This window comes from Nicotiana tabacum, chromosome 20 (assembly GCF_000715075.1).
Source record: "Nicotiana tabacum cultivar K326 chromosome 20, ASM71507v2, whole genome shotgun sequence".
NCBI classification, from domain to species: domain Eukaryota; kingdom Viridiplantae; phylum Streptophyta; class Magnoliopsida; order Solanales; family Solanaceae; genus Nicotiana; species Nicotiana tabacum.
Window position 1 is genome coordinate 104,736,400 of NC_134099.1, and position 72,089 is coordinate 104,808,488.

At 39.0% G+C, this 72,089-nt stretch overlaps 1 long non-coding RNA gene across 1 annotated transcript; it reads left to right on the plus strand.

Moving 5' to 3' along the window:
• The first annotated feature begins 25,307 nt into the window (after positions 1-25,307).
• LOC142174893 (uncharacterized) lies at positions 25,308-28,968 on the plus strand. Its single transcript, XR_012703975.1, has 2 exons — positions 25,308-25,605; positions 28,714-28,968. It is a non-coding gene; the product is annotated as an uncharacterized LOC142174893 (long non-coding RNA).
• The last annotated feature ends 43,121 nt before the right edge of the window (positions 28,969-72,089 follow it).

A 72,089-nucleotide genomic window follows, 5' to 3' on the forward strand; every position in this document is an offset into this window, starting at 1 on the left:
CTGCTTCGAGTCTCGCCTATGAAAGGCATTATGAGATTCAGGAAGAGAACAAAGTTGAGTCCGAGATTTATTGGCCCTTTTGAGATATTGAGGCGTGTTGGGGAGGTTGCTTATGAGCTTGCCTTACCTCCCAGCTTGGCCGGAGTTCATCCGGTATTCCATGTTTTGATGCTCCGGAGGTATCACGGTGATCCGTCGCACGTGTTGGATTTCAGTTTTGTCCAGTTGGACAAGGATCTATCTTATGTTGAGGAGCCAGTGGTAATATTGAAGAGGAAGGTTAGAAAGCTGAGGTCAAAGAACATTGCATCGGTAAAGGTTCAGTGGCGGGGCCAACCGGTCGAGGAGGCGACCTGGGAGATCGAGCAGGATATGTGCAGCCATTAGCCTCATCTTTTCACTACTTTAGGTATGTCTTTATGCTCATTCGAGGACGTTTTAAGTGTAGGAGGATGTGACGACCCGGCCGGTCGTCTTAAGAATTAATACCCGATCCCCTATTAACTGTTTTCCCCCAGTTTAATTCTGCTATTTTGATTTGCTGGGATGTTCAGTGTCGAGTTTCGAAGAGTTTTGGAAAACTTAGTCCCTAAATGAGAGCTTATGTGGTGGAAAGTTTACCATAGTTGAAACAATGTGAAGACGGCCTCGGAATGGAAATATGATGGTTTCGTTAGCTCTGTTGGGTGATTTCAGGCTTAGGGGCGTGATTGGATTGCATTTTGGAGGTCCGTAGCTAATTTAGGCTTGGAATGCCGAAAGTTGAATTTTTGAAGTTTTCAGTCCAATAGTGAGATTTTGATCCGAGGGTCGGAATAGAATTCCGGAAGTTGGAGTAGCTCTGTAGTGTTGAATATGACGTGTGTGCAAAATTTCAGGTCATTCGAACGAGGTTTGATAGACTTTTTGATCGAAAGCGTATTTGAGAATTTTGGAGTTCTTAGGCTTGAATCCATCGTTAATTCGAGGTTCCGATGTTGTTTTAGGTGTTCTAAGGAATGGTACAAGTTTGGATAGTTCTTTGTGACTTATTGGTGACTTTGGTTGAGGTCTCGTAGGTCTCGGGATGAATTCAGATGATTGACGGAAAGATTTTTTAATTTAAGTTGCAGCTTCAGCTGCTTGTTCTATCATAACCGCACCTACGGTTTGGGTTCTGCAGGTTCGGCACCGCATAAACGGCTCAGTGGCCGCAGAAGCGGAAATTGGGGACTTCTTCAGAAACCGCAGAAGCGGTGGTATTTCCGTAGAAGCGGTACCGCATCTTCGGATTGGGAGTTGCAGATGCGGAAATTGGACACTAAGTGAAAAGTCGCAGATGCGACATTAGTTCCACAGAAGCGGGACCGCAGATGGTCCCTTGACCGTAGATGCGGAAATAGCTAGGCAGAAATGTGAAATTTCGAGGGTTTAGTTTCAAAAGTTGGAAATTCGATTTGGAGCTCGGGAGAGGGCGATTTTGAGAGAAAATTGAAGAGGAGATCATTGGGTAACGATTCTTTAACCCTTTCTAGTTATATTCCATCAATCTATAGTTAGTTTCATCATTTAATTTCGGATTGGAGATGAAAATTGGGGAAAAAATGGAAGAAAGATCTTAGACCTAGAATTCGACTTTTGATTGAGAATTTGACCTTAGATTTGGATAATTTACGTATGAATGAACCCGTGCGAGTGTGAGGATTCTGGAAATATAAATTTTACCCGATTCTGTGACGTGGGCACGAGGGGCATTTTGGTCATTTTACATAATTTCGCATATTAGCTTAGACTTTAATTGTAGAATCAGTTACTTGAAGTGTTACTTACATTATGATATTGAATTGAATAGATTTGGGCCATTTGGAGTCGAGTACTCATGGCTAGAGCGTGGTTTCGGATTGATTTTAAGCCGGTTCGAGGTAAGTGACTTGTCCAACCTTGTGTGGAAGACCTTACCCTTAGGATTGGTGTATTTGGTAATTGAAATGCCTTGTACGTGATGTGACGAGTGCGTACTTGTGCTAATTGTTGGAAATTCGGTTTTCTTAAAGTAATTACTAGTATGTTTCCTTTCTTGTTTTTATTACTTGCACTATTAAGCCTGTTGTTAGCTTAGGAAAGCATGTGTAAGTGACTTAATTGCTTTATTTGCTCAACCTGCCTTACTTGAATTCTGTGCAGCATGCTAGGCTACAATCACTTGTTGCCTTAATATGAAGTCTTGCCATTTCTGTATATTTTCCTGTTGCTGCTGTGTATATATTTTGGGACTACGGATGTGGGATTCCGGTAGATCCCCCTGCATAATTATACGGAACTATAGGAATGCACCCGGTAGATTCCCCCAATACAGGGTATTTACATTTGGAACTACCGAACGGGATTCCGATAGATCCCTACGCACTATGAGTTGGACTGCGGGACGGGATCCCGGGAGATCCACTAGATATGTACATATAGGACTACAGGACGGTATCCTGGTGTTGCGCTGTATTTCCTTCCCATGTTTACCTCATTCTGTATAGTTGTTGCTGTCATGTACATCCTGTGTTATTTTACTACCGTACTTATTTATACTATCATGTGCTATAATGTTGATCTTTATATTTTATTTAACCTTAGTAGGGCCCTGACCTTCATCGTCACTACCCAACCGAGGTTAGACTTGGCACTTATTGAGTACCGCTATGGTGTACTCATGCCCCTTTCGCGCATGTTTTTCATGTGCAGATCTAGGTACCGCTACTCAGGCCTAGCATCCTTGAGGGAGCCGACTGCTCTAGAGACTTCGAGGTACATCTGCCGCATCTGTACACCGAGAAGTCCCTTTCTATTCTAGCTGTTAAACATTGTCCTTCTGTATTTTTTTCTTTCTTGTTAGATATTCTAGAGTTAGACTGTAAGATATTCGAAAGGCTTGTGTTTTCGTGAGTTTCCGGGTTTTGGGATAGTGTACATAATTTTGAAAATGTTGCGTTGTATATGCCTAGCGGCATTTTAACTATTGTTTCCATTCAATTATTTTGGTATTGATTATTTCTTCCGCAAGTTTCATTTATGTTATGCATTTGTTAGGCTTACTTAGTCGTAGAGACTAGGTGCCGTCATGACAGTTCACGGAGGGTGAACTGGGGTCGTGACAAAAGCCAATTTCTTACACTCCAATAAATTTTAAAAAGGCCTGATTTTCATATTAACACACTTTGTTAGTCTCAATCGGCTGTAGAAATTTTGTGCCTACACACATTATACGTGTGCCCATAACTATATCTCTGGTCACAATAGTTGTTCATAATTAATTCCAGCATCCTCAATTAACCTCATATTAAACAAAACATTGACAACAACACACAAGGCATGAAGACCTCATAATTATTTACCCGAATAAACGAGTCACATTTAACGCCACCTGGGCACTCGCCTCCTAGGCTAAACTCAATATTCACAGCACCAATATGGCTAAATATGCAAAGAAATCACATACAAGAATTTATCAAATATTCCTAACAGGAATGACTCCCTATATATAACTTCCACTGCGACTTGTAGCCCGGATTAAATATTTCACAACATATAAAAATTGTGAGGATTTCGTCCTCAACTCGGCATCACAAGTATTTTGCACATTGCGCCAATTGAAATTTCCATTCCCTTTCATTCTTTCTTCTTCTTTTTTAAATAAATTTCGTGAAAAAATTTCATAACACAAAATGAAATCCCATACCGGTAGGGCATATATTTCACAAATTTTAATCAAACTATCCCGAATTTATATCAAAACCCACTATAGTGAGTAACACAAAGTCACTTTTGGACTCTTAGTCATCAATAGTGTACAAAACAAAATGCTAGACACGGGCTAACACCATCAAATCCCCAACAGGGATAAACACTTAAGTGGTGTACAAAATCACTAAGTCAAAATACATGGAGCATGATAAGAGGTCTCACCTCGATAATTGGAATTGAATCTATTTACCGTGAAAATGGTAATAACAATTAAATTTGATTATGTGACTCTAAAAATAAGTGATCTATTTTTATGCTAGTTGTTAAGTAGTTGATGCTACGTATGTGAGACTTAGAAATAAAATGAGAGTTAAAGATAGGGGGATAATCAAACCGATAGGTCAGTAATCGAGGCCTCGAGCTTGTCGATTTAGGAGCCTCGAGGTCGATTCCGGAGCTCGGTTGGGGGCTATCGAGGGGGCTCGAAGTATGACTAACAGTTATAGATAAATCAACGAAGGCTATTTATGTCCAACGTTAAGTAATAAATGATGAACAAATATGAAGATAATAAATGAAAGCAATAATATCAACAAAAAATGTTAGACTACAAAGATGTTCTTTCTATTTCTTTTACTTCAGGTTCGGGCACTCAGCCGGGTTTGAAACACATGAAAAGGGGTTGAATAACAAATAAGACAAGAGCACATGGCAACTTCATCGTCAGTTTGCTTTCATTGTGGCATTTTTAGGAGTCATGGTCTTTCCAAATGCGAAGGGCACAATAGACACCCGTATGGCCAGAATCGCACAGATACTCGTCACCAAAAACGATCACACACTTGTCCCGTTAGTACTGGCAAACATTTATCGGGCGTTAACCTTGTGTAAATCTGGGGCTCAATTCTTCGAGGGTTGCAATATCCTTCTTCAGATGTGGATGATCGAACAGCTTCGCCATTATCCTATGTTCAGGATATATGCTTCGAATGGGAACAATTTTATCAAAAATTATGAGGAAAGGGTGGAAGACTACAAACCGCCAGAAGGAGTTGAAGCTTGGGTCTCCTATTTGAGAAATCAAGAGCAAATCAAATTGAATGGACCATTGGAAGGCTTCCGGTAACAGAAGTCATGTACATGACAGCTTTAAAAGGCTACTTGATAATGATGGGATTGAAGAGTATCCAACCACATGCACCACAAAGAGTTCTGAGACAACTGGGAAGATATCAGGTGATACCCTAAGATGTATATCTATGTGCCCAAGTCATTGAATTACACCCAGAAGCAACACTACCCGAGGCTTTAGTTCAACGGGATCGGAATGGTTGTCATTATTTAAAAAGTGACACCCAGGTACCAGACCCAGCTAGGGGCGAAGTTGACCCCAATTATGCTGCTTGGTTTGAAAGAAGGTTTTATATGAACAATGAGCCATAGCCCGAGCCCAAGAGGCCTACCAAAAGTCCCCATGTTCAAGCTTTTAATGACAAAATTCAGAAAAGGTTGGCCTAGGGAGAAAAGGAAAAGAAATATCAAGCCAACATCCACGCTTTGCGAGAAGAGTTGAGAAATGTCACCTTCAATAATGATTTATAGGAACGAGAGGCCGAGGGTGAAAAAAAAGGTTGGTCCAAGAAAATGAAGCTCTCAGAGCCCAGGTTCGACAACTGAGAATAGCAGCCGAGAACCCGGGCAAAAGCAGAAAAGATGAAAGGCCCATCTACAACCTTACCCAAAAGGTATGTGACTGCGAACATGATTTGCAGAAAACTGAGTTTGATCTAGCAAAAGTACGAACAAAGTTGGGCAAAAATGCAGAAGGACAGGCAACTTTCGTTCAATAGATGAAAGAAAGATATGAAAGAGAGGTCACAGGTTGGGAAAAGGAGATTAACAGCCTCTAAAGTAAAATGGCTCAACAAGCTAAGAGCTTCAAATCCGAGAGAGAACATTGCTACTCGTTGATGGCACAGCTAGAGGGAGAGCTACAACATTTGCAAGAACAGAATCATACTGCCACCCAGGTCTTAAATGCTAGATCCCAGCAGATTGGGCAGTTGATGCAAGAAAAGGGCATCATAAGGGAAAGGGTCAGAAGAATCGCCGACCACATTATGATGAAATGGAGTGACTGTGAGGACATGACCAGGTCCATGTTCTTCGCCATGGTAATGATCTTTGTCCGCCAGATAATGGAGGATCTCTATCGTCTCCAAGATGACATGGCATGTAGGCCCGCAGCAAGACCAGTTGGTGTTCCTATGACAGGGTTGGAGGCACTGATGTACTCTTGATTGTATTTTCTTTTTCGAGCCTGTATTTTCATTTTAAAGTATTTTTCGAGTCTGTTTAAAGTTTTAAATTCCTAGAAAAAGTATGTTTCAAGTCTTTTGTAATTCAGTAAAGTAGAAGTTTTATTAATGAAAATTTGGAAAACCCCAAAAAATTGTTTCTTTTTTGCATTTATTCCTTGAACTACGTGATGATCTGATTCACGCGGCGTCGTGATACGTAGGCAATCGTCATCAGATCCGGTCATGATTTTATAAATAACTCAAATGAAAGAAAAACCAAAAAAGATAAAGAGAGCAAAAGAAAAAGAAAAGCGAGAAAAGCAAGAAAAGAGAGGAAGACAAGAATAAGAGGAGAAGAAATAAAGAGCCAAAGTCGATAGGAAGGAAAAGTGGAGAGATAAATAAAAGCCGGGATGAAACATGCAACCGTTGCGAAACATGTAGAAACACATTTAACTATGTAGGTGCATCACACCCTAATGTGCGATTACCTATGTGTTATTTGCTTCAAACTAATCGGTTTGTTGTCTACTTTTGAGTTTAGGTTCCATATTAAGGTGGTTGGTTTTGTGCTAATCTGGCTTCACACCCGTACTTTACAACATCAAAAGGAAGTGTAAAAATGTCATCGGAAAGTCATCTACCAACAGTTCCTATCTTGGAGGATAGCCCAATCTCGGTCATCCCAACTTCCGAGTTAGCAACTACTGAGGAAAACAGAATTCTGCGTCTCCACATGATGGAAATGTGGGATGCCTGGTCTAATGGCATAGAGCCACCGAGTGCGATACCTAGATTCCCTAAGTTACTTCCCAGGGCAAGTGGGACTTCCAACGTCCCAATAAGTTAACCGAACACCCCACTTGGATATACTACCATCTCATCTCACTTTATTGGAACACCTTCTGAGGTTCGCCCCTAGGTGTTGATTTCAGGCGCGGCCTCTAGCATATTCACTGCACCACCTTGTTCGGCCACGGCACGGCCCACTTTACCCAGGCCTAATTTTGATCCATCATATTTCACCTTCCAAGTATCATCCTTCCCATTGAAACCTACCCAGTTGTTTACCGCGGGATAGGAGAAAACCACAAAGAATCCCGAACAAGAGGAGATTACCCGAAAAATGAGGAGCATGGAGCAGAGCCTAAAAAATATACAGGGTTTGAGCGGACAAAAGAGTGTATACTACGCTGATCTGTGTATGTTCCCACACATGAATTTACCCTTAGGTTTCAAAACCCCGAAGTTTGAAAAGTATGGCGGGCATGGGGATCCCATAGCCCACCTTAAGAGGTACTACAACCAATTGCGCGGAGCAGGTGGAAAAGAGGAGCTTCTTATGGCTTATTTTAGAGAGAGCCTGGTCGGCATTGCTTCTGAATGGTACATGGATCAGGATATATCTCGTTGGCATATTTGGGATGACCTGGCTCAGGATTTTGTCAGGCAGTTTCAGTATAACATCGACATAGCCCCTAATAGGAATTTGTTGTCAAATCTCAAGAAAAATCCTCGCAAAGCTTCTGAGCATATGCTATCAAATGGCGCGAACAAGCGGCTATAGTCAAGCCTCCAATGGATGAAACAGAGATGGTTAGTGTTTTTCTTCAAGCCCAAGAGGCTGATTATTTTCAGAATATGATGTCCGCGATAGGAAAACCGTTTACCGAGGCCATCAAAATTGGTGAAATGGTCGGAAATCAGGGCCCGTATTGAGTCAATATGCTATAAGGACTACCTCCCAAGAAATTCAAAGTAGGTTTGGAGGCGTAGCGAACTGAAAGAAGAAGGAAGAAGTGGCAATGGCAACTTCACGTGTAAGAAAACCCCGTCCACCCAAACCTTACTTCCCTTTAAGAACCCCACAACATTACTATCCCTATCAGGATGTGGCCTATGCTATGGTTCCTCAGCCATACGCAGTGATGAATGCCCAGCCCTACGTTAGGCCACAACAACAGTTCAACCAAAACCAAGCTCTATTTCCCAGAAATCAACCTCCTCACCAAGCTCAGTATAATCCCTAACCTCCACAAAATAACTTCCCCTACAATTCCCGTGCCCGGGAACCACCCAAGATGGCAAACTTCACGCCTATTGGTGAGTCATATTCTAGCCTTTTCCTAAACTTGTCTAGATGGGTCTGTTGCAGCCCGTACACCAATCCAGGTAGAACCCAAAGTCGCCCTCCTACATAGATGGTACTCGATGTGCTTACCATTCAGGAGCGGAAGGGCATGATACATACAACTATTGGACCCTGAAAAGGGCTGTTGAAAATCTCATATAACAAAAGCGGATAGTGCTAAAGGACGAAGGCATTCCTAATGTGACCAACAATCCATTACTGGCTCACAACAACAGACCGGTTATTGGAATAATTTGCGAAGATAAGGAGTTTGATCCTGCTTTGTAAGCCATAATTGCAATCGTTGATGTTGAAAAGAAGCCAAAGGCTATCGCAAAACAAGAAAAGGGAGAGAAGAAGAGTAAACACACCCCTCAAAATACATAAAAGAAAGTGGAAACCAAAATTGGGGCAGCGCTCTCAAAAGATGCCATTCTTTATGTTCCCCGGGGTCACAAGAAAGATAAAATGTCATTGAGCCCTCAAAGAAGGTTTGAGCTGAATAAAGGATCTAAGATGTACGTGCCTAAGGGGATCTATGTGGTCCGGGGACCAGTAATTTCACCAAGGCTGAATGAGCCCGTGGTTATTGGCCGCGCACCGAAAAGGCCTATAACAGATCCTACTATCGTCCCATGGAATTATAATAAGGCAGTAGTAACATACAAAGGAAAAGAAGCCCTGGAAGAAACAAATGAAACTAACTTGGCGGAGAAATACCTTAATTTGGAGGAAGTGAATAAAGCCACGAAGAAGTGTTTCCCACTCAAGAAGCCAGTTAGTGTTCAAAAAGCAGAAGAGTTCTTCAGGAAAATGAAAACTGCGGACTATGAGATAATTGACCAGCTCCAAAAGTCTCCTACTCAGGTCTCTTTGTTGTCTTTGTTAAAGAATTTAACCAAGCATCAGAAGGTGTTAATAAAAACCCTCAATGAAGCCTATGTCCCAATTAAAACAGCTGTTGAGCAACTGGAAAGGATGGTAGAAAGATTTTTCGCAATCAATCAGATCTCCTTCAGCAAGAATGATTTGCCCTCGGAAGGGGCTACCCACAACAAAGCCCTCCATCTGACAGTTAAATGTGAGGGGTACTATGTGAAGAGAGTCATGCTAGATGGCAGGTCCGGAGTTGATATTTGCCCTCTCTCAACTTTGCAAAGAATGGAGATTGGGACTGAGAGAATGTGGCCTAATAACGTATGTGTGTGTTCCTTTGATGATAGCAAAAGAGATACCATAGGTGAGATCGATCTGATCTTGACTATTGATCCTGTGGATTTCGAGGTGAACTTTCAGGTCCTAGACATGGATAGGTCCTACAATTTCCTCTTGGAAATACCTTGGATTCACGCAGCAGGGGTTGCACCTTCCACTCTCCACCAGTTGGTGAAATTTGAATATGAAGATCAAGAGATCGTAGTCTATGGAGAGGATGAGCAGTCGACTTACCGGGACCCGTCAGTCCCATGTCTCGAAGCTAGGGAAGGAAGTGAACATATAGTCTATCAATCTTTTGAGGTTGTGGTCGCAGACCAATGTGAATAAGGAAGCCCTTGTCCTCAACCCTTTCTCTCAAATGCGTCAATTATGGTTGCCAAGGAAATGATCAGGCATGGTTATAAACCCGGGAAGGGGCTCGGGACGTCATTGCAAGGAATCACGAAACTTATCACTCTGGATACTAGCGAAAAGTTCTTTGGTGTGGGTTTCCAAGCCACGCCAGCTGATGAAACGTGGGCAAATGAGCGAAAGAACGATGGTTGGGTCTTGCCTCAGCCGATCCTGCATCTGTTCAAAACCTTCGTCAAGCCCAAGTACAATGAATAAGAATAAGATGAGGCCTTAAAGGTTGAAGAAATTGAAGAAATTTGTGGGGCTATGAGGCAGATGTTGTATGAAACCCACATGGTTCAGCCGGGAGAAGGCTCGATCACCGTTGAGGTGTTGTACATCGGGCCCGATGCCAAGTTGAAAAATTGGAAGGCTACTCCATTCCAAGTCAGGCAAGAATCCCAGTAGTCCTTTCTTTCCACCTTTTCTGCATCACGAGTTATTTTAGGGTGTAACTCGGATGTTTCTTTTAGTAGCCTATCTTTAAATTCCAAAATAAACCCTGTTATCTTCAAAATTCAATGAAATAAAATCAATATTTCATCGTTCACCTCTCTTTATTCATTCTGATTTTTGTTATTTTTTCTTGTTTCTTTTTTCAGTTCTAATAATGCGACTTTAAATAACATGCCATGCTTGCACACTTCATGCCCAAATCCAAACATGCTGTCTCATTGTGAAATAATGAACCAAGAACTGGAATATGATGAAGAAGAGGCTTTTAGGGAAATAAATCCAGAATTGGAACAATCTGAGAATAAGCCTAAGCCAAATCTAAATGAAACCGAGCTGGTAAATTTGGGTAATTTAGAAGAGGTCCAAGAGACCATGATAAGCATTCACACAGATGTAAGAACTAGGGATTCCTTGATCCAACTTTTGTTTGAATTCAAAGATGTGTTTGCTTGGTCCTATGATGACATGGCAGGATTGAGTGTCGATTTGGTGGTCCACAAGTTGCCGACTTACCCCGATTATCCCCCTGTCCAGCAAAATCAAAGAAAGTTCAAAATTGATATTAGTGACAAGATCAAAGAAGAATTCACCAAATAGTTGAAAGTGGGGGTGATTCGAGTGGTCCGATAGACCACATGGGTGGCTAATGTAGTTCCCGTACCAAAGAAATATGGGAAGACTTGAGTGTGTCTCGACTACCGAGATCTGAACAAAGCAAGTCTCAAGGACAACTTCCTTTTTGCCAATCATTCACATCCTCATTGACAACTGTGCCAAACATGAGATACAGTCTCTCGTGGATTTTTATGTTGGGTATCATCATGTCTTAATGGACGAGGAAGATGCAAAAAAACAACATTTATAACACCGTGGGGCACCTATTGCTACAGGGTCATGCCTTTTGGTTTGAAGAATTATGGGGCAACTTACATGAGAGCCATGACTATAATTTTTCACCACATGATGCACCAGGAATTTGAGGTGTATGTGGACGATGTGATCATCAAATCCAGAACATAGGACGACCATGTTCGAGACCTGAGAAAGTTTTTTGAGAGGTTGTGTAAGTATGATTTGAAGCTGAATCCGGCTAAATGTGCATTTGGGGTTCCATTTGGCAAACTTTTGGGATTTATAGTCAGTTAGAGGGGCATAGAGTTAGATCCAATGAAAACAAAGTCTATTCGGGATTTGCCTCCTTTGAAAACCAAGAAAGAGGTTATGAGCCTACTAGGAAGGTTGAATTACATAAGCCGATTCATTGCTCAGTTGAATTCCACATGTGAGCACATCTTCAAGCTGTTGAAGAAAGATGCAGCAATTAAATGGACAGACGAGTGTCAAGAGGCGTTTGACAAAATCAAAGAATATCTGTCAAATCCATCGGTCTTAGTCGCACCCGAACCCGGAAGACCTTTGTTTTTGTATTTGACAGTCTTGGAGAATTCTTTCGATTGTATCCTCGGGCAATATGATGTGACCGGGAAGAAAGAGCAGGCAATCTACTATTTTGAGTAAAAATTTCACAATCTATGAAGCTAAATATACCTTGTTGTAAAGGACTTACTGCGCCTTAACTTGGGTCGCTCAAAAGCTTAGGCATTACCTGTTGGCCTACACACTTACCTCATCACCTGGATAGATCCTTTAAAGTACATATTCCAGAAGCCAATGCCCACGGAGAGGTTAGGAAAATGGTATATCTTGCTCACTTAATTTGACATAGTCTATGTCACCCGCACGGCAATGAAAGCCCAAGCTCTAGTAGATCACCTAGCTGAAAACCCTGTTGATGACAAATATCAGCCCTCGAATACTTACTTCTCGTACAAAGAGGTGAATTCAGTTGAGGTAATATCAGAAGACACTGCTTGGAAAATGTTCTTCGATGGAGCTGTGAATGCAAAAGGTGTCAGGATTGGGGCAATTTTGATCTCACCCACTAGTCAACACTATCCAGCCACAACCCGACTTCGGTTTTTCTGCACAAACAACACTGCCGAGTATGAAGCCTGCATTATGGGCATGAATATAGCAATCGACCAAGATGTTGAAGAACTATTGATCATGGGAGATTCAGACTTGATTATCCGACAAGCTCAGGGTGAATGGGAAACCCGGGATATCAAGCTTATTCCATACAAAAAACATGTGGAGGATCTTATTAAACGGTTCAAGTCAGTCGAGTTCAGGTACATTTCTCGTTTTCATTGACCCTTTGGAAATCCAAAATCCAAGAAAGGCATGGTTACTGCAATACGATTGAGGCAGAACCGGGTTCTCAGCCATGGTATCATGATATCAAGGGATTTCTGAAAACTACAGAATATCATGATCAAGCCAGTGGAGACCAAAAGAGAACTATTAGATGACTTGCAAGCAGTTTCTTCTTGAGCGGCGAGGTCTTGTACAAAAGGACTCTAGATCTCAACTTGTTAATATGTGTTGACGCCGAAGACGCCAGAAGAATCATGTATGAAGTGCACGCAGTAGTGTGTGGACCCCACATGAATGGGTATGTTTTGGCGAAAAAGATCCTTCGAGCAGGCCATTATTGGATGACTATGGAAAATGATTGCTTCAGTTTTGTCCGGAAATGTAATTAGTGTCAGGTGCACGGTGATTTGACCCATGCACCACCTACAGAACTACATCCTATGTCAGCACCTTGGCCATTTGTTGCCTGGGGTATGGACATCATTGGGCCAATCGAGCCAAAAGCTTCAAATGGACATAGGTTTATATTGGTTGCCATCGACTACTTCACAAAGTAGGTTGAAGCAATTACTCTCAAATCTGTCACTAAGAAAGCGGTGGTAGACTTCGTGCACTATAATATCATCTGTCGTTTTGGTATTCCTACAACTATCATTACAGATATGCTGTGAACTTGAATAGTCATTTGATGAGGGAGATATGCGAGTAATTCAAGATCACGCATCGGAACTCCACCCCTTATCGGCCCAAAGCCAATGGTGCCGTTGAAGCAACAAACAAGAACATCAAGAAGATTCTTAGAAAGATGATCCAAAGTTCCACGCAATGGCATGAAAAGTTTCTGTTTGCATTATTAGGATACCACACAACTGTGCTCACATAAATCAGAGCAACCCCTTATCTATTGGTTTAAGGCACTGACGCCGTAATACCCATCGAGGTTTAAATTACATTCCTTCTAATCATTGTTTAAGCTGAAATTGAGGATACTGAGTGGGTCACAACTCATCTAGAACAGTTAACCCTTATCGATGAAAAGCAAATGGCTGCAGTCTGCCACGGGCAGTTGTATCAACAAAGAATGGCCCGTGCCTACAACAAGAAAGTGTGGCCTAGGAACTTTGAAGTGGGGCAACTCGTTTTGAGGCGTATTCTCCCTCACCACTAGGAAGCAAAATGAAAGTTCATTCCTAAGTGGAAGGGCCCATACATTATCATAAAATTGTTTCCAAGAGGGGTGTTGTACCTCGGAGACGTTGAAGGAAATGACCCTAAAACAGCTGTAAATGCAGACTCAGTCAAGAGGTATCATGTCTAGTCTTTCTGCAGCAACAACATTATCTGATTGGAATGATGAAGGCTTTCATTTTCGCTACCCTAAACACTCCAAACCTTTGCAAAACCTTTGAAGCCGGTTACCTTTCTTTCATTACCCTCTTTGGAACTGGAAAACGTTTGTAAAAAAAAGGTAACAGAAAAAAAAGTCAAAAACGAAGTCCCCTGAACTACGTTCGACTTGATTCCGAAAGGATATGTGGGCAGCATCTCTCTGGGGTTCAGTCACACCAAAACAAAAATCCAATTTCCCCAAAGTGAAACTAGGGCAGACGTTATAATTGTTCGGCAATGATCCCGCCTGAACGGTTCCAAAATTGTAATGCAATCCAAGATCTTTTTACCCAAACCTTGTTCAAGTCCTTTCGATCAATCGGTGAAAGGTGTTCAAAATTGGAAAATGCAGGTGTTTGGATCCGATGCAATCAAGATGAGAGAACTAAATTGAGAGAGTCTTATTGGTGAAAACCCAAGGGCACCTTAAAGTGATGGTGAGCAGAGAAACTAAAAAATGTGAGAGTCTTGTTAGTAAAAACTCGCAAAGAGCACTATAAGGCAACAATGAGAAGAGAAATGAGAGAGGTCGATTGGCGAAAACCCGCAAAGGGCGCCGTTGATCGAAAAGAGAGAATCATTTGCAACCATTGGCACTGAAAGAGTCCTGGAAATGTTTCCTGATTTTAAAACATGGTTCATCATGGATTTATGAGAAGATGGATAATTTCATGGATCAGGTATCCAGTCCAAGAAGCATTTCATGTCTATTGAAGTCTACATGCATTCCAGATAAGTCCTTCTTCCCCTCTCCGAAAGGGACACTTCTCTTTAAATTTATTTTCCCTGTCCTTTACTTATTTTTCTTTGAATCCCTTTCGGTTTGATCTTTCTCCGAAGCTAATATAAAGAAAAGATGGCAAGATTAGTTTTGCAGGGTTATGCTCAATAGAAGCCAAATCCAAAGGAAAGCACCTATCCTCAACGGGTGCACCAGGTCGATCTCAACTGGCCATGATGGCCGATGCTCCGAAGTCAAAACTATCGAAAATGAAAGAAATCCAAAGTCAAACGCCCCTGGAGGCAGAATAAGATGAAAAGGCCAAAATCCCACACGGACGAACCGTCATGTGAAATTTTGGAAAGTTGAGTTCCTCGGTTTCAGAAGAGAGATCAATATTCAGAAATCCATCAAGTAGCAGAGGTTCTCATCAAAAGAGTTGGGCCGAGATCAAGTGATCAAAAATAACCAAGGCCACAAAATCAACCACTATTTCAAACTAACAATTGTTCTTTGTTTGAAAACTGAAAACAGGTGCAATCCAAAGCAACCTTGTAAGAAGAAGGTGCAACCAAAAATGAAATACGCAAGTGCTAAAAACAACTTTGCAGCAACAATCCATAAAAAGGGAAGTCCCCTCTAAATGTTTTCCCGTATTTACTCATTCCATGAAAATAATAAAAAAAAGAAGAGAAAACAAAACAAGATTAAAAAAAATAATAAGATAAAAAGAAAAATCAAAAAATGGAAGCTTAGGACCCCCAATCTCAACATTTACGCTTTTCTAACATAGGGTCTCCACTCCCTAGTTGAGATTATTTTAGACATAGGGTATCCACTCCCTAGTCGCCTTTTGCCAACATATGGTCTCTAGTCCCTAGTTGAGATTATTTTAGACATCGGGTCTCCACTCCCTAGTCACCTTTTGCCAACATAGGGTCTCCACTCCTAGTTGAGATTATTTTAGACATAGGGTCTCTACTCCCTAGTAGCCTTTTGCCAACATAGGGTCTCCACTCCATAGTTGAGATTATTTTAGACATAGGGTCTCCACTCCCTAGTTGAGTTTATTTTTAGACATAGGGTCTCCACTCCCTAGTCTCCTTTTGCCAACATAGGGTCTCCACTCCCTAGTTGAGATTAGTTTAGACATAGGGTCTCCATTCCCTAGTCGCCTTTTGCCAACATAGGGTCTCCACTCCCTTGTTGAGTTTATTTTTAGACATAGGGTCTCCACTCCTTAGTCGACTTTTGCCAACATACGGTCTCCACTCCCTAGTTGATTTTATTTTAGACATAGGGTCTTCACTCCCTGGTCTCTTTTCAAGGATACACAATCCTGATTTTATTTCTTTCAATAAAGAAGTAGTTTAGATTTTGTTACAATAACTCACGAAATGTTCCTAGTGAAAATTGGGGAGAAAAATTTCGTTCATTTGTTTGCTTTGGTGCCTAAACAGGTTTTCACCCTGAGGCACAAGGTTTGAGACAACCAAAAGAAGAAGTCTCAACCCAAATAAAAGAAAAGAAGAAACAAGAAAAGAAGTTGAACTCAAAGCGCAGAAGCGGAGAAAGATGCGGACTGCTCAAGATATGATTGAATCCACAAGCTTCGCATGTCTCGCCTTGATCCAAAGCTGAAGAATGAACTGGCGGCCACAGCTGATGAGCATCAAGATTCAGATCGGAGTTTGCAGCAAGAACTAGCCAAGACTCAAGATCAAGCTTTAGAAGATTTATAGATAGGAATCTTGTAACTCGTAGTTGATAGGCTTAGCTAGTTGAACTTTTATTTTCCATTTTGGTGTAATAAGGAGTTCAGCAAGCAGTAGCAGCAGCATCAACAATGAAATCACAGCTCCTTGGTAGTCCCAGTTACCGAAACCTCCAGAACTACACTAACTTGATTCCTTTGTAGCCAAGGATATGTAGGCAACCTCTAAAGCAAGGTTCGGTCAGGCTCTTTTGAAAATGCTTCTCACGGAGTTTCAAACGGGCAAAAATCCCTCATAATTGCTCATTTTATCTTTGCCCGAAAACCCTTCGTGTCTCCGAGCATAGAGGGGCAGCTATGAACACATGATTTTTGCCTTATATGAATAGCTCCTATAGAATCCCAAAGAAATAGATTTTTTCTTTTAATTATTTGTCATTTTAGAAATTATGGTACAATTTTCGTAATTATTTGCATTTTTTTGTGCATGTTTAATGTCATTTAAATCAGGAAAATATAAAAATACTCTGCATCTGCATTTAGGATTTATTTTTATATTTTTCAGGTTAATTAGTAAGTTAATTGTTTTATAAAAATTAAAAAATCACAAAAATAAATTATCTTTACATTTCAACTTTTTAATTTTAAATTTTTGTAGTTTTTCTTGTAATTTGGGAATTAATTAGTTGTTGTAAATACTATGTTGAGTAATTAATCTAATTTGATAAGTTAATTTAGTTTAAGAATTAATTTAGGTTTTTATTTTAATTTGAAAAGAAAAAGAAAATTGAAAATTAAAAGAAAAGAAAAGAACAACAAAAGGCTGCCTTGATTTTGGGCCAATTTGGCAGCCCAATAGAATAATCCCCAGGACCCATTCAAGATCCGGCCCAACTCCACCCCATACCCGGTCTAAATCCCCATTATGACCAAACAACCTTGTTTGCAACTTTTTTTCATCGAAGCCGTTGATTTCGTTTGATCAGACGACCCCGAATTGATCATTATCTCCTTATATGAGTGTCCGAAGAGAGCCTCCCCTCCCCCCACAAACCAAACCCTCTCACTCTCCATCTCTCTCTGAAGATCACCCCAAACCTTAGTCGCCTCACAACCTCACGCCGCCTCCACCATGAACCTCCAGCGAAAATCGCCTCACGACGGTTCCGGTAGTCCAATCGGTCCCAAAATGATACCCTGAACTCCCCTTCATCTCCCCATTCCAAATCCCTACTCTCTTCCCTTCGAATCATACCCAATTTGTTAGAATTGTAAATCAAAAAGCCGGCCAAAATTTTAGTCGGTCCAAAGCCTCCCAAATTACACCCTATGACCCTTACCCCTCTCTAAGCCCAAACCACCATTAGCCCCTTTCGAATCAGCCTTGAGTTCCTCGAATTTCAAATTTCGTGACTCCAGAAGAACCCTAATTTTCTTTCTTCTCTTTTTTGGGGCTGTATTTGGTCGAATGGACTTAAAACCTCCATTAATCGACTCTTCTTGTTAACAACAGTTGATTAATGTTGGTCAAAGTCCATATTACACTTCAAGAGGTTCAGACAAGCTTGTGTTTTGATCCAATGTTCTTAAATTAAAACATGGTAAATCCCTTTTTTTTGATTGTTAATTTTGATTTTCTCCTTTCTGCATATGTGATCGCTCTTGTTTGTAGCAGCATGTTTTAAGTTTTCTTTAGTCTTAGATTTCCTTCCTTTTCTTTTCTTAGTTTAAATCATTGCATAAGTTTAGATTTAATTAGGTTAATTATTAGCTCTCATTGAATTATCATATTTGTTTCCTTGTTTGTTACCACTTTTGTCCTTAATTTTCATTTGAATTCAACTTTTTCTTAGGTTTAATTACACAATGCATGTTCATTCATTAATTAATTTAGTTTTAGTCTTAGAATTGCATCAGCACTTCTCATTTGAATCATTTCAATTTAGGTTTTCCCTTCTTTTTTCTGCCTTTAATTACTTTGATATGAACATCGGTAGGATTTTAGGGACCTAAGTGAACATCGAATGAAGTAGTAATAAGCAGGGATTAGAGGGGTAATTCAAGGTTTTCTATTTAGGGAAATTTTTAGAATTCTCTAGAACAAGGGCAGCTGGCCTCATTTGGTTAGTACAAAGTACTGAAACCAATGAAGGAATACCAATTGTCCATTTCTGTTTTAAAATATGCTTTTGTGGCTGAGGAATATTCCTTCCAGCACATGGAATCTTTGGTACCTATATATGGTACTATATACATGCAGAAAAGAGGATTCCGGATAGACATTCCATCACCAATTTTCTTAAAATTTCTATTTTTCCTCTGAAAAGTTCATACTCAAAATAGCTTGAAAACTCAAAAAAATTCTCAGTCCTCATAAGTTTGAAGCGTGGTTTGAAAAGAAACATTTTCTTGGTCTATTAGTTGGGTTTCTGTGGTTCTTAGCTATTGATTATGGGGTTTGAAGTCTGATTCTTGGGGTCTTTTGGAAGCTGTCTGGTTCTTTGTTGCTGTCTCCTGTTTTTGAGATTCCTTTACCAACCTCATCTTCACTTTCGTGTTGCTTCCCTTCTGTTTTAAGGTACATATGGTCATCTCTTTGTTTGATTTTTTGTGTAAATGAAACTTTCAAATGAATATGAGTTGTTTGTCTTTGTTTTTGGTACTGTTTGTATGTACTATAAAGTTCTTTATATGTTGAAGGTTTTCTTCTTAGAATGGATAAGTTTCTTCATTTTAAATGTGTATTGTCTTGTTTTCTTCATTAGATTGTAGCACTAATGCTCTTTTGCTAGTATGCATTTCTGCTTTCTTCTTACATTGATTTGATAATATGTTCAAAGTTCCTTCCCCCCCCCCCCTTAACAGGTTTGACCTCTAAGTCTGACTCTTACATAGTCAGGTTCATGGACTAAACCTCCCCTTGTATTTACTTTAAGTTTAGCTAACACTTCACCCAAAGCTGTCATGATTTTGGGCTTGGAACTTACATTGGTTCATGAGTTTAACCTTTAACATGATTAAACCCATGAATCATAATTGTGTCTAGCCCTGTTGTTTATGTTTGAGTTTGACAAATGTGGGGAGTCAGTATGACCAATAGTGTTTTTTTTCCTGTGAATCTGACCCCTTCTTATGATGAGATTTTTGGGATCTTTAGTAGAATGAACGCTGATTTGGGTAGTAAAAACTCCACTCGTGGTGCTTAAATAGCTAGCTTGTAAGAAACAACTTTGTAGTTGATCTTTTTGCAAGCTTGTATGTTGGCCGTGAAGAGTCTGATGGCAAGAATCCCATACTAGAAAACATGTTTCTCTTTATTTCTCGTAGCTTCTTCTTTCTTTCTTATTAGATGATATTTGTAAAAGATTGATAGGATAGTGTTCAGTAGTTTAGAAATTTCTCTTGTATAAGTTGGGTTTGTCGACACTGTAAATGGACTCTTCATTTCGAATTAAGTATTAATTGCTAGTAGGCGTGTCATAATAAATTTTTCTCTTGCAAAGAATATGCGTTGAGATGTATGGAAACATTGATGTGGATTGCATTGGCAAGCAGGCCCAGATCTTGGGCCCGTTCGAAGCAAGTCTGGCCTAGGCCACCAGGCCTAGGCAGCTGGACTTCACAGCCTACCCAGCAGCATGAGTTTCGTTCATTAATTACTAAATGCATAACTAATGTGCTTGGCAACTTAATATGATAAAATTATTTGTTGAATCAGTTCTGCCGTGGTTTTTGCTTTTAAGAGTGGTATCATTTTCAGCCATTTCTTCACTAATTCATGTATTGGGTAAAAGGTAGATAGGCCCAATTTAGAAAATATAGCCATTTGGGCCCGCCTGAAATTTAACCCAATGTGGGTTGTTTGACTCGTATCCGGCAATAGTGTTCTCAAGTCCCATTCTGATTTCTGGACCATTCGTGAGCCAAATATTTAGCTCTCAAAGCTGATTCATTAGCGGGTTGTTTCTGTCCCATTTCCCTTGTCCCAAAGCAATTAAGCACCCTTTATAATTAGTTAGTCTTTTGTCTCGCTTAAAATAAATTCCAATATGAATATCCTAGGTGACCTTAATTGAATAAGTATCTTCTAAAAACCATTTGAGGTGTGCCATGTTTTAAAACCCACAACATACGACCCTAATAAACTTAATTAAAATTTGTGAATTTGAGGTGTGCCATGATAAAGAAACCCTCATAAGTTCATGACCCTCATAAATTCGTAATAACTCTTTAATATCGAGGTGCGCCATTATTAAATTTTCCATGGCCCTCACAAACCTATTATTAATTTGAACAATCGTAGTTTGCTTTCGGCCCCATTTAGATTAGTATTGCGATTATATATATATTCGCGTAATAAAATTGCAAATTTAACTCTAAAAAGACTCGAGGGATGCGTTCACGCATCTTCAACAAAACTCTCTTCATAAATCAACAAAAGCATTATTAATCATGGACACGTCTGCATGACATGATTTTGACGTGCCAAAAGAAAAAGTATACGTACGTGTAACTCAATTCTTTAATTACAAAAAATTCAAGTTATTTAAAAGCGGTAAAAAGATAATTAAACATAGGTTTTAAAAATGAATAGTCAAACAATTAAGCCAAATATAAATTGTTAAGCGACCGTGCTAGAACCATGGAACCCGGGAATACCTAACACTTTCTCCCGGGTTAACAGAATTGCTTATCTAGAATTTCTGGTTCGTAGACTTCAAAAGGAAAGTCTAAATTTCCTCGATTTGAGATTTAAAATAAACCGATAACTTGGGACACCAATTAAAATATTCCAAGTGACGACTCTAAGAATTAAATAAATAATTTCATTTCTAATAATGTCACTTAAATTGAAAGAACTGCCTTATATACCCTCGGGCTATAAAAAGGAGGAGTGACACTAACCCTATCCAAAAGCCTACATTACGGTCCAAAGAAGACCTTCCGATCAATCTTTGAGAAGACCTACATTTCATTACCCTCGGGCTATAATAGAGTCTTACTGGTAAAAACCCTCACGGGCAATGTAAGGCGATGAAAAGCTGAGAGAAAACAAAAATAAGAGAGTCTTATTGGTGAAAACCCTCGGGGGCACCTTAAGGAGATAGTGAGTCAAGAGATGAATAAATGAGAGAGGTTTGTTGGTGAAAACCCGTTAGGGTACTACAAGTTGAATGAGGCTCGTGACTTTGCAAAGAGATTGGATTATCGAAAAAAATTCCAATTTCGAAGTATAAAGACGGGACACGAAATGAAATATGATTAGGTGAATGATCTGGGCAATTAATTCGAAATGCATGTCGTGATCATTGGTTCCAGCTGCTTCGCTCACATAAGTCTCTTTCCCTTTCTTCCTCAAACAGTCATCCTGTTTCAAATTTCCTTCTTTATTACTAACTCTCAAAGTTACTTCATTTCATTTTCTTTTGGGTCTACTTCTCTATGTCTTTTCCAATTTCAGTACTGTTTAGCAAGAAAGAAAGGATTTCAAAGTTTATTACCAACTTTCAAATTGCACAAAAAAAAAGTACAGTCAAGGCATGCCAGAAATAACATGATGCAAAATGGAAAATAAGGTGTTAGTGGAAGTTCAAGTGGTCAAGTGGTTTCGTGAACTTTGGTAAAATACAGAAGTTCAAATTAGAAGGACATAAATGTAAAACAATAGCATGAGTGTGGGGCACTCGGGTCATTCAGGGTCCTGTGGTTTAGGTTCAATCATAAGGTCAAACAACTCTTTGCCAGTCCAGGGTGGCTAATTGGAACGAAGCATGGTAGTGGAAAGGCCACCTTCAGCAAGAATGCCACAAACTAATCACTACATTTTCAAACTGATAAGATTTTCTTTGATTGAAACAGGGGTAGGAAATTTTGGAGGAACCTTCCGTGAGGAAAGAATGTGCGAGACAGGTTCAGCTATAAATTTTCAGGATCCTCCTGGATAATGGGATTTAATTTAAAATTTTCAGGGCCCTCATGGATAATGGAATTTAATTTTAAAGTTCTCAGGACCCTCCTGGATAATGGGGTTTAGTTATGTTTTTAAGACCTTCATCGATAATAAGATTTAGCGTAAGTCTAACCTTTAGGAAATAGAATTTAGCTTTGAAGTTTCACTCTTAAGATGAGATTTAATTTTAAATTTCTAGGCCCCTCTTGGATGATGGGATTTAACTTTTAAATTCTTAGAGCTCTTTTGGGTATCATGATTCGATTAATACTCACAGATGTTCCCAGTACCAAACTGGGGCAGAAATGTTTCTTTTGTTTTGTCTGTTTTGTTATAATGACAGGTGCCCCCCTAGAAAACAAGGGAATATGTTTCAAGTTTTGGCATTAGACGCCCACCTGGATAAGAAGGGAATACATTTCAAATTTTGGCATCAGGCGTCCACCTAGATAATAAGGGAATATATTTCATGTTTTGGCATCAGCCGCCCACCTGGAAAATAAGGGAATACATTTAAAATTTTGGCATCAGGCGTCCACCTGGAAAACAAGGGAGTATGTTTCACGTTTTGGCATCATGCGCCCACCTGGACAACAGGGGAATACATTTCAAGTTTTGGTATGAGGCGCCCAACTGAAAAACAAGGGAGTACATTTCAAGTTTTGGTATCAGGCACCCACCTGTAAAACAAGGGAATTCATTTCGAGTTTAAGCATCAGGCGCCCACCTGGAAAACAAGGGAATACATTTCAAGTTTTGGCGTCAGGCACCCACCTGGAAAACAAGGGATTATATTTCATGTTTTGGCATTAGGCGCCCACTTGGACAATAGGGGAATACATTTCAAGTTTTTGTATCAGGCACCCACCTGAAAAATAAGGGAGTACATTTCAAGTTTTGGCATCAGGCGCCCACCTGTAAAACAAGGGAATTCATTTCGAGTTTAAGCATCAGGCGCCCACCTGGAAAACAAGGGAATACACTTCAATTTTTGACATCAGGCACCCACCTGGAAAACAAGGGAATCCATTTCGAGTTTTAGCATCAGGCACCTACCTAGAAAACAAGGTAATTCATTTCAGAATTCAATTCGAGTTGCTAACAACAGAAGCTTGCCTCGAGAGTGCGAGTCAATAGTTCGTGTTTCAACATCAAGTTCAAAGACACAATGATAGGAATATTGTAACTCAAAGATCATAGATTAGCCTAACTTCTTTTCATTTTTGTTTCGGTGTAATAAGGAGTTTAGAAAGCAGTAGCAGCGACAACAGCAGTGAAATTACAGCTTCTCGGTAGTCCCAGCTACCTAAACATCAAGAACTACACTAACCTGATTCCTTTATAGCCAAGGATATGTAGGAAACCTCGAAATCAAGGTTCGGTTAGATATTTCAAAAAATGCTTCCCACGGAGTATCCAAGCAGGCAAAAATCGCTCATATTCGCTCACTTTATCTTTGCCCGAAAACTCTTCGTGTTTCCGAGCAAAGAGGGGCAGCTGTGAGCACGTGATTTTTTCCCAACCCAAAATACTCCTACAAAATCACAAAATAGATTTTTGTAGTTTATTTTAATTTTTTTATAGAAGTTTTTAGGAATATTTGTTTAATTATACGCATTTTAGGTACATTTTTGCATACATTAAAATCATAGAAAATACAAAAAATTATATTAGAGTTTCATAGATTGCATTCTTAGTTTGTTAGTTGCATTTATGTTTAATTATTAATTAATCGCATCAACAAAACAAAATAAAAAAATAGTATATACATTATTCCATTTTTTTTAGTTTTAGTTTTAGTGTTCTTCTTTCATTTGTTCTAAAATGAATTAATCATTTTAGTGTTTGAATTAGCTAATTGAATCAATTTCATTATTAGGTCTTGTTTGTGATTTAATTTAGGTTTAATTAAATTTATTAGTGATTGGTAATTAGTATTAATTGATATTAGTTAATTAGTATTAAAATTAAATAATTAAAGAGGGGGAAGACTTTGTTTGGAACTTAAATTGGGCAAATTAAACTGCTGAGCCCAAATTTTTTGCTTGGATCCGCCCCAATCAGCCCAACCTTGCCCAGTCCAACACCCATTTAGTAGCCAAACGACGTCGTTTTGCTTATTAAAATCCCAGCCGTTGATCTCCCTTGATCAAATGGCTGGGAATTGACCTACCCCACCCCAAACCCTCAGAACCCTACCCATTCCCCATCTCTCTCCAAATCCCAACCCTAGCCACCCCCAAAATCTTCATCACCCTTCGCTGCCTGTCGTCTGCCAGAAATCGCCCCATGACGGCGGTTCGTCCCCAAATAACACCAAATTAACACCCCATACTCCTTACACCAGCCTAATCACCATTCCACCACTAATCTCACAAAAATACCAACCAATTCCCCTTAATTTCAAATATAGAATCCAGAAACCTAACTCCCCCCCCCCTCCTTTTTTTGATTTTTGGGTTTTTTCAACTCGATTTGGCCTAAAGTTTGCGTTGATAGATTGCTCTCAACAAGAGAAATCGATTAACGTTAGTTTTGAGTCACTCCGAGGTCGTCCAATTTTGATTGACCTGCCGGAATCCGGCCAGCCTCGTGGGAATTCGTTTTATGTTTAATTTCTTTCCTCTTAGTACTTTCCAGGCCAATTGTGTTGTTCCATGTTTATTTGTTTATTTTCATTCATTTTTCTTAAATTTCGACAATAGACTGTGATTAATCTTTAGTTTAATTGTTAGTGTATTGGGTTTGACTGTTAATCGCTTATTTATTAGTTAAATTTAGATGTTTAAGAAAATCGAATCTTTTTTTTTATTAAGTCAATAATTCGGCTAGGTTTTTATTTTTTCCTTGTGTTTGGGTAATTGTTTGTTACCATGTTTGTTTGTTCTGATGTTGGTCTTCATTGTGACTGGGAAGGTTTGAATGCTACTTAGAAGTAAGGGGGGTTATTGGTAATAAATGAAAGTTTAAGGGGTTTAATTGGGAAGTAAAAAGAGGAGAAACTTCTAGACTTGGACAACTGTCCATTTCTAGTCTTCAAAAGATGCTGAATTTTGATAAAGGGTGGGACAACTGTAAAAATTGGTTAGAAAAGATTCTTTTTCCTTGAAATTTAGGGAGAGCACATGGGTTTTTTCTCATCTCCTATATACGTAGAACTTTCCCCTCACTGAAGGGGCGGAGAACAGACTCTAAAAACCTCTCAAAAAATCCAGCTCAATTCTCTACTTACTAACTCTTTACAAAGTTTGGGAAAACATTTTCTTTTTGATTTTTTGGGTTCTTTAGTTGAGCTATGATTTGATAATGGAGTTGGTTTGATTATTACTGTTGTTCCTTGCTGCTGAGTCCATCACACCTTGTTGATTTCTAAACATACTTTCTTGTTGTGCTTGTTGTATCCAGGTACCACCTTGAAACCTTGAGCTGCAAGTTAAATGTGATGATATGAATGTTTTGAGACTAATACAGCAATGTCATCAGTAATTAGCCCTTATGTTTTGTTAACTCATGTAACTCTTTTCTTGGTTAGTTAATATCATGTGTTGTCTTTTACTAGTAGATGAAGATTCGTGTTTGGTACATAAGATTCATGTGACTGTGGCTTCTTTCTTACACTTCATCTTCTCTGCAATTCTGTTTAACGTCTGAGGCGTGTATAGCGATTTCATTCAGCCCTGTTTGAATAGTAATATAGGATGAATTTGTTAAGTGTGCACCTGTAATATTTTTGTTAAGTTTTCTTTTGTTTTGTTGAATTTTAAGTGAAAGTTTGGTTGTGGACATGTGCTCCCTTGTTCTGTTAAGTTCTGGAACTGCTATTTTGGATTCATTTTGGTCTTAAGTTCAACCTAGATAAGTTTAAATCTATCCTAAATTCTGTCTCTGTTTAACATTTGAAGTTATGAGAACATTAAATAAAGAACCTGGTATCCACTGATTTTTGCCTCATCCTTGTGTTGCGTACGAACTGTGTGTATTACTGACCTAAGGATCCACTTTTAGTCCCTTCTATGTCCATTCTGCTTTACTTAGCATGAGTCATAAGGTTTAGGGGTTGGTTAATGGTTTAGGAAAACATCAAGTTGTATGGAAATGATTCTACTCCTTTTGTGACAGTTTGTTACGCACACACCTTTCCAAAATTGCCTTGCTATATGGAGATTAGCTTTCTTCCGAAGGCCATGTTTTAATTCATTGCATTTAGTTTGTTCAACTGTAGTATTTGATAATAAGGCATGGGCATTTTTCATATTAGTGCATTGTCTCTGGTAAATTGGGTCTAAGCCCATACAATTCCAAAGGATATTCAATGTTAAATTGTCACGTGATATTTGAACCTCTGGTTGCAAGTGAAGTAATTACCCACATTTTTTCAATGTAATTAATTGGTAATTTGGGTTAAGTAGTTTTATATTGTTACTAATGGCATGTGATAAATTAGATGCAAAATATGTTTGGTCAGCCTTTGATTTTTTTCTCCAAAAATTTTATAACATTTTGTGTTACATGTGATTTAGAAGAGGTTAAGTCTCAAGTGGGCCTTAATATCAAAGGCTCTCATGCTGGGAAAAACTGGGCCCATTTCTGGCCCAGATGAGACAGCGTGTTTGGAGCCAGGCTCAATGGGTTTTGGCTCCCGATTTCTTTAACTTTTGGGCTCAATTTCGAGCCCAAATCCGCAACCCGTATCTTCCTCAAAGATTTGCATATATAACAGGCCTCTTGATGGCCCAATATTTCAATGGTTAAAAGCATGCACAACTTTGGACTCCTTAGTTATAATATGTGGCCTGTCAATAAACCGCGAATTAATTTAGGAGGTAAGTATGAACTTTCGTAGTTTGCTTTCAGCACGTAATTGAATCACCACAACTACGGGTACGGTTCCCGTAGCGTAGTTGTGATAGCTAATTTCAAATTAGTTTTAAATATAAAAATTCTTAGTTTGCTGTAGTTGAGTATGAATCTTTTTTGAAATAAATCGAGGCATATCATTCATAAATGAATACCTATCTATGGCCTTTATATTAATGCAAAAACTAGTATGGAAAAACTTACAACATTCGTAACTAGTGTAGAAAAACTTTGAACATTCGTAGTTCACTTTAGGCGCGTTTATAATAAAATTATCATAGCTATTGATACTGTTCCTGTGACGTTGTTATGGTACATAATTTCCAAATCCGGGGGTACATTTATATGACCCGGCCATAACAACTAATATTGTTAATAATTTAATTATGGTGTAAATTGTGGGTACGGTTACCGTGATACGATTCGCAATGTGTACCAAACAAACAGGTGTACAACAACTGTAACTTGTTCTAGAATAATTCCATAAACAATTAAAAGCAGTAAACGGGTAAAAATACACAATAGGTTTAAAATATGTAATTAATCAGATAATTAAGCCAAAAAATAATAGTTGAGCGACTGTGCTAAAACCACAGAACCCAGGAATGCCTAACACCTTCTCCCGGATTAACAAAATTCCTTGCCCAGATTTCTATCTTCTGCGAACTGTAAAACAGAGTCAAACTTCCTCGACTCGATATTATAAACCGGTGTCTTGGGACACCAAAAAATATCCCAATTGGCGACTCTTAATTTGAATAAATAATCCTATTTCGATTTTTGTCAATCTAATTGGAAAAACTCCCCTATACCTCTTTCGGGGTAGAAAAAGGAGGTGTGACAATGGGATTTTACTATTTTAAGGGAGTACGGTGTAATCTTTCTCAACAATATCATACGAATTTTTCCCTACTTCAATTCGCCGTTACGTGTTATCGCAATCAACGATGTTAGAGTAATTGTTAAGAGAACCAGCTCAGGTATGTTAAGGCTATCCCTTATTTCTTTTGGCATGATATATACGACACATACTAAACGAGTAAATGCACAACTTCCAAAAATAACTTTATTCATAGAAATATTAGAGGTGCATATGTTCTTGATTCTCCATGTGTCCTATTATTCTATCATCTATTCATGGGTCTCAGAAAATACGTAAGTTGATAAAGTTTATTTTATGATATTAATCAGAGGCATAATGGCCTTATGACGTACCGAGGGATTTTATTAACATATTTCATATGCATTTCATGCATTTATACATGCACATTGACCCATGACTAGATGGCATTATGTACGCGTATATGTGTATATGGGCTATGGGAAAAGGTTTTGGTATTATATACGCACCACCACTTGATCAGTTGGTATAGGTTTATAATTTGCCCACAGTGATCGAAATGATACGATGAATGACCTCAGAGGCTTGATGATGTTATGAACGCATATTCCTATGCATGGCCTGACATTTATATGCATATGCATAATATCATAAAAATGAAATGATTCACAGAGCTATGCAGACATACATGTCAAGTTTTGTACTCCATATTTCTCTGATGTCTATTATTTACTCATTTTCATTCCTTACATACTCGGTATGTTATTTGTACTGACGTCTCTTTTTTCTGGGGACGCTGCATTTCATGCTCGTAGGTCTCGATAGACAGGTCGAGAGTCCTCTATGTAGGCGATTAGCTTAGTGGAAGATCTTGGTGCACTCCATTTGCTCCAGAGTTGCTTGTTTGGTCAATATTATTTAGATGTATATTGTTCGGTATGGCGAGACTCTGTCCCGACCTTTATGACAATTATGTATACTTAGAGTATTGTAGACAAATATCATGTACGTAAAAGATTGAATGGCCTTGTCGGCCTATGCTTAGTGTACGAGTGGTTATTTTGGTCTTAGAGGCCCATATGTCTTATGTATAAGTTGGTATTACATGTTGTATTCTACCTATTTCACGGCAGCCTCTCCAGCTAGTTATATATGGTAGTATGATACGAAAAGATACGTTATATTGGTACTCGATTGAGTAAGGTACCGGGTACCCGTCGCGGCCCATCGGTTTGGGTCGTGACAAATGAGAAGCGAGAATTCATATTTCGGACATGCATTGTTGAGATCGTCTTGTTTATGGGTGTGTCGTGCACCACACTTATAAGCAGGAGGCTACAAGGCATTTAGGACTGTCACTTATTCTTCTTACTCTAGATCGTGTGGTAGAGCTTCGTTGTAAGAACCCAGTTTCCTAAACACTATCTTATTCATAATACGGCGATACCTACATCCGAAAAGACGGTTCGTAAGAGATATATCAGTGGAAGAATTCAGTCGGAGGAACTCGATTTTGCATAATGCTTATGATGAGTAAATGTAAAGCTTTCAGTAGGGCATGTGCGCAATAAGACTTGCAAGCTTCTTAATAAGGATCCCTATGGTAAGAATGTCTATCCACTATTACGTTAAGGAATGAGAGATTCAGAAGATAGATACATGTTTCAACAAGTAAAAGAAGCAAGATAAAAAAGGGTACGAGGTGCCCAGTTAATGAAGATTATCAGTATTTACAATTCAGCTAGAGCAATATAAGCATTTTTAGTTTAACAAAAGGACGAGATATCAGGATCCGCTTGGGGTTAGAGTAACCCAAAATGGTGAATGGATTATTTGTGTTAGTTGACATTTCCGAAGGATATTGAAAATGTGGTAATAGATCTCCTTGTGAGACACCCAGATGGTGCACTCTAAAATAGTACAACAATATATGAGTACTACAATGATAGGCACTGGAAGCCTGGAAGGGATAAATATTATCTTATTGTGTCTCCCGCCCCTATTAGAGAGAGAATGTTAGGCAGCTCGAAGATCCAGTGGATGGAGCAAAAGGGAGCTAAAACCAAAAGAATGTCTTGTTAAAGTTTTCAGAATAAGGTGATAGACAGAAATGTTAGCAGAAAAATAAGAAGAGAGTTAGTAAAGCATTATGAGTAAGATGTGATACATGGATGACAACGTTAGATCAAAAGGATGACAGTATTATAGAATCCATAAACAAGGAAAGCAAATACAAGAGGTAACAGGCCTTGAGGCAACAAAAGAGTATAGGTCATGAAGTGACATCCTCATTTCGAAAAATAAGTTGGTGACTCTAACATAATTACAGAAGGAAAAGTTATACCTCAAAGTAATAGAAATTAGTATGGATTGCTAAACAAGATAAACTAAACATGAATTAGGGACTGAGTGATTTGATAATGGTTGGCATCACGAGAATTTCACATTGCGTTCCGGCAATAATAGAATGGATAATAGAATAAGATTCATGAGAAATTCAGAAAATGATCATTTAGAAAGACACTTCCCTAAAGCAAGCAATATGAGCAAAGTTAAGCTTAAGGGACTGTATGTGCCAGTTACATGAAGTGTCACCCTCGCGAGTAAGGAAATTTGTTATCCTTGGTACAGAAGGATTACCACAAGGCGAGTAAGGGTCATCAATGATGTGAAAAGACACCAAATGTGAAGAGGTAAAACATTTATACATAGATCATCGTAGCACTAAATCTGAGTACTTCCCTAAAGGGGGGAATATGGAGTGTTTGGCGTTAAGTCAGAACTAAGTGGTTCTAGTAATTATGGAATGGTAAAGGAAGAATGCGATAAAAATGAGAAAGGGATAAGATTGCACTTATTCAAATCCTACAAATATGCTATGATTCCAGAACATTATGCAAACATGACGTCAAGGAGAGGAAGTAAGGGTTTCGACCGGGATGTTGTTGAAAATAAAGAGCCAGCGCAAGATATAAGTAAAGACAAAGGGAATAACCCCAGAAAGATTATGTGGAGTAATGACATGAGAATGGGCCAACGAGTACTTAGTAGTTTATTCAGGAAGAGTCTAGTTGTGGCTAGTCAAGAAGATACAGACAAATCAGCAAGTTGTGCAATATAAATATAGTACAACCCATTATAGTGAATTCAGCCCCGCAGTTATAACATTGTAATACTTGAGATATATTCAAATAGGAGTCGGGGTAGTTAAACGTACCTTATGAGTATTACGAGGATAAAAGAAAGTGCCACTGGGAAGGAAATCAAAACAGCAGTTCAGAAGCAACCCTACAAGCACAAGGGCATGGAGGTAAGCAACTACCGATGATTATAGGCAAGGAAGGACATCAAAAAAGTCCGTAATGAGCTCACAGCTTTACACGAATCAAGGGTTCTCCCTAAGTACTGCAACGAAATACTAGCTGAGAAGGTAAGGAAGAAGGCTTCAACCTAAGCACAACGACCTAAAAAGGAAATGGACATGTAACAACAATCTCATAACAACGTTGTAAGCACTCCAAAGGAAAGTGGCTCCTACCATGGCTAATGGAAGTGAAGTAAAATTAAAAGTAATATTTGATATCATATGAGTTGTATAAAAACTCTGGCAAATATGGACACTAAGATAAGCTAAGTATGGACGCAACAAGGGGGTAGAAAGACTAGGAAAAGTAATAGCTTACATTTAAAGAAAGCTAAGAAGGAACGGAAATAATCATTCCATTATTAATCCAGAGTTAGTTACGTTATAAACGCACTTAAGAGTTTAAAGTTTTATATGTTGACAATCATACAGACATAGAAGACTCCGGTATAAGTTAAAAAGAAAGAATTGAACCCAGGGCATAGACAAATGATTGAGTCGTTAGAAGATTGTATCATGGATATTCCATAATGCCCATGAAAGGCTAAAGTGATAACTAATACCAGGAGCCAAAGATCGGATAGTAGTTTAAGCCTACATAAAGATTGACTATAGGAAAGAGGAAACTAAGGAGATACATCAACTAAGTAAATTAGTAGATTGATTATTGGACCCAAGAAATTATGAACATCATGATTGAGAACATTGCAGGATCACTCTTAATTCAGAGATACAAAAGAGAAAGTACAATAGCCATATTATATAATGTCCCTATGCTAAAGCTAGTTGGAAAAGTAACAGCCTCATAAGGAGTCAGTACGGAGCTCACCGGATAGTGTATGCACCAGAGGTGCAAGTATTATAATAGAGCTTCAAGTTATAGACATAAATTATACTTATGTAGAAAGGTGTTCATGAAAGAGATAGAAGGTACGATGCAAGATTTTAAGGTTGTAAGTAAAGGTGAACAACGTACGAAATACTAAAATGCAGAAGGTTGTGAATAGTCCATACTTTGGATAAAAGGCTAGAAGCGCGGGGATTCAATATCCAGGAATGATAGCGGCATTGTCAGTAGCATATCTTCCAGCCTATGGTTTCTAGGTATCGAGAGATCTAGTTAAGAAAGTAAAAGAAGAGTTTGGGACCATGTGATGTCTCGCTTGATGTTCCAGAATAACATAAGGAAATATATGGTGCAAGCAAGTTGAAGAAAGGTTGCAAGTAGTATAAATGAATATGTAGGTCGCAAGCTAAAGTATGGTAAAGCAACAAGGTTTTAAGAAGATAGGAGTAAGGATAAGAAAGGGCAAGTGAGAAGGTGATGAGAAGGCATAAGACCTCATGACTAAATACATGAAAACCAGAGAGCTGATGGTTTCTCTAAGTTATAAAAAGTTCAGTATTGCCTAAATGAGTCTAAGACTAGTGGCCTTTGGAAGAGATAGAATGCTACCCTGGCAATAGAATGAAGGTGTAACTGTGATAGATGAAGGATGACGTTTGGGCCTTCGATTAAGTAATGATTTCATGAATTGTACAGGAATTAAATAACCATGTAAGGTAAATCACATTGTAATGCTATGAAATACGATTATGGAAGTATAGTATCGTATCGCCCCCAGGTGGATCAAGACAATCACTTCAAATGACACGATGAGACGTAACCCCTAGTAGAAATGTTAAATAAGAGATCAAGTTATCAGTGATAGATGATACATCAATATTAAGGTGAATCGACAATGGATGGACAAATAGTCACCAAGTATGAGGTAAGATTAGGCCGTCATTCTTAAGATGAATAGTAATGAGGAAGCATTAAAAGACTTACATTTATACATATGGGATAAGTAACAAAAGTAGCTTGGAGTTTGGTAGCAGACCTCAGTAACGATAAAACGAAGTAAGAGTTATAGTATAATATGACCTACCTTGATGCACTAAAGTCATACGGATGGATAACTAGGTCTATGAAATAAGATATAACAATAATCGTAAGTTCGACAAATTCAGTATACCTTTAGATGCCCAGAGGGAAATCTTATTAATCTCTATATATGTTTACAAAGTGAGGCCTAGAGATTGGCAAAAAGCTTGAGGAAAAAAAGGACAAAAGAGTCATGTAGGCGCACTTACAGGGAAAATGTCATACAGACTACATGATAGAAGATATCAACAGTTATGAGATTTAAAGGAATTCGATCACAAGTCATGGTGTAGGAAAGAGGCCCAAAGGTGGGAATGCCCTGGCCTTTGGATTTATTTACAGAACAACTGCCTAAATGGAAAGGAGAGTATTGAGGTATTCACAGGAGCTATAAATTATGAAAATGATAAAAGCATCAGCCAACATTCGAGGACGAATATTCCAAAGGGGGAATGATGTTACACCTTGCAGTATTTCATTACAATGATGTTACGCTTTATAGAATTGTAAGGCCCCGGAAAATTTCGCTAAGTAATTTAGGATTTCATGGTGCTAGGTAGGCTAATTATAATATTTTACGTGCTATTAACATGATGGACATCAATTGGATTTGGTAAATAAATGTATAAGTCATAGTGAAGTATAGTGAAGCAGAGGCGGGCAAAAATATTATGTTATCGCATATTGATTATGCTGTCGCATAATTGATTATGTTGTCGATTATGCTATCACATAATGATTATGTTGCAAGTCTGCTGCCCACATATCAATTATGCTATAGCATAATTGCACCACATAATTGACTCCGGGGTTTATTTTTGGAAATTTTCATGCAGTTTTTCATTACAATGATGTTACGCTTTGTAGAATTGTAAGGCCCCAGAAAATTTCGCTAAGTAATTTAGGATTTCATGGTGCTAGGTAGGCTAATTATAATATTTTACGTGCTATTAACATGATGGACATCAATTGGATTTGGTAAATAAATGTATAAGTCATAGTGAAGTATAGTGAAGCAGAGGCGGGCAAAAATATTATGTTATCACATATTGATTATGCTGTCGCATAATTGATTAAGTTGTCGATTATGCTATCACATAATGATTATGTTGCAAGTCTGTTGCCCACATATCGATTATGCTATAGCATAATTGCACCACATAATTGACTTCGGGGTTTATTTTTTGAAATTTTCATGTCCGAAAACACATTGATAAATAAACTTTGGGGCTTCATTTGCGGCTAATTTATACTAAATCTAGAGAGAGGTGAGAGCATTTTAGAGCGAGAAGGAAGAAGCCTAACATTATAACCATTCAATCTTTCATCAATCTTCAATAATCAAGGAAACCAATCACAAGATCTTCATCTAAGAGGTAAGGTTCTATACACTAGACTTTAATTTTGAGTTTTGGGTATAAGATAGGTTATTGAGGTATGATTCTTGGGTGTAATAGTATTATCTATGCATGCATGTACAAATTATATTTGTGGGAAGATTGTTGAACACAAATAGGTAAAGATTGTGTTGGGGAATGAAGGAAATCTTGTAGAAGAGCTTTGAAATCAAGATGCACAACTAGTGTTTGATAAAAATCTCAAATGAGATGAAACCATGAATATCTCCCTAATTTGTGTTCAATTTTGTTATGTCTCAAAGTAGTTTGGGATTTCTAGAATTTCCTGAACGTTGTAGTAACTTAAGGAAGTCTTAAACAAGGTATGTTGGCTAAACTTTCTCTCTTAGAATCGAATTCCATAAATGTTTCCATAAGTTCAAGTTTGGTTGGCTCAAAATTCCTAATTTCTATATTCCGGGTTATTACCTATAAACTTGACTATTCCAAATTATCCTTATGAATGAAGATATATGATCAAAGTATGGATTGTGTATTAAAATGTTACGGCTTTGCGTCGTGTTTCAAATAAAGGCTAGTATGCCAAATTGTGTGAGAAAATTTGATATGCTTAAGACTCATAATTGCTCATATGTATACCTAAAGTCTTGATTGGAAATGTATTGGTGTTAAAATATAAAGTTGTTTGGAAGTTAAATAAGTGAATTGTGGATATGGAGGGTGGCCAACGGTGCCGATGAAATGAAATGATTAATGTGAGAAAGGTTATAGAGTAAGCCTTGATTCAAGTGTTTATAAATGATTTCGGATGTGGATTTGCCTAAAATCTTATATACTCAAGTCATGCCCAAAATTGTGGTTGTGTTAACTAATGATAAATCTTGTAAGTTTTCCCAACGTGTTTTGAGCTCTTACATATTCATGAGTTGAAATTGTGTGTCGCCCTCTTGGGGGAAAGTAGTTCAAGAATTAAATGGTGTTACTTGTCTATGATTTTAACTTGTGCTTTGATTGCTAATCATTTTACTCTATTTATTGGAAAGAAATCTATTGTGTTTAAGTCTTCATTTCTAATGAACTTAAGGTTGTGATTTCTGAAATATATTATATATGTTGAAAATTATGATGACGATCCATGAGAGGAAAGAAATTAAAGTGTGGAATATGAAATACGGTCATTGTGCCATGAAAAAAGAATCGTATGAATGGCCAAAAGAGCAAATAAATTAATGATGTTGTGAGTAGCTAAAGGTACAAATGAAACTAAGTACAATATAAAAGGTTTATAGTGTATAATATGTGAACACTATGGATGGGCTATGAAACACATAGGTGTATAATATAATATGTGAACCCTATGGACGGACTATGAAACGCATAGGTGTATAATATAATATGTGAACCCTATGGATGGGCTATGAAATGCATAGATGTATAATATAATATGCTAACCCTATGGACGAACAATGAAATGCGTAGGTGTATAATATAATATGTGAACCCTATGGACGGGCTATGAAATGCATAGGTGTATAATTTAATATGTGAACCCTATAACGGGCTATGAAACGCATAGGTGTATAATATGATATGTGAACCCTAATGGGATATGAAACGCATAGGTGTATAATATAATATGTGAACCTTACAAATGGTCTATAAAACGTATATGTGCATAATAAGAAAGGGCCGAACGGTTTAGTGAGATGCCTATTTTACACAAACGGTAGGTGGTTTTTATTTCATTTCCCTTTCTTATACATGTTGTTATGATTACATTATATTTTGTATCCCACGTATAGTTCATATGGTTGAATTGACCCCAATGAAGTTCAAAGTGAGGTAAGTATAATAAATACCTGAAATGTAAATCTATGGGACATTTTATAGCAGTTTGACGTACTATGATTTCCTTTTTTATGTGGTTATTCTATTTTGTATGAGGACTTCTAGCTATACATATTAGTGCTATTCAACGGCACTAGCATCTCTTTTACCAGGGGTGCTGTATCTTTAATTGATATAGGTGGTCCCATTGTAGGCGGCATCGATCAGTGATAGCGGTGCACTCTTTCCAGCTGACTTGGTGAGCCCTACTTCATTTCGGGATCCTGTATCTTGTGTTTCTCATGTACTTTGTATTTTGAGGTATAACCAGAGCCTTATTGATGGTATTTCCATATTACTCTCCAGTTGTATTTAGAGGTTGTGTAGACTAGTTGTGGGTGGTGCTTGATATTGGGAACTGAACTAGAAATGTTGGTATTTGCTAAACATGTTCTTAATGAATCTATAAACTTGTAATATTTTGGAAATTATGAATGAAGTTGCCAATGTAAATGAAATGAGAGTTGTTAACGAAATATTGTTAAAATAAGATTAATGGAGTACATCTCTTCTTTATTCAAAGATGAAATTAGGTAGAATGAAATCTAACAGGCTTGCTCAGTCGGGTTTACTCGGTTGAGCACCGGTCGCGCTCCTCAGTTTTGGGGTGTGTCAAACTTGGTATCAGAGCCTAAGGTTATTAAGTGTCCTAGGATATCTTGGAGCCGTGTCTGGTAGAGTCCTTCTTATCGGTGTGTTGTCAACCACATCTATTAGTTGGAGGCTACTTGGGAATTTAGGAATAACACCCTTCTTTAATATTCTGGATCGTGCGGAAAAACTTTGTTATGAAACTATTCCTCCTCTAACTAATGAATTTCTTCAACTTTCAGTACATGGCACCTAAGAAGAGGGTAATAACTGACCAAGGAGCCAATGCTGCGCCAGGAGCAGCCGTCGATTCCGTAATTGATGATGCGGATTAGAACCCGAGGGGTGAGGACATTCCCCCAACTACTACACTGCTCGATTCCACTACACCAGTACCTATATCTATTGAGGGTGCTACTATCCCTCCCACTAATATTCCTATTCTGCCTCCAACCCCAACTTCCGATTCTGGTATTTCTGATGGGGATCTTTAGGGAGCTATCCAGATGCTGACATAGCTAGTGGCCTATCAGGCCCAGAGGCTAAATGCTACACCCAGTTCATCTAGCCAACAAGGGGATTCCACCAGTTCTAGGGTGAACAGATTTCTTCAGCTGGATCATCCAGTGTTTACGGGTGCAAATCTAGAGGAGGACCCCCGGGATTTTATAGATGAGATGCACAAGACCCTAAGGGTTATGCGTGCAACTGAGACAGAGGGAGTAGAGTTGGCTACCTACCATTTGAAAGGGGTGGCCTATTTGTGGTTTAAGTTGTGGGAAGATTCCTGTGAGGGGGGGAGCCCTCCGGCGAGGTGGAGTGAGTTTGCCGACGCCTTTGTAGATCATTTCCTGCCTGCTGAGACAACGGCAGCCCGTGTAACAGAGTTTGAGAGTCTAAAGCAAGGTAGTATGAGTGTGTGGGAGTACCATATGGAGTTTGCGCATCTATCTAAGTATGTGATACACATGTTGCCCACTATAGAGGCTAGGGTGTGCCTGTTTGTGCAGGATCTTAGCCCCTTGGTTATTAATTAAGCAACTACAACTGCCTTGAATTCTGATATGAATTATGGGAAAATGGTGGGTTCGCTCAAGCTACAGAGGAACTAAAGTTAAAAATAAAGACAGAGCAAGATAACAACAAAAAGGCCCGATCTGCGAGCAAATTTAATGGCTCTTATAGTAGGGGTAATGGTAGGAAGGAATCACACAAGAGAGTGTTATCCTGACCCACATAGTTAGTTCTTCCGACCTCAGCTTCGGTGCTACCATCAGTGCCTGATCAGCAGCGATGGGCCATAATATGCAAGACCAAGGCCATATGAAATCTAACCAACAGGTCCAGTCAAGTGGGAGACATAAAATGCAGTAGTGGCCCCGTTGCCCTAAGTGTAGGAGGCATCATCTAGGGGTGTGTCGTAGGGGCACTACCGAGTGGTTCGGGTGCGGAGTTAAGGGACATTAGCTAAGACACTACCCCAGCAACAAAGGAACAACAAGTAAGTCACTCAACCACTTTTTTCCCTTGTTCTAGTGTGTGAATAGGTATGACCATTAATTTCGTGCCATGAATGCCTGACCATGGGGTGATACTTTCTTACATGTCTAGACCTCCAAAATCGGTAAGTTTAACTCATACAGAAATGATGAGGTGAGATGGGAATAGGATTTGAGGCATTTACACATTCTTTCAACGCAAATTAAGTGCTTAGAAAGGATGTTTTTATATTGTGTATTGTGGTGCATCGCGTATTGGTCTCGACGCGGTACTGATGCAATACGGTAGGATGATTTCCTATGTGCCCAGACAGCTCAAGGAGAGAGATATGGGTAACAGTTTATGCACTTGCTCACTCTATAGGAGTATGACATTTTCCCTATTATTGCAATTGCCTCCATGTCCCGGCGTTTCATGTGTCTATGTCGAAGGAGGCAATTGGAAATTCTTTATGTATAATTCTGGTGGAAATTAGTGAAGGTGGAGGTAATAGATAGTTGGCCTATGATGGGTATCTATTTGTCATCCTTGTTAGGTATGTTTGGGAGTGGAGGTTGTTTCCGCGAATGTGTTATGGCAAAGTCTGTAAGTATAAGAGGCAACATTTGAGGGCCGAGAGTATTGTGGAATAAGGTATTTTCTCTTGATTGTATAGCAATTGGTTTTGACTTGAAAGGTACCTTCTAGGTGTTATTATTTAAAAATGTGCAAATCATGTCCAGGTATCCTTATGATAATGTAGTGCTTGTAATGTTGAGATTAGTATTATTGATATATACATTGTGTTATTTTGTCTCGTTGTGGATGTGTTGTTAGAATGGTTTTGGTAATTCTCTAGCAGGTGGATAGGCCTAGTTACAAAGGAGACGCTGCCGAAATTTATGAAAAAATTAGGAGTTAGTCAAAATTTAGGGGCTTGAGGTAGGTGAGAAAAGAGATATATTATGTTAAGTATTTGGAGCGAACTCTACTCCTTATTCGAGGATGAATGATCCTAAGGGGGGGGGGGAGAATGGAAGACCCCGAAAAATTTCGCTAAGTAATTTAGGATTTCGTGGTTCCAGGTAGGCTAATTATAATATTTTACGTGCTATTAACATGATGGACATCAATTGGATTCTGTAAATAAGTGTATAAGTCATATAATGAGTAATTTGGGGTCCAAGTAAAGGCCTAAGTCTAAGTTAAATTAGAAAATTACATAATAGGCTAAAAATTCCAAATGAGTTCGGCATATATACACCTATCAAATGAGTTCGGCATATATATATATATATATATATATAATTTTCCGGGGGCGCTGTATCTTTAATTGATACAGGTGGTCCCACAGCAGGCGACATTGATCAGTGATAGCAGTATACTATTTCCAGCTGACTTGGTGAGCCGCACTTCATTTCAGGGTCTTGTATCATCTATTTCTCATGTACTTTATATTTTGAGGTATAACTGGAGCGTTGTTGCCGGTATTTTCATATTACTCTCCAGTTGTATTTAGAGGCTCCATAGACAGGTTGTCGGTGGTGTTTGATATTGGGAACTGAACTAGAAATGTTGGTATTTGCTAAACATGTTCTTAATAAATCAATAAACTTGTAATATTTTGAAAATTATGAATGAAGTTGCCAATGTAAATGAAATGAGAGTTATTAATGAAATATTGTTAAAATATGATTAATGCAGTACATCTCTTCTTTATTCAAAGATGAAATTGGGTAGAATGGAATCTAACTGGCTTGCTCAGTCGGGTTTACCCGGTTGACTGCCGGTCGCGCTCTTCGATTTTGGGGCGTGACAAGTACTAAATTACGACGATGTTGCACCTTGTAGTATTGTAAGTTGAATTTGTCGTAAGATAATAGACATCAGTCCAAGGAAAAGATTATATGGAGATTTTAAGGATTATGCTATTTCAAACAAGTAATAAGTAAATTCGTGAAGGTGAGAGGGTAAGCAAATCGAAGGAAATGAATTCCATTGAAATCTGGCATTTGGGATAAAATACGGCTCGAGCTAAAATATCTGATATATATGGACTAGTACCATACAAGATACCACACGGCCATGATAGTGAGGTGTATAAGGTATGTCAAAAGTAGTAGTATTTTAAGTAATTTGATTCCTAATTATGGGGATAATTGATTAATGGTAGGGATAATTGTGGTATTAAAAAGGATTATGTGGATAAGGACATTTTTTTGGAGTTGCCACATGGCATTAAGCTAAGCCAAGCCAAAGTGGAAAAATGTCCATGATGAGTAAAAATACATAAGGATGCCTTGGTTACATGTATCCTTTGGATAATTAAGAGAATTGGACATAAGTTGCCTCATTTGGTTTCTTACTTTAATACAATTTAAAAGATATGACCATCAACATTCTTATTTTGGTTTCTTATAGATAACATTACTTGCAAAGATCCAACAACATGGATACTCTTTCGTATGGAACTTTCTTTCTCAAGGGGATTATTATGAACCCTTATAACACTACGATAATTGGATTTTATGATTCTAAGGGAGTACGGTGCAATATTTCTCAAGAATACCACACAAATGTTTCCCTACTTTGATCCGCAGTTACGTGCTGTCGCAATCAACGGTGTTAGAGGAATTGTTAAGAGAATCAGCTCAGGTACGTTAAGGCTATCCCTTCTTTCTTTTGGCATGATCTATACAAAACATACGAAATGAGCAAATGCACAACTTCCAAAAATAATTCTATTCATAGAAATATTAGAGGTGTGTATGTTCGTGATTCTCCATATGTCCTATTATTCTATCATCTGTTCATGGGTCTCAGAAAATATGTAAGTTTATAAAGTTTATTTTATGATATTAATCAGAGGCATAATGGTCTTATGACGTATCGAGGGATTTTATTAACGTATTTCATATGCATTTCATGCCTTTATACATGCACATTGACCCATGACCAGATGGCGTTATATATGCGTATATATGTATTTATATGTATATGAGATATGGGAAAAGGCTACGACGTTATATACACACCACCACCTGATCGGCTGGTATACGTTGATAATTTGCCCACAGTGATCGAAATGATATGATGGATTCCCTCGGAGGCTTGATGATATTATGAACGCATATACCTATGAATGACGTGACATTTATACACATATGCATGATATTATAAAAAATGAAATTATTCACAGAGCTATGCAGACGTACATGTCGAGGCTTTCACTCCATGCTTCCCAGATGTCTATTATTTACTCATTTTCATTCCTTATATACTCGGTACATTATTTGTATTAACATCCTTTTTGCCTGGGGACGCTGCATTTCATGCTTGTAGGTCTCGATAGATAGGTCGAAAGTCCTCCAAGTTGGCGATCAGCTCAGCGGAAGATGTCGGTGCACTTCATTTGCTCAGGAGTTACTTGTTTGGTCTATATGATTTAGATGTGTATTGTCTGGTATGGCTGGACTCTGTCCCGACCTTTATGACAATTATGTATCCTTAGAGGCTTGTAGACAGATATCATGTACGTAAAATATTGTATGGCCTTGTCGGCGTATGTTTAGTGTACGAGTGGTTATTTTAGTCTTAGAGGCCCATATGCCTTATGTATAAGTTGGTATTACATGTTGTATTCTACCTATTTCACGGAAGCCTCTCTAGCTCAGTTATTTATAAAGTATAATACGAAAAAATACGTTATGTTGGTACGCGGTTGAGTAAGGTACCGGATGCCCGTCGCGGCCCATCGATTTGGGTCGTGACATAAAGTTGGGAAGATTTGGACCCTGATAAGTTTGGGCTTCATTTGTTGGGTTGTAGGGTATTGGTATATGATGGTTTATTTATTCAAATATCTAAAATCATACACTTCTTTCACAAGTAATTCCATATTTCATGATCTTGCAATAATCTCAAAGTTTAGGAAGAATAATGAATACCGTTAGAGTGCTTTAGACGCTCTTCTAATTAGTTTATCACGATTATGTATGTGTTCGTATTGCATAATTGTGATTCCCAAAATTAATAAAGAAGTATGCATTCACGCAACTTTGGAAAAAATAATCTTGATATATTAAAATACTATTAATTGTCACCTACTAATGAAAGCTAGGCAAGCCAACCATTTGAATTATTTACACTTTTTCCCATTTTAGTACCTTTACAATTAATAACCAACAAGTGATAAACAGCGGAACATTAATAACGGAAGATTGAAATGTAATAATTTAAGAAAGATGTCAATACCAATCCATACAAACAAACTACCCAAGATTGGTGACACAATTCCACAGACTGTCTAGGAATACTACAAATAAAAGTTTAAAAGATTTATTACAATAATGTGTATGAAATATGTAAAGAAACCGACTAAAGGATGGGAGAAGATGCCAAGGCAAGCGGACGCCTGCAGGATTACCTCGGAATCTCCATCTAGACTGAAGGCAGCCACCCAAGCTAAGGTCTGAATGCTGCTGCTACGGGATCTGCACACAGTGCAGAGTGTAGTATCAGCACAATCGACCCCATGTGTTGGTAAGTGCCTAGCCTAACCTCGGCGAAATAGTGACGAGGCTAGGACCAGACTACCAAACAAACCTGTGTAGTTAAAGCATATATATAGCAAATAATAATAAAGGAAACTAGCAGTTAAAGACGCGGAGGGTACATGTTGTGGGGGAATATCATTTACCAGCAGTAACTCAGGAGAAAAAGCATAAAGAACAATTTAAAATCCGTAGCAAAAAGAATAAGGAAACAATAACAAACCAATATCCACTTTTATCTTTTATTGTTGCAGTGTGCAACTCGATCCAAATCATAAAACACTATTGCGGCGTGCAACCCGATCCATATCATATATCACTATTGCGGCGTGCAACCCGATCTAAATATAATATTATTGCGGCGTGCAACTGGATCCAAATTTAATATTGTTGCGGCATACAACCCGATCAAAATATAATATTGTTGCGGCGTGCAACCCAATCAAAATATAATATTGTTGCGGCATGCAACCCGATCCAAATATAATATTCAACACCAATCGCGAAAGAGTCCTGACAAGGGAACAATAAGGGAACAACAACATCCCGGCAAGGGAATAAATAACATCATAATAAAATCAGGTAACAACAGAGAATCAGTAAATAAACGTAAAGGACAACATAACTCAATTATCAACAAAATTTAGGAAAATCAAGGACAAGTGCACAACATTATCCTTCGTGCTTCGACACTCTTCCTCACCCAAACAATAATCACAAGAAATAAGGGCCAGAAAATAAATGGAATCACAATAAAATCCCAGCAAGGGAACAATATAATAATCCTCTTCTCTTTTCCTTTTCACATTTACTTCACAACTCACTTCACAACTTGAGCCAATGCTCTATAAGGTTTAATCGCCAATTATACTTCCACAATTCATTTTACAACTTGAGCCAATACTCTTCAGTATTCAAATACCAATATTACTTCCACAAGCCTTGCTCAAAAATAGAAATCATCACATAAGGCATGAACAATACAAATAGAGTCACATTAATCATAGTATAAGACTCACGGGCATGCTTGACACCAACGAATAGATACTCGTCACCATGCCTATACGTCATGCTCAACAAATAATACATAGCAAATAGGCCACAACTCCTAATACCTCAAGGTAAGGTTAGACCAAATACTTACCTCTATGCCACGAACACAATTCAAGTCTCAACTATCGCTTTACCTCTTGATCCCACCACCAATTCGCTCGTATCTAGCCACAAGTTACATAACTATGTCAATAATTGCTAAATGAATCAATTTCAATGCATGAAAATAGGTTTTCTAAAGTTTTTCCCAAAAAGTCACAAATTTCCCACGAGCCCACATGGTCAAAACCCGAGGTTCGAACCAAATCACAATTACCCATTCCCCACGAACCCAAATATATAATTTGTTTTAAAATCGGACCTCAAATCGAGGTCCACATCTCCAAAATTTGAAAAACTTAGGTTCTACCAAAAACACCCAATTTTCCCCCCGAAAACCTTTGATTTTGAGTTGAAATCAAGAGAAAAGATGTTAAAGATTAATAAAAACAAGTTAGAAATGACTTACAATCGATTTGGAAGAGTACTTGTCTTTGAAAAATCGCCAAAGAGAGTGTTGGTTTTGAAAGGGTTTGAAAAATGGTTGAAATGCATCTACGTTATGAATTTGCAGGTCGCAGATGTCGCAATTGCGACCAAGGTTAACAGTTGCGAACCCTTCAGAAATCTGCTATTGTCGCATTTGCGACTGTGGGTTGCAATTGTGAAGTCACTTTTGCGATATGATAGTCGCATTGGCGACCAAGTGGAATTCCAGGCCACTTTGCAAATGTGATGAGCCTGTCGCATTTGCGACCCCAAGGCATACCAGGTCCCTTCGCATTTGCGATAGACTTTCGCATTTGCGAGCCAGCCTGCAGACCTGCAACTTACCAGCTAAAAACTTGCAACTCTCTAAGTTAAATTCCACTCTGTGGCCTATCCAAAACTCACCCGAGCCTTCGGGGCTCCAAACCAAACATGCACACCAACCCAAAAATATCATACGGACTTGCTCGTGCAATCAAACCCTCAAAATAACGTCAATAACCTTGAATTTACCACAAAAATCAAAAGAAATCTTATGAACTTTCAAAGTTCCAAATTTTACAACTAAAGTTCCGAATCACGTCATTTCAAGTCTTTTTATTATCAAATTTTACAGGCTCAACTTAAATCATATATAAGACCTGTACCGCACTCTAGAACCAAAATACAGGCCCGATACCAATGGTTTCAAACATTAATTCTTTTCTGCATTTCATAGATAATTCAACGAAACAATTTCTTTCAAAAATTGATTTCTATGGCTTTGGACCTTGGAATTTAGTTCCGGGCATACGCCCAAGTCCCATATTTTACCGTGAACCTCACGGGATCGTCGGAACATGGATTCGGGTCTGTTTGCTCAAAATATTGACCAAAGTCAATCATAATCAAATTTTTACTCTAGAAATTTCTATTTCTCATATTTTTACATAAACGACTTTCTGGATATAGGTCTGGACCACGCACACAAGGTGAGGTAAAAGGGAGGTTTTAAGGCCTCGAAATACAGAATTTATTTCTAATACAAGTGATGACCTTTTGGGTCATCACATTAATTGTGTACATGTACGCGTGACATGATTTTGCCACAATAAAAAATCAGATTCACACACATGATTCGTTTCAAAGTTAATTCCATATTTTAATATTAAAAGCGGATAGATAAAATAAAGTGATCGTGCTAGAATCACGGGATTCGGGAAATTCTTCATACCTTCTCCCCGATCATAAAAATTCCTTACCCAAACTTTATTTTGCAGACCAATAATAAAAGAGTCAAATTTTTCTTTGAGTAGGGATTCAAATAAAAAGTGACTTGGAACACCCAAAAATCATATTTCAAGTGGCGATTCTGTAAATAAAATAATCCCTACTCAAGTTTGTCATGTTAACTGGAAAAACTATTTAACCTATAATCCATAACATACATATCTTTTTTTTTGGGGGGGGGGGGGAGGGTTAAAGGAGGTGTGACGATTCCTCTAGTGAAAATGTTATTTTTATTTGTGTTGTTAATAATTCAAATGTAATTCATTATTGGAAATAATATTGATTATGTTAGAAGTAATTTTCATATTTGTAAATAAAAAATCTAGTAAGTTGAACTGAATAAATTCGGAAGAGACTGAATCGAACCGGATATATACTTTTAACAAACTCTATAGTCAAACAAATTGTAAATCAAAGGAAATGTGATACCTTCCACCTTTAATTTTCGGATTCACCTCAAGCCAGGAGGAACCACTCTTGAAGTTCTACCATAGGGATAAACAACTTGGTAAAACTATAGAACTTTTCATAACGTGAAGTTTTAGAATCCATTATTCAGATGATGAATTAACTATCCAAAATTATGGAGCAAAATCACTTTTTTATATATGTTTGTAACAAGAAAGTCATTCAACTATCCTTATTACATACTAATGATCACTCAACCAGATTTATTTTTATTCTTGGTGGAAAAAATGACTTGGCAGTCCATATAAACTTCTTATATTTTTGCCACTAAAAATAATTATCACCCAAATAAAAATAAACCCAATTTGAACCATCAAAGGTAAACCCACGCGAAATAAACTTTTACTCCTGAACGCATCTCTCGTCCATAAACCCTTGGACCAATTATTATTTTATAAAACTCTCCTCTTCTTCTTTCAAGCAGGTGAACTTTTCATGGTTTCTCTAGTCCAATATTGAACCTTTCAGTATCGAAAATAGATATAATAAGAGCAATGATTTTGATACATGATACATATTATAGTCCAATTAATACTATTTAGAAAGTTAGACTATCAAGTTTTCTTGACTCATTTGATTCCCGCAATACTATTTTGGTTCCGATATTGTGTCTCTTATTCCCTTCATTTTTTCTTCTTAAAATAATCATGGGTACGAGGGAGAGCAACAGCGATGCTTCGATATAAAAGGAGTAAGACAACAAAAAATTTAAAAAAATTGGACGAAAATACAATAAATGAATTACTATAATGTAAGATTAGACAAACAAAAAACTAAAGAAACACATTAACTTATTTTATTAGCATGATATGTTATAAAAGATTGATGGTTCATGTAACGACCTGATCGGTCGTTTTGCTTTATAGAATTCCGTTTCCCTAAATAAAACTTCCCATACTTACTTTTATTGATTTATGACTTGCGGAAATGGTCGATTTGGGATTTAGAAGAGTTTGGGTTGAAATCGGAACACTTGGTTCCTTAAGGTTGGCCTAAAAGGCCAAGTTTGACTTCGGTCAATATTTTAAGTAAACGGTCTCAGAATCAGAATTTGACTGTTCCAATTGATTCGTATGATGATTTCAGACATGGGCATATGTCCGAATTGTGTTTTGGATGACCCGAGAGCGTTTTGGCGCATAATAGTGAAAGTTGGTTCTTGAAGGTTTTTAGTAGTTCTTTAAATTTTGTTTGGAGCGGATTTTGGTGATATTGAAGTCCAAATGGGATTCTGAGACCGAGAATAGCTCCATAATATCATTTAAGATTTGCACGCAAAATTTGGTGTCATTCCGAGTAGTATAAGTACGTTTCGGCACATTGGAAGTAAATTAAAGAACTTGAAGTTCATAAGTTTGATTCAATTGGTTTTGGGTGCGATTCTTAATTTTAATATTGTTTCGGGCATTCCGAGAGTTTGAGCGTGTCCATTTTATGATTCCAAACTTGTTGGTATGTTCGGGCGGGGCCCTGGGGGCCCCAAGTGTCAATCGGACGAGGCTCGGACCAAGTTGAAAGTTTGAAGCAGCTGATGATGCTCCAGTTCTGTCATAATCGCACCTACGCTTGGCTAGCCGCAGGTGCGAGCTCGCAGGTGCGAGCCAAGAGACGCAGAAGCAAACCATTAAGGGTAGTCTAGCCACTGCATATGCAAAAGCGGGACCGTAGAAGCGGCAACCCGTCCGCAGGTGCGGCCCCAGCCAACCCAGCCTATTTCTGCAGAAGCGGACCGTTGTCCGCAGAAGCGGGGGCGCATATGCGGCCCTGTGACCGCATGTGCGGAAAAGCTGGAGGCAGGGCACTTAATTTAATACGGGACTTAGGCAATTATGACTCATTTTTCACTCCATTGTTGGGCGATTTTTGGTACTTCTTGAGAGGGATTTTCATCTAGCTTCTGGAGTTTTGGATTGTTCGATTTCGAATTGAGGGTTTGAGCGCATTCTTGAGTTTGGAAGTAGGCTTTGAAGCAAGGAAGTCTCTTTTCTAACCTTGTAAGAGGGAAATTTCCCCATAGGTGAACTTAATTAATATATGATTAATTGTGGGGGTGTGATGACCCAAAAGATCATCACTTGTTTTAACAGTCAATTTAGTGTTCCGAGGCCTTGAAAGCCTCCTTTTGTCTCACCTCGATTTACGTGCGCATTCCAGGAGTATATAGGGAATGCATTTATGTGAAAATTTGAGGAAAATGCTAATTTTGCCTTTAACATTAAATTTAAGTTGACTTCGTTCAATATTTTGGGTAAACGGACCCGGACCCATGATTTGACGATCCCAGAGGGTCCATAGAAAAATATGGGACTTTGGCGTATGCCCGAAATTGAATTCTGAGGTCCCTAGCCCGAGAAATGAAATTTTTAAGAAAATTGTTTAATTAAAATGATAATAGTTTTTGAAAATTTAAAGATGTTTGAATTTGATGGTATTGGGTCCTTATTTTGGTTTCGAAGCCCAGTACAAGTCTAATATGGTAATTATGTTGTGCCTGTAAAATTTGGTAAGAAACGGAATTCATATGACGTGAATCGGACCATCGGTTGTGAAATTTGAAACTTAAGAGTTCTTGAGATTTTTCTTTGATTTTTATGCATAACTTGTAGTTCAAGGTATTATTTTAGCGATTTGATCGCACGAAAAAGTCCGTATGATATTTTTAGGGTTGTGTGCATGTTTGGATTGGAACCCCGAGGGCTCTGGTGAGTTTCAGATAGGCTTCGGGGTGTTTTTCACTTAGAAAAATCTGGTATCGCTGCTGTATCTGGTGTCTTTGGTACTATGCTTCGCGATCGTGTAGTCACTCTTGCGATCACGATGGGAAAATTGGGCTGGGGAGGATTTTACCCTACGCGAATGCGAGAGCAAGGTTGTGAATGCGGAGCATTGGGGGGGACTGCTCTACGCGAATAGGACCGGTCAACCACGAACGCGTAGCTTTAGGATGGGCTAGTCAGGGAACCTAGGGAAACCTACCCGAACGCGATCCCTTTATCGTGAACGTGAAGGCAGGGCTAGGCTAAGCCTTCGCCAATGCATAGATTTTCCCACGATCGCGTAAGTCCTCAGATGGTAGCTCTTCGTGAACGTGATGAACACTGTCGCCCAGCAATAAAAACACAAGCAAAATGGGAAATAAGCCATATTTTCATATCTCCTTGCATAGAATCAGACCTAGGGCAATTTTTTAAGAGCAGATTTAACCCCAAATCATTGGTATGTGTTATTAAACATATTTTCTTCATTTTTCATCAACACCCATTATCGCGCCCCTTTTTTCCTTCGCGGAGTCCGGGTTTTGACATTCATGGAGAACAACTCATTTTTTTGGGAATTGGGTATTTGAAGAGTTGCCACCTAACGGATTAAGGTGCGTTAGGGAACTAGAGCAATTAATTTATGAAACCAGTTTGCATTACCAGAGATTAGGGTAAGAGCTCGAAATAACCTTGAGGGGAAGGTGTTAGGAACCACTCGCGGTCCACAACAGTGGGTCCCGGCCGAACTTAAACGATGCGAATTAGTCAATTAACAAGTAAGCAGTCTTAGCACATATTTGCAAATAAAGGTAGTTTTTACAGTCTTAATACATATATGATCAAGGAAGTTGAGATGGTCCAATGCACATATATGAGAGAAGTTTAGATAACTTAACCATATATAGGAATTGAGAAATGGAAGTCCTAAGTTGATTAGCCTACATGATTAATTTGTGCAATGCCCGGTAATCCTCCTCAACTAGAGGGGATACACGTGACATTAGCGCGCGGGTCATCATACCCTTTTACTACCCATTACCCCCTAATGGCTATATAAGCGAGTTTGATTAACGACCTCTAAGTGTGCTATTACCCGTCCCTTCCTTATGGCTCCGGAGGAATTTAGGACCTCTAGACTTAGGCAATTATAGACAATCCTAATGTGTTTAAAAGGGAAAAGTCTAGGCAACAACAAATAACACATAGGACTGTCAATTAAGGAAGTAGGTAAAGGCTCATATTTACCTCCACAAATACATAGGCACATAAATAACACGTCTCAAGCAATTGATTTTGAAGAAGTTCAAAAAGCCTAGGAGCATGATATCTAGATGAATGTTACAGATACATGATATGTAGAGTTTGTTTTAAGGGAAGTGGCAGAATCCTAACCAGTTTGCTACTGGTTTTATTGCTTGTTAAGCCTGGACAATTTCACACATAAACAGAACTGGTTTCACTGTTATTTAACGGCCTAAGGCTTGCCTAGGTGTGTATATGCAGCCACAATCTGGGGACTACTTGAATAGTTTGAAGTTCTTTCATTCTATAGGCATGATGATCTAAGTGATGAATATTATAGCATGTGATTTTATACTGATTCATACCCCGACATGATACACATGTGTGAGGGGTGGTTTAACCTATTTATTTCAGCGAAATGTCTCAAGGCAAATGCACGTGCAGTCCTAAAACAGGATCTCTAATGCACATGGAGAAAGTTATTTTATTAAATAGTATTAGTAACTTAATGATAGGATTTCTAAGTGATAGCGACTTATGAAGAATCAGAAGTTAGATGATGAACTATAACATGTGATATATGGAAGCAATAAATGTGATTGTCCTAAATAAAGGTATCTAATACACAAATTTTGCATGGTTTAATGCAAGTAAGCATAGCAATCCTAAAGCATAATATCTAATGCATCATACAAATCTAGAACATGATTTCTACAGCAAGTCAACATAATGTAACACCTAAAGCATGATTTCTACCCAATTTATCTCACAGAATCACATAGCAACCCTCCATTTTCACTAGTTACCCCAATATCTGTTTACAAATAATTATTATAGACCAGGATTGAATAAATTACACAGATGAAATGTAAAATGATACTATAGGGAGCCTGAAGCATGACTAAAGTATACCTGGGAGGACAAGTCCTTCAATGTAGTCTCAAATGCCCAGAAATCTCATAGCCAACAAGTGTCCAGGTGGGTCAAAGTTCCCTAAGGACCTCAAGGATCCCGGGCAGTGCCCACACCAATACTTTTCTCAAATAGGGATTGGTTATGTGCAGTGTGGAAGAGCCAGCCCTAATATGCCAGAGTTCAGAGAGATCTCAAGGATCCCTAAGCAGTACATATACCAGAGGGGCAGAACATAATAACCTAAGAGTAAGTGAAATTGCTTGACATAGTTTGAAAGACATAGTGAAAACAATGTGGAGACAACTTTTCGGAGTGAAAAAGATTTTCTGGAATAGACCAATTTTAAAAAAATGCTAGGAATGAAAACCGGTTTTTAGAAGAATATTGATAACATTTTGAAAATAGTTCTGAAGAGAGCAAATTCGGTAGACAGCCAGTCAATCATAGAAGGTTCAGATTCACAGGCACTTCATCTAGCAAGTTTGCACACAGGGGTGAAAGGGATTGTGAATATATAGGAGTCTCATTAAGGGTACATAAATAGGGTGCAGGGAGGCATGTGGGCAATAATATGCATAGAACACTTAGGAGCTTCATATACTTAACAAATTAACCAGGATAGTAGGCAATTAAGACATGGAGCAAAGATGTAGAGGACATATTTAGACACACAAGTAGGATCAACCATATGCATTAAGTAACCAACATGATAACATAGTTAAGGGATTAAACATAAATCACAAACAGGCTAGTCAAGCATTAGATAACTGATGAAGTGTAGACATGCTAGTTATACATTGAACAATGCAGAATTCGGACATGTTAAGCAAAGAGGTAAATAAGAGGATAGGTTAAATTCATAGTCAATCAACTAGTGCAGGAATGAAACACATAGAGTTTGGGTTTTAAATTTAACTAGCGACATACCAGTTGAAGAAAAAAAAGAGTGCAGAATATAGAGCAAGTGTAGTTACAATATCTAGCCTTGGCTTTCAGCCGGCTAGACCCACAATATCACAAGTAGCACAAGTAGCAAAGAAGGAGAAGAGTTTGAATGTATGTGTGCGTTGTGAACTGATGTTCATGTGTTGAGAAGTAAAACAGATGATTCTATATAGTAATTCAAGAGTAGAGCCAATAAGGTAAAAGAATCAACTTCAATTAATCAAGGGAAGATAACAAAACCAATTACAAAAAAAAATCAGCATAATCTTCCCTTAATTAAGGGTAATTAACCAACGGTAAGGACAAGAAATATTTAAGGAAATAAATTCAAATCAGACTTCGGGAAAGAGTGAATAATTAAGGATCTAATTAAGGATATAATCGTGCAAATAATTAGTAGGTACTATAGGCAACTAAATAAGACAAGAAAACTAATTAAAGTAATCAACAAGGTAATAGTCAAGAATCATACACATGAACCTTAACAGAGCAAATCACTCAACAATTCTAGAAAGAATATATCAATTTCCATAAACAAAATATGTTGATTAAAACTTTAGGGACACAAAGAAATTAGGCAGAAAATAATTCAAAACCCTAATAGAGGTTAATTAGGATAAAAATCACAAAGTAAGGAATCCGACTAAGAAAAGGCGTGTAAATTAGAATACAGAATGAACCAACATGACTGGTAACTTTGAAAAGCTCAAAAATCGAAGCAAAACATCAAACAGTTAGAGCTTTAACACAAATCGACTTATGGATTATACAACTTTAGCATAAATCAGTCAAAACACTTAAGAACAAATGACTAAGCGTTCAAAAGTCCGAAAAACCATTTGAGAAGAGTACTTAGGGTAAACCCTAGTTTAGGAAAATAGGGAATCAGTGGAAAACCAGAAACTTTTAAGGAAAACATGTGAGATATGTTCGGTTCGTCCTAGATCTATACAAATCTGAGAAGATCAGAGATAAAAAATTAGGGTTTTTAGAAAGCATGACAGGGACGAGAACATAGGTCTAGAAAATCATTGGATTCATATCAAAATAAGAGAGGCTTCTTACTCATGGTCGAGCAAATGGCCTGAAACCGACAAAGAAATCAAAGGTGCAAACCATACCACCTAGGTCCCTTGAGATCTTCACAAGGATCTAAGAAACTGATGAACCATATCAAGTAGGAGGCCAATATAGGCATGAGACGATAGAGAAACATCATAAAATAGAGGGCTAAGCCGGTGATAGCGCCTGAGGATTAGGGTTTAGGTAGAGAGTGTTTGAGAGAAAAGGGAAGGAACCGGTGACAGCGGGGTATGGTGGAAAAGATTTAGGTTAGGAGAGGGTCGTTTGGAGTTAAAATTAGTAAGAATCAATATGGGCCGTCAATCTCAGAGATCAACGGCCAGGATTAGGGGGGCCTGGGTTGGGTCTAATTGCATTTGGGCTTTGGGTGAATTGGGTTAGGGATTTGGGCTAGTTTTTGGGTCCGAAATTTAGGGAGATTAAAAGGCTATTTGTTAAATTGAATAAAATTATTTTATAAAATATTTAACAATGAGAATAAATAATTTTCATGCATAGAAGTGCCTCAAAATAATGATTAAATATTTTAAAAATATAGGGGACCAATTTCTGGAAAAATTATGCAGTGATGTGTACATGGGCTATAATTGTAAAATCAGTGCAATTATAACCAAAAGGTGTAAATCTAGCCATTTGTTAAATAATTGGAACTCAATAAGACCATAAATAGCAATATTAAATCAATAGATATTTTAAAATCATCTGTGATGCAATTTTTCAATTATTTATATGAAGAAAATATTGAAATAAATTAATTTTTTAAAATGCAAAAATACCCATTGATGCTAATGCATAGTTTTAAAGGTATATATTCATTCAAAAAAATATTTTAGGGAAAAATTGGGTATCAACAGCTGCCCCACTTTACCCAGGAAGGATGAAAGAGTTTTCAGGTAAAGAAATGATGGTCAATTTTGACCGAATGAGATGTTTAAAAAGATAGAGGCTGGACTCTGGTCTTTAAGATTCCTACATATCCCTGGTTTTATAGGAATCAAGCCATGTGTAGTTTTAGATCCATTGGCAGAACATACTGATGAAGTCATTACAAGAACGGGCACAAGATTTCGGAATGGGTGAGAGAGAGGTCAAGTTTGGGATAGTTGAAGGAACTAGAGCGAGGTCGCTCGTGCTAGGATAACGATTTCTTACTAGTCACCTGTAGATAAAGAGATGTTACGACCATGTATTTGTGTGGAAATTTAAACATGATGCAGATTCCCTTCGGACCATGAAAATGGTGTTTGGATGGTGCGGATGATGTCCTTATACCATGGTGTCCTGGGCCATGAATTGTTCAATGATATGCAAATTTGAGAGATCCTTAGGCCATGACATGGTGTCTTTCGGCTATGAGGATGATGCCTTTAGACTATGGAGCCTTTGGATATGTTGGCGATATTTCAGCCCATGAGATGCAGCAATATGATGCTAAAGTCAACAAGACAAGGCATAGTCTTATGAGGTTTAGGGAAAAGTTAAGCCCAAAAGAGGAGCAAATAGATAGTATCGGAATAGAGCAACATTTATGCAAGGATGGATAATGCTTAGTCCCACGAGAAGGCAACGCTTAACCTTATGCAATATCAGAGACAAAGCTTATTCTCATGCAAGATGTGGGATAGGTCTTAGTACCGTGTAGATGGAAGGCAGGGCTTAGCCTTATTCAATTATGGAGGCATGACTTAGCCTCATGCGAGAGGGGAGACAGAGCTTAGTCTCATGTAGGATGCGGGACAGGGCTTAGTCCCATACAAATGAAAGGCAGAGGTTAGCCTTATGAAAATATGGAGGCAGGGCTTAACCTCATGCAAGGTTCGGGACAAGGCTTAGTCCCATGGAAGGTTCGGGACAGGTCTTAGTCCCATGCAAATGGAAGGCAGTGTTTAGCCTTATGCGAATATGGAGGTAGGGCTTAGCCTCGTGCAAGATTCGGGACAAGACTTAGACCCATGAAAATGTAAGGCAACGCTTAGCCTTATGCAAATATGGAGGTAGAGCTTAACCTTATGCAAGATTCGGGACAGGGCTTAGTCCCATGCAAATGGAAGGAAATGCTTAGCCTTATGCAAATATGGAGTCAGGGCTTAGACTCATGCAAGATTGGAGATAGGGCTTAGTCTCATGCTAATGTTGAGTCAGAGATTAGACTCATGCAAATATTGAGTCAGGGCTTAGCCTCATGCAAGATGCGGGACAGAGCTTAGTCCCATGTAGATGGAAGGTAGTGCTTAGCCTTATGCAAATATGGAGGGAAGGCTTAGCCTCATGCAAGGTTCGGGAAAGGGCTTAGTCCCATGCAGATAGAAGGCAGTGCTTAGCCTTATGCAAATATAGAGGCAGGGCATAACCTGATGCAAGTGTTCGGGACAGGGCTTAGTCCCATGCAAATGGAAGGCAGTGTTTAGCCTTATGCAAATATGGAGGCAGGGCTTAGCCTCATTTAAGATGCGGGACAGGGCTTAGTCCCATGCAAATGAATGAGTAGCAAGTACGAGTAGAATATTTCTTAGTTGGGGTTGTATTCGGTGTCTGGTAGCCCGATTGATGGTGATTTTGCTTCGTGTATATATATTTGTGAATGTTACTACTATGTCAGATGTGCCTGCGCTTAAAGAAAAAATTGTAAGTTTCGTAAGGGGAGGTTGGTTCATGCCTTTGTCTGCGGGCTTTGCTTCCTTGTTCTGGATGCCTTGTTTGAGTTTGCTTGGGTAACATTTGGCTGTTACAGAAATAGAGTTTTCAAAAGTATGCAATTATCGATGAAAATAGAGTTATTTTAGAAAATATAGTGAAATATCAAGTAATTTCAGATGAACTAATGACTGTAACACATTTCAGAGACATTGCAGCTTTCTCGTATTAGAATTTTGAGGGTTCTCCTCAAAATTCTACCCTAATTTGGTAGATGATCCTTTAGCTGTTTGCGAGTAACGAACTTGTTGAACCTTCTTCGGGATTTTGAGAATCCTTCTCAAAATTCTGCCCCACTTTCTTAACCAATTTCTAACTTTCTGGCATGCAATGGTGTTGGCTGGACTTGCTCCGAAATTTTGAGAGCCCTCCTTAAAATTCTGCCCCAGTTTTTGATTCTGGAAAAAATAGAAATTTTATTTTGATATGATCGAACCCACAGGGCTGCCTACGTATCCCCTCTTAAATGGGAATCAGGTCAAGGGTAGTTCAATTACATCATGGCGAAGAAATATAAATAGTCTAAACATAGTATCTTTTGACTGCATCTGAATTGATTGGTTTTGGCCGGACTTCTCCGTCCATTTCTGCAAGTATGAGTTTTCCTCCTGTTAGCACCCTATGAACCATGTAGAGACCTTGTGTTTACCGTGAAAATCATAATAACAATTAAATTTGTTGATAAGACTCTAAAAATATGTGATCTATTTTTATGCTAGTTGTTTATGCAGTTGATGCTAGGTATGTGAAGTTTAAAGACGAAATACTAACTAAAGTAGAGTTATAACCAAACAAAGTGGTTAGTTATTTGGGCCTCGGACTGGCCGATTAGAGGCCTCAAGGTCGATACCTTAGCTCAAGCTTGAGCTATCGGGGATAACCGGGAAAGGGCTAAGAGTTAGGATATAATAAAAGGAGGCTCTTTATGGCCAAGAACAAGCAATAAATGAATAACAAGCATTAAAGTAGTAAGCAATAACAATAATCTCAGGAGAATATGTTAGAGAGAAAAGAGAAAGAGAGAGTTGTTATTTATCTTGTGTAGAATGGTTGGAGCAACAGCATCCCCCTACAAAATGGTAAGGATCCCCCTTTATATAGGAGGGGAATCCCATCATAGTACAAAATACATTAATTGTAAAGGCATGGAGATGGGATGGCTAGACGTGACACCCTGATACAGGTTCTGGGTAGGCAGGCTTTGTCAGACTTAGCCGCATGCCTTGGGAATTTCCCATTTTTACTCTAATCCTCGATCGATATTCCCTTTAGGTCGAGCTTCGGGGGGGGGGGGGGGGGGGGCTCGGTGGGGGGGGGGGCATCCTCGAGGCCTTGAGGTATTCTTCTGAAATGAACTAATAGCAAGAAATTAGGCCCCCCTGATTTCACCGCTCACCTTGCCAGTTGGGAGAGAATTTCCCTTTGGCTTCATCTTGATATGGGAAAATCTTCTTCTGCACCAGCTGTCCTAGTGCAAATTGCCTTGGTTTGACCATTTTGTTGAAAGCTCTGGACATTCTGTTTTGATAAAGCTGACCGTGACATACAACGTTCATTCCTTTTCCATCTATAAGGGCCAATTGCTCATAGAGGCTCCTTATGCATTATGCATCGCTGAGTTCGGCTTCCTATATGATTATTAAAGAATGAATCTCTTCCTCGGCTGGGATGACAGTTTCGGCAGCATAAACGAGCATGTAGGGAGTTGCCCCGGTTGATGTGCGAACTGTAGTGCGGTATCCCAATAAAGTAAAGGGTAGCTTCTCGTGCCATTATTTGTGGTTTTCTACCATCTTCCTTAGTATCTTTTTGATGTTTTTGTTGGAAGCTTCTACACCTCCATTCATCTGAGGTCTGTACGATGTGGAGTTCTTGTGCTTGTTTTTGAAAGTTTCACACATGGCTTTCATAAGATCACTATCGAGATTGGCGGCATTATCAGTGATAATGGACTCGAGGACACCAAATCGGCAAAAAATACGATCGTTGACAAAGTTTGCAACGACCTTCTTGGTCACAACTCTATAGGATGCAGCCTCTACCCATTTTGTGATGTAGTTAGTTACCACTAGAATAAACCTGTGCCCGTTTGAAGCGGTGGGCTCGATCGGACCGATGACATCTATTCCCTAGGCGGCGAATGGTCAAGGTAAGCTTGTTACATTGAGCTCATTCGATGGCCCTTTTATCATATCGGCATGCACTTGACATTGGTAGTATTTGCGGACATACTGGACGCAATCTGTCTCCATAGTCATCCAAAAGTAATCGGCCTTAAGTATCTTCTTGGCCAACACAAAACCATTCATATATGGGCCGCAGGTCCTCGCATGTATCTCCTCAAGTACCATAGAAGCTTCTTTTGCGTCGACGCATCTTAGCAACCCCAAATCAGGAGTTCCTCTGTACAAGTTTCCCCTGCTGTGGAAGAAATGGTTGGACAATCTCTGGGGTGCACGTTTCTGAGTATGGTTTGCATGCTCTCAGTATTCTCCCTTTGCCAAATAGTCCTTGATGTCATAGAACCAAGGTTTTCCATCCGTTTCTTCTTCAATATGAGCATAATACGCCGGCTGATTATGAATTCTCACTGGGATAAGATCAATGAAATTCTTGTCTAGATGTTGTATAGTGTATGACAAAGTGGCCAACTGTCACGACCCAAACGGAAGGGCCACAACGAGCACCCGGTGCCTTACTCAACCGAGTACCAACGTAACATATCTTTCTTAACATGTTATCATGAGTAAATGAGCCAGAAAACCCGTCATGAGATAACAAGAATAAAACATAAGGGAATACTCAACATATGAAGACCCAACATGATATACAAACTAATATATGTGACATACGGGCCTATAAGGCCGACATGACCATTAGTAAACTCGAAACACAGGCCGACAAGGCCATATGATTATCCATACACCTGCCATCTGTCTACAAGCCTCTAAGAGTACATAAAATCATAAAGGTCGGGACAGGGCCCCACCATACAAATCAATACATATCCAAAGCATACTGACCAAATAGGCAACTCCGAAGCAAGTGGAGTGCACCAACACCTTCGCTGAGCTGATAGCCTACTAGGAGGACTGTCAACCTATCAAATCGGGACCTGCGGGAATGAAACGAAGCATCCCCAGGCAAAAGGGACGTCAGTACGAATAAAGTACCGAGTATGTTAGGCAGGAAAACATAAACAAGAACAGTAATGTAAAGAGAGAGATAGAGAAGATACAACCTGTAACATCTGAGTGCCTCTAGGGGCTATGATATGAAATGTATAATACATATATATACATAAAAAAATTTAAAACATTCGCCTCTGTGGGCATCATCATCATCATATCGTACCCGTCCTCAAAGAGGACTCGGTAAAAGCATACCCGACCATCATAAGGTTCGGTAGAATCGTACCCGGCCACGTGGAGCTCGGTAAAACCCAACTGATCAGTGGTTGCACAATATGTGTCGTACCCGTCCGACTATAGCGAGGTTCGGTAGAGTAAAATAGATACATATACATAATGCATGCTCGACTCATGGAATCACATTCTAAACCTTTTGGAGTGACTTAAGAACATTATGGACATCCCTACCATCAATATGAACCTTAGTAGGATTTAAGGATCATACACGCGTGTTTAGAATAATTTTATAAGGAAAGAACAACATGGACAACCTTAGTTGCTAGGAGTAGAGTCATTATGAAATAGCGTATCGTTTATGTTCATTTCATTTTAGATCATGCCAAAAGAAAGAAGAAAGTGCCTTAACATACCTTAAACCCGTTGAGTCCTTAATCACTTCCAAGCAACTCTTCAAACAAGTCAACTCAATCTATCATAGTATAAGGAGATTCAAAATCAGTGCTGAGCAAAGGCTAAGTCTATAACTTAAGTTAGTAGCTCGTTTACGTAAATTTTGGCAGCATCTCCCTTGTAACAAGGGCCTCCTCCAATACCATATACAAACAACAATGACCAGAGCAATCCATCAATGACTTACGATGTACTCTCACGTATGAAAACTTGGGGTGTAACACCAACGCATCGGCAAACTCATTCTAAGTTCTAGGCACATGCCAAAACTCTATCTTCGTGAACTTTCTTCTCAATTCCGGTACATGGTGCAGATATGGAAATATCTTGGAATTCTTGGTGGCCTACTCTCCTTGTACCTGGAGCACAAGCAAATCTGAATCACCGATTACCAGCATCTCCTGAATATTCATGTCGATTGCTATGTTGAGCCCTAGTATGCAGGCTTCATACTCTGGTATGTTGTTAGTGCGCGGAAATCTAAGCTTTGCAGATACAAGGTAGTGTTTATCTGTTTCTGTTACCAAAACCATTCCAATGCCCACTCCTTTGAAATTTGCAGCTCTATCGAAGAACATCCTCCAACCATCGTATGCTTCAGTAATGTCCTCTCCAAATAATGACACATCTTCATCAGGAAAATACATTTTTAAGGGTTTGTATTCTCCTTCCACCGGATTTTCAGCAAGATAGACTGCCAATGCGTGTCCTTTGACAACCTTTTGAGTTACATAGATGATATCGAACTCACTTAACTGTATCTGCCACTTGGCTAACTTCCAGCTCGCATGAGTGTCTGAAATATGTACTTCAGTGGGTCCATCCTGGATATGAGGTATGTGGTAGAGGCACAGAAGTAATGCCTTAATTTCTGGGCCTTCCAGGTCAAAGCACAGCAGGTGCATTCCAATAGAGATTATCGTGCTTTATAAGGTATGAATTTCTTACTTAGGTAGTATATGGATTGCTCCTTTCTCCTTGTCTAATCATATTGTCCCAGAACACATCCAAAGGCTCCATCTAATACAGATAGATAGAGTAGCAAAGGTCGACCTAGCTCTGACAGGACCAAGACCGGTGGCGTGGATAGGTACTCCTTGATTTTGTCGAAAGCTTTCTGACAATCCTCAGTCCAGCTTGTTTCGGAATCTTTCCTCGGCATCTTGAAGATGGGTTCACATATGACAGTGGAATGTGCTACGAAGCGACTGATATAGTTGAGATATCATAGGAAACTCAGCACGTCCTTTTTGCTCCTAGGCGGTGGTAACTCCTGAATAGCCTTAACCTTAGATGGGTCAATATCGATCCCTCGACGACTGACAATGAATCCCATTAACTTTCCTATGGGAACCCCGAATGCACACTTTGTGGGTTTCAGTTTTAAGTTGTACCTTCTTGACCTATCAAAGAACTTTCTCAAGTCTGCTATGTAATCTGCGACCCTCTTGGATTTGATCATGATGCCGTCCATATACACCTCTATTTCTTTGTGTATCATATCATGGAAGATGTTTATAATGGCTCTCATGTAAGAAGAAACATCATTCTTTAGGCTAAATGGCATCATTTTGTAACAGTATACCCCATATGGTGTAATAAAAGTTATTTTCTCTGTGTCTTTTCATCCATCCAGATCTGGTGATAACCCGCGAAGCAATCTACAAAGGATTGGAGTTCATGCTTGGTGCAGTTGTCGATCTAGATGTGTATGTTTGGTAGTGGAAAGTCGTCCTTAGGACTTGCTCTATTTAAGTCTCGATAGTCAAAATATACTCTGACTTTCCCATCTTTCTTCGGATCTGGTACAATGTTGGCTAACCAGGTTGGCTACTCAACCACCCTGAGGACTTTGTCTTTGATATGGTTAGTAACTTCCTCAATTTTCAGGCTCGTATCTGGTTTGAATTTTCTGAGTTTCTACTTCATTGGCGGACACATGGTATTAGTAGGCAACTTGTAAGTCATTATGGATGTGCTCAAACCGGTCATGTCATCATATGACCATGCAAATATGTCCTCATACTCCTTTAAGGAACGAATGTACTCCTCCTTATCTATCAGTGATAAGTGAATGTTGATGCGAGTCTCCTTGACAGTTTCGGTGTCTCCCAAATTCACTACTTCGGTTTTGTCTAGGTTGGAGTTAGGCTTATTCTCACAGTTCTCAACCTCCCTAACAACTTCCACATGTATTTCAACTTCTTCATCCGAGTCACTATCATCATATTGCATTGCCTCATTACATGTCACAATCATCGGTTCATCAGGAAAAGTAATAATAATGTTGTAGAAATAAAAAGCGTGAAAGACAATAATGAATAATAAAGAGCAATGCATTTGAATAATACTAAAAACATCTGAACAAGTACGGCTCGATGAATTGAGCATTTATTTTGAAACAAGTAAGTCTTTAAAACAAAATTACTGCAAATCTTAGATGACTAGAATTGTTATAGAAATAAATCTGCCAAGCTACCCAGGGACTCGATGGGCCCGGGATGGTGTGGCAGTCCAGTTCCTGAGAACAACTCCCTTCTCCACAATTTTGATAGTGAGGAATTCTTCCTCCTCCTCCTCAATTATTGCACTGCAATCCATAACTTCATCCTCTAGGAACTAATTCCTCAGCCCAGCTAATGCTCCCTCTTCTACAGTTCTCCATATTGTATTAGCTTGGTGAAAAGTCTGACCCAAATGTGGCACTTGTCGTTCAAGAGAGTAATAAGGTCCATGCCATGGAGGCGACCAATCATCATACTCTTGCCATGTATACTGGTATTCGAGACCGAATATAGTACTATGCCATTTCAACTGTATTGGTTTGGTGATGCTTTGGAGATTCTTCCTAAGCCCTTTACTGGGTTCATAGACAGACTATGCCAGTATACTTTCTATTTTGTTACTCCACCATTTGTCCTTCTCAATGGCATTGAAATGTTCAATGTGATAATAGGTTTCCACTTCTAGCCTTCTTCTGTTCCCGATAATCGGGATGGTTTGACTGGTGTAATTGGGGTTACTCCCACCCCGTGAATGATCACCTCCTGATGGTTCCATTCGAATTTCACGGCTTGGTGTAGTGTGGAAGCCACAGCCCTAGCGGCATGTATCCATGGTCGGCCCAACAAAAGATTGTATAGAGCTGATATGTCAAGCACTTGGAATTCAACGTAAAACCAAGGTGGCTCCATCTGCAGATAAAGAATAATCTCCCTAATTGTGGCCCTTTGATACCCATCGAAGGCTTTCAAGTTCATGCTTCCTGTCCATTATTTCATGGAATCCTTTACCCAATCTTTTCAGAGTATCCAACGAGCAAATGTTGAGGCTTGAACCTCCATCAATCAGAACTATGAATATGAATTTGTCTTCAAATTGTACCGTGATATGTAATGCTCGATTATGATTCAACCCTTCAGGCAGTAGCTCATCCTCGTGGAAGATTATCTTATGACTTTCCAGAAACTGCCCTACCAAGTTGGCCATCCTCCGCAGGTGACATTGTTGGGTACGTGAGCTTTACTCAACACCTTCATCAAAGCATTCTTGTGCACCTCTGAATTTTGCAACAATGATAGTATGGATATCTGAGCTAAGGTTTTGTTCAAATGATCGATGACGGAGTATTCCCTTGCTTGTACTCTCCTCCAAAGGTCATCTGGCCCTGTTTCAATGACAAGCTACTTGGTAGTGACATCCTTACTTGGTCCTCCCAAGTGTTCAAGTATATCGATTTTTCTGGTCCTAGTCATTCCTTGTGCAGCATCGAATTCCTTCATCTTTGCCTTTCCTTTTTTCCTAGCTTTAGCAATGTAATCCCAAGGTATTGCTTTTTAATTAAAAGGAGGTGTGGTTGATACTGTCACTGTGAAAGGTGAGGTCACTTCCACTTCAAATGGAACAGAGGTGGCCGCAGGTGGGGCTACCTCTACCTCAAATGGAACAGATGCAGCTACCTCAACCTCGATTAGTGACTGAGTTTGTACTATGATAGGAGTAAGTGTGACTACAGTTTTAAAGTCATCGCCTTCTAGAATATGCCCGATTGACCCCTTAGGATCCCATTCTTCGTCCATCTCTATCACATGTATCCCACCTCCCCTGTGATTCGGAAGAGGGTTGTTGTAGATATTGGGTGCAGCTTTATTTGCCTATATGACCTTGTTGTCAACCAGTGTCTGGATTTTATCTTTCAATATTCGACACTCGTCAATAGTGTGCCCCTTCATTCCAGAATGGTATGCACAGATTTTGTTTGGGTTGACCCATTGGGATGAGTTCTATAGTACTATATCGGTATTAGGAGTGATGTAACCAGTGGCTTTCAACATTTTATACAGCTGGTCGATGGGTACATCAATAGTGGTGTATTGTTTGGGTGGTTTGCGATCAAAATTGGGTCTTGGTCTTGGAAAATTTTGGTGAGTTAGAGGTGACTGGAAATGCGATGGTTGGGAATTATAGGTATGATAGACAGTGGCCGGTTGGGAATATCTGGGATATGAGGGTTGATATGTAGGTGGAGGTGCTTGGTATGTGGGTGGGGGTGTTTGGTATGTGGGTGGAGGTGTTTGGTATGTGGGTGGAGGTGTTTTATATGTGAGTGGAGATTTTGGGCCCTGAGCCACCATTGCTGCCCCAACGTCTTTCTTCTTTGCTATGCTGCCTGATTGTAATGCCTTGTTTGTGGCCTGTAATGCCTCAAAGTTTATTACTATCCCGCTTTTGATTCCTTCTTCAATCCTTTCCCCATGTTTGATGATATCAGGGAATTTATGGTTTTCAATAACCATTAACCTTTCATAGTATTGCGGATCCTGTGCTTTGACAAAGAACTTGTTCATCTGTTTCTTGTCCAATACTGGCCTGACCTTGGCCGCTTCTTACCTCCATCGAGTAGCATACTCGTGAAAAGTATTAGTGGTCTTCTTTTTGAGGTTCTGAATGTAGAAAACATCGGATGTATTTTCTGTGTTGAATCTGAATCGGGCCACAAAATTAGACGCAATACTCACCTAGTTAGACCATTTCTTAGGATCCTGGCTAATGTACTAGGACTAAGCATCTCTCATAAGAGTCCTTATAAAAATCTTCATCTGGATCTTTTCATCCTTTTTGACCCCGATAAGTTTGTCACAATAGGTCCTTAGATGAACCGTGAGATCACTTGTACCGTCAAACATCTCAAACTTGGGAGGTTTGTAACCCTCTGGCAGTTCTACATCCGGCTGTATGCATAAGTCTTCATAATTCAAACATTCTATCCCTTTGCCTTCTTGGACACCCTGAACTCGACTCGTCAATTTCTTGAGTTCCTCAACTATGTTCTTGATGAGCAGGTCCATCTCAGCGGATTCTAGCGTATAGGAGGTTAGTTGAGTAGAGTAAGGTACGATTTCCACATATATATGGTTGTTTTGGTGAGTTCCAAAAACTTGGGTATAGTGGTTGTCATTGGTTGAGTTTTGAGGATCGGGAATGGGTTGTGGTGTGTTCTGGGTAGTGTGATAAGTTGCGGTTAGTGGGTACTGGATTGGTTGATGATGGTGTTGTGGTCGAGTTGTATTGGTAAGGGATTGAGATTTTGAGGTGGAGTTGCATATTGATGCAGTGCAAGAGGGTTTTGTGGATGTAGGTTTGGTGTATTTTGGGGAAGCGCTGGGTTTTTGGTGTTTTGTTGGTTGATATCGAGAACATTCAGGGTGAGGGATAGGCTTGCAAGTTGCAGACCTGCTCAAGCTCTCCCTACAGCTCCAGTATCTTTTATTCTAACCTCAAAACTAAATCATTTGGCGCCAGAGTACTTCAACCATCTGAAGTTTCCACATTCTGAGTATTTTCCTTTAGAATACCACTTAAGTCATCCATTTTAGCTTTCCCATTGCTCTTTGTATTACTTGGAGGAGGAGGAGGTGGAGTGACTCTAGATCTGGTGTGATACACTGATGATGCCAGTATGTATGAACCAACCTTATGGGATGGGAATAAAGAAATAAAGAAAACAAAAAGTAAACAAGTCAGTAAGGGTTCTGAAATGTTTGCAGTATTTAAATATATATTTCGGGAATGTAAATTCACGTCCTAATTTGGGAGCCTCGTTGTGCCCGAGGTAGGCTTAGCGATAAATACATTTAGAGGAATTCAGTGTCAATAATTGCCTCATTTCATTAATGTAAAAGTAAACGACCCAAAATGACACTAAATAAGATAATGTTGCTAATGACATTTGGCCTGATTACATTTAAAAGGAAAGCAAGTAAATCTAATCTACTTGGTCCCAGAAGGACCCTCTCCAGACCGAATGCTGTTGTCGATCAACTCCTCCCAGCTCGTGTAGGATCAACAGTAAGAATGCCCTTGCCAAATGCACCTCCTTTGCTTCTCTCAACATTCTGGCAATCAGTGACTCTCTTTCTCATTTTCCCTTCCAGTTCCATCAGACTGTACTCCAGATATTCCAACCTTTTGCTGTATTTTACAGCTATTTCTTTCCACTCGTTAATCATTTCTATATCGGCCTTGTGCTGAGCCATATGCTCAACTTCAGACACTAGAACTCTTTTGCGCATCTTGTTATACTTCACTTCTGCTTTAGCAAACTCATCTATGACCCTATTTCCTGGACCAACCCTTAGCTCAAAGGTTCCTAATAGATTATCATCCAACCACGAGGGGTAAAAGAAGGAGTGGGCAGCATGATATCGGTCCGGCTCGATGGTATCCTTCTCCACAATAATCTGCAAAGTCCACATATGTTGTGCTTCATTCTTATATGGGATGGCATCACCCTAGAAATTGGCTCTAAAGTAACTCATTTTAGCAACCCGTGGTACGACCTGTCTCCTGTCTGCCTGTCTCATAACCTTGAGGGGAGCATAAGGGTATATCCCTCTTAATTCGATCAACACCAAATATGGGACATCTCTGGATCTGAAGATGAACTCGTCGGTAGGGAACCACTCGAATATCCACTGAACCTGTTCCTCAGTCAACTTGTTGAAAACTACACCCATCCTATAGCATCCTTAGGTTGAGCAAACATGTACGGAATGTAAGTCATTCTCTTAGGGTGATGGAAGACTATGTGGTTGTTCCATGGCTTTCGTGGAAACTCTTGACGGTATTGGCCTCTTTGGAGATGTTCTAACAACCAGACTTGTAACAAAAAATTGCAACCCTCAAAGAATTTGAACACCTTCTAACAGCGTTCCACGGTCCGGTACATGTCTGCAACAATCATAGGGACAATAGTATATGTCTGTCCCTCGATCCCATCCATCAAAGTTTTGGCCACCATGGCCAGACTAGTATGGAATTTATCCCTTGGATTGGGAATACCAACATGCCCAAGAAGCACACAATGAACATGAAGACCCTACGATTAACGCAGCCTAAGGAGGTGATTGAGAACTCATCATCAAAAATATGGTAAGAGCTACTGTGACCGTATCTTTCGTAGAGGAAATCAAAAGGTACGTAGGAGTTATTCAGGCACTCCAAATCATCATTTTTCTTCAGCCCCATCATCTTAAGGAACCCTCTGGCAACCCAGCAAATCCTCCTATTTCTTCTAGAAGGGGAGTCATTTCTATGTTCCCAAAGCGGAACACAACCCTTTCCTTATCCCAAAATAGAGTGGCATCCTCGATCAACATTTTGTTCGGTTGAAGATCCAATAGTGACGACAAAATCGCTAAGACACTTTTCACATGATTTTGGTCACTTGAGTGAAGATCCCTCCACCAATCTAGCAAAAGTGCAGGTATGCTACTGACCATACCGAATTTGGGGACTTCATGCCTCATTTTCTGCAAAACAAAAAATAGTTAGGCTCTTTCCCCCTCCAGGTTCGTCTATTTAAATAGTAATCATTTGTATATTGGCACTTATTTCTCAAAATTAATGCACTCAATCGTGATTTCGTCCATTGGGATTGTGGAAAACCCGATGGACTTTTGGACGAGGCTTGTCTTAAAGGGTTATTATTCGGACAACATATTAACCGGTTAGGTTTGACCATGATACATGTATAATTAATCAGAGTAAGGCTGCTATAGAGGTCTAGACTGGGACCATCAAGCCGACAACTTGAGGGGGAAAGGCACTGAACCGTCGAACGCACCGCTGATCGACTAGTTTTACCACAAATACGCCTTTCCAAATTTAAAGGGTAATAAATAGGAAGAGCGCAAATACTCATCAAGCGTTGTTATAGTATTGATTACACACGAGTGGAATATGATGTTGAGCATGATTTATGCAACAATAAATAGCATGTTGTCAAGTATTTGCACGTAAAAAATGATAAATGCAGTATTTAAATAATTGAAAGACAGTTACGGAAAAAGAATACAAAGAGACAAGTCAGTTTCAGGAAATAAAGGAAATCATAGATGCTTGACAAAAAAGAAGTTAAATCCAAATAAGGGGGAGGGTGCGTGAGATAAAGCAAGCTTAAGACTAATTCACAAAAATAAGTTCGTTCTGGTAAGAGCCTAAAATATCCCCAGTAGAGTAGCCATCCCGTCGCGCCCCCTTTTTCCTTCGCAGAGTTCGGGTTTCGACATTCATGGGGAATAACTCGTTTCCTTTAGGGAATTGAGTATTTTAAGAGTTGCCACCTAACAGATTAATGTTCATTAGGGCACCTAGAGAAATTAACTCATGAAACCAGTTTGCATTACCAGATATTAGGGTAAGGGCACGAATTAGCCTTGACGGGAAGGTGTTAGGCACCCCTCGCGGTCCACACGGTGGATCCCGACCAAACTTAAACTATGCGAATTAGTCAATTAACAATTAAGCAGACTTAGCACATATTTGCAAATAAAGTTATTTTTCACAGTCTAAATGCATATATGATCAGGAAAGTTGAGATGGTCCAATGCACATATATGAGAGAAGTTTAGATAATTTAAACACAAATAAGAATTGGGAAAGGGAAGTCCTAAGTTGATTAGCCTACAGGATCAATCTGTGCAATGCCCGGAAATACTCCTCAACTAAACAGGCTACACGTGACATTAGCGCGCAAGTCATTGTCACACCTCCTTTTTACCTACACTCCGTAAAGGATATAAATACAAGGGAGTTTTTCTAATTAAAGGACAATCGAAATGGAATTTATTAAAAAAAAATCAGAGTCGCCACTTGGAAGATTTATGGTTTCCCAAATCACCGGTTGAATCCCGAATCGAGGAAAATATGATTTTGTAATGCAGTCCGCGAACCAGAAATCCGAGTAAAGAATTCTGTTAACCCGGGAGAAGGTGTTAGGCATTCCCGAGTTCTGTGGTTCTAGCACGGTCGCTTTGATTATACTTGGCTTATTAAAATTATTTAATTACTGATTTTAGATCCTATGTGCATTTGTCTATTAACCGCATTTAAATCACTTGATTATTCGTAAAGGATTGAGTTACGCGTATGTATACTCTTTTCCTTTGGCGTATCAAAAATCATGTCACGCGAACGTGTCCATAATTAATAACGCCTTGTTAATTTATTTAAGAAAAATTGGTTTAGGTTGTGCGGACGCATCCCTCGTGTTATTTTTAAGAACGTAATCATGTCACGCGAACGTGTCCACAAACACGATAATCTATTAAATGAGCCTAAAGCAAACTACGATGAAGTTAAAGTTCGCTAAATGAAATGCTTCAAACTTAATTGCTTAAAATTCTTATTTTTAAAATTATGAGGGTCATAGACTATTGGTGTCATTGACATCGTTCACCTCAATTGTTTCAAAATCTGAATTATTTAACACTCGATGAAGTTAAAGTTCCCCATGGTCGTTTAATTAACAATCAAAGGCCGCAAATGGGCTTCCTATGTGAAGTCCAGAGCCAGGAAGGTTAGCGAACGGTCTGGGTGTGACTTGGCCACATTTACGACCCAAATCATATTTGAAGAAGCTGTTAAGCTTGGGCCCAGGACTGAGCCCAATTTCGAAACCCCAACAGGTCTAAGTGGAGAACTCAGCATCGAGTCCTTGCAGGCCAAAATCTAGCGATATTCAACAACATGTTTGATCTAGTTTTTCTTATCAAGCAATGACAATGGAATTCTCATCAACGGACAGCATATTCGATTTAGTTTTAAACTTCTATCAATATGAGTAATGCATTTTGACCTTATCCTAGTATAGAAATTTTTTACATATCTAAACAAATCAAAAATTCATTCTCAACCCAATGCATGCAAATAATTGCCTTGAGTACCCAGAGACTTATGCCAATCAGACCAGTATTCATAAAGTTTTATTCCCACAAAGCAGGCAGTCACCCCCTTTAATCGAATGCACTCTGATTTCAGACAAAAATAGATGATAAACTAAAACTCAACAGAGTCTAACCACATACTGGAACATATGCATAACAAACAGTGAATAGCTTAAATCACAGTCCCTATATACAAGATCCAAATGTCCTGAACTACTTACATACAATCAAACCATCAGACCATGTGCTTCATCACAAATGAAAGGCAACATGAGTTTTCTAAGGAATAACATACTACTGTTATATTAAAATGGACAGATCAGACTAAATGCCATTACAATATACCACTAAACTTCAGAAATTGCAAGTAAACAACTAATATTGATGATTAAAAGGAAAACAGTATTCATTCATGAGGATCTTCATGTAATTATAGCTCTTATACTTGCATTTCATCTCCTATAGAATCAGGGAATATCTGGAATTAAATGAAATAAGAAAAAGGGAGAATCAGCAGTAGACAGAAGGGATCAGCAGCAGGTTCTAGTAACAGAAACAAACCAACAAAGCATGTTCGAAACCCAGAAATGAAGTACTGCAGCCCAGAAACCAGTCTCAAACATCCAATTAAATCAGCTCACCTCAGAACCAACCTTAATGACTAAGTTTCAAACCATTTCTAAGCTCAAACAATCAGGAAAATCAATTCAGGAAGAAGAGGATTTCAGATTATGAAGCTCAAATCCAATGAAACAGTACTTTTTGTAAAAGTTTAAGCCGTTTTTGTTTTCCAGAATTTTTATTCTCTTTCAAGTCTCTTAGGTCTATATTTTAGGTCCTGAATCCCTGCCTTGAAAGGCAAGATAGAGATGCATTTATAAGCAAGGCATTAGGGCAAGCCTCAAGAGTTTATTTTTTGCCCTTTGGTCCCTTTTAAATTTTCATTTTAGCTTAACACCCCTAGTTCAAATTCAGAGTTTGCCAAGTAGTCCCCCCCCAACTTCCTAGAAGCTTCCTAGACAGTTACAAGTAGATTCCCTCACTAAGACTACCCAAATTAACCCCCGTACCCCTACTATTTACCTTAAACCCCAAATGAGACATAGGTCAAATTAACCCACGACTGAATCAAGTGAACGGGATGCCCCTCCTTTATAGATGGGTCTGACCCAAAGCCCAAATAGCTAATTGAACCCAACTAAATTGGTAACAACAAAAATAATCACACAAACGACTTCTTAAAACTGAACTGGTTGATTGATTAACCTGTATAAACCAACAAGGAATTAACTAACCCAATGAATAGACCAGAATAAACTAATTTAACTAGACTAATGAGGCCAACATAAACGGGAGAAAATCAGAGGCTTCACTATAACCCAACAAATTAAGAACACACATATTTTTAAAGGGACTTAAAAGAAAAATAGAGGGAACAGAAGACAACTCAAAACATCGGAAGATAAGTCAAGTTTTTAAACAGAGGAAAGGAGAAGAAAAGATGAGGGACGAAAAGGTGAAATAAAACACAATAGGTCATGCTGAGGGATAGAAACTCACCAATCGGACTCGAAATCGGGCAGGCACAAAGAACTAGGCCAAACTTATGTCGACCCTTTGTTCTTTGTCAAGAACAACTGAGCGACATCTGTTTCGCCTAGTTCGAACCTCAAAGCTTGATAGAACAGCACCTCCTGAACATGCATGCTACCAGGATTGACAGAAAACTGATTTTGAACTTTTGGGGTTGACCTCAGATTTAAGATTCGCGGAGCTCCGGGCAGATTTGAAGGAAATTGGTCCGGGATTTAGAAAGAGGGGAGTGAGGGGGTCATGGGGTGTTGTTTTGGTGGCGTTTGGAGGTGGCACCGCCACTGGACGGTGGTGGATTTAGGGGCAACTCAGCTAGGGTTAGGTCTGGGCCTTCTGATAGATGGGGGTGTTTGGGACGATGAAATGAGGGGGGGAGGGCGTTAGGACAAATATATATTAAATGACCCAGGCTTCTCGTCCGTTCGATCAAGAGACC